The sequence below is a fragment of the Aphis gossypii genome, chromosome X, assembly GCF_020184175.1.
Source record: "Aphis gossypii isolate Hap1 chromosome X, ASM2018417v2, whole genome shotgun sequence".
Lineage (NCBI taxonomy): Eukaryota > Metazoa > Arthropoda > Insecta > Hemiptera > Aphididae > Aphis > Aphis gossypii.
The window spans coordinates 38,047,517-38,119,605 of NC_065533.1; the positions used below are offsets into that span (position 1 = coordinate 38,047,517).

At 24.8% G+C, this 72,089-nt stretch overlaps 9 protein-coding genes and 1 long non-coding RNA gene across 22 annotated transcripts in view; 5 read left to right on the forward strand and 5 right to left on the reverse strand.

Annotated features, from left to right (window-relative positions):
* Positions 1-1,752: 1,752 nt before the first annotated feature.
* LOC114119661 (repetitive organellar protein-like) lies at positions 1,753-5,244 on the reverse strand. 2 transcript variants are annotated; one of them, XM_027981295.2, is made up of 10 exons: positions 5,024-5,244; positions 3,930-4,080; positions 3,717-3,855; positions 3,471-3,627; positions 3,057-3,165; positions 2,871-2,958; positions 2,634-2,816; positions 2,332-2,562; positions 2,101-2,249; positions 1,753-1,949 (listed from the first exon to the last, which is right to left on the reverse strand). In XM_027981295.2, exons 1-10 carry the CDS (start codon positions 5,085-5,087, stop codon positions 1,823-1,825), a joined length of 1,398 nt encoding a protein of 465 aa, XP_027837096.2. In that variant the 5' UTR covers positions 5,088-5,244; the 3' UTR covers positions 1,753-1,822. The 2 variants fall into 2 exon arrangements, with proteins under 2 accessions (XP_027837096.2, XP_050062154.1); XM_050206197.1 differs by lacking the exon at positions 5,024-5,244 and having other exon boundaries at positions 3,957-4,053.
* A 2,134-nt stretch (positions 5,245-7,378) lies between these two features.
* LOC114119647 (ubiquitin-like-conjugating enzyme ATG3) lies at positions 7,379-15,317 on the forward strand. Its single transcript, XM_027981275.2, has 7 exons — positions 7,379-7,824; positions 7,934-8,122; positions 8,189-8,317; positions 10,900-11,103; positions 12,152-12,298; positions 12,736-12,863; positions 14,582-15,317. The coding sequence occupies exons 1-7, from the start codon at positions 7,687-7,689 to the stop codon at positions 14,730-14,732; spliced, it is 1,086 nt and encodes a 361-aa protein (XP_027837076.2). The 5' UTR covers positions 7,379-7,686; the 3' UTR covers positions 14,733-15,317.
* On the reverse strand, positions 9,631-16,098 carry LOC126551776 (uncharacterized). Of its 2 annotated transcripts, none has more exons than XR_007605661.1 (3): positions 15,963-16,098; positions 13,628-13,714; positions 9,631-9,738 (listed from the first exon to the last, which is right to left on the reverse strand). It is a non-coding gene; the product is annotated as an uncharacterized LOC126551776 (long non-coding RNA). The 2 variants fall into 2 exon arrangements; XR_007605660.1 differs by having other exon boundaries at positions 15,893-16,095.
* A 405-nt stretch (positions 16,099-16,503) lies between these two features.
* Positions 16,504-22,347, forward strand: LOC126551775 (eukaryotic translation initiation factor 5B). The gene is made up of 2 exons (XM_050205914.1): positions 16,504-16,670; positions 19,965-22,347. The coding sequence occupies exon 2, from the start codon at positions 19,990-19,992 to the stop codon at positions 22,282-22,284; it is 2,295 nt and encodes a 764-aa protein (XP_050061871.1). The 5' UTR covers positions 16,504-16,670; positions 19,965-19,989; the 3' UTR covers positions 22,285-22,347.
* A 2,552-nt stretch (positions 22,348-24,899) lies between these two features.
* Positions 24,900-32,515, forward strand: LOC114119655 (metallophosphoesterase 1). 2 transcript variants are annotated; one of them, XM_027981288.2, is made up of 9 exons: positions 24,900-25,896; positions 25,990-26,105; positions 26,721-26,791; positions 26,880-27,021; positions 27,087-27,253; positions 27,312-27,397; positions 27,891-28,013; positions 31,875-32,015; positions 32,124-32,515. In XM_027981288.2, exons 1-9 carry the CDS (start codon positions 25,783-25,785, stop codon positions 32,304-32,306), a joined length of 1,143 nt encoding a protein of 380 aa, XP_027837089.2. In that variant the 5' UTR covers positions 24,900-25,782; the 3' UTR covers positions 32,307-32,515. The 2 variants fall into 2 exon arrangements, with proteins under 2 accessions (XP_027837089.2, XP_050062294.1); XM_050206337.1 differs by having other exon boundaries at positions 24,906-25,507.
* LOC114119654 (FAD-dependent oxidoreductase domain-containing protein 1-like) lies at positions 32,052-37,017 on the reverse strand. 2 transcript variants are annotated; one of them, XM_027981287.2, is made up of 9 exons: positions 36,350-37,017; positions 34,921-35,150; positions 34,748-34,861; positions 34,529-34,691; positions 34,292-34,437; positions 34,146-34,229; positions 33,631-33,784; positions 32,537-32,651; positions 32,052-32,472 (listed from the first exon to the last, which is right to left on the reverse strand). In XM_027981287.2, the coding sequence occupies exons 1-9, from the start codon at positions 36,695-36,697 to the stop codon at positions 32,333-32,335; spliced, it is 1,494 nt and encodes a 497-aa protein (XP_027837088.2). In that variant the 5' UTR covers positions 36,698-37,017; the 3' UTR covers positions 32,052-32,332. The 2 variants fall into 2 exon arrangements, with proteins under 2 accessions (XP_027837088.2, XP_027837086.2); XM_027981285.2 differs by having other exon boundaries at positions 36,320-37,017.
* A 5,317-nt stretch (positions 37,018-42,334) lies between these two features.
* Positions 42,335-43,553, reverse strand: LOC114119652 (putative tRNA (cytidine(32)/guanosine(34)-2'-O)-methyltransferase). Its single transcript, XM_027981283.2, has one exon. It carries the CDS (start codon positions 43,359-43,361, stop codon positions 42,435-42,437), a length of 927 nt encoding a protein of 308 aa, XP_027837084.2. The 5' UTR covers positions 43,362-43,553; the 3' UTR covers positions 42,335-42,434.
* A 2,040-nt stretch (positions 43,554-45,593) lies between these two features.
* Positions 45,594-50,597, reverse strand: LOC114119653 (protein cornichon-like). Of its 2 annotated transcripts, XR_007605803.1 has the most exons (6): positions 50,165-50,597; positions 48,264-48,332; positions 46,830-46,942; positions 46,611-46,754; positions 46,385-46,542; positions 45,594-46,121 (listed from the first exon to the last, which is right to left on the reverse strand). XR_007605803.1 is itself a non-coding variant. In XM_027981284.2 (5 exons), the coding sequence occupies exons 1-5, from the start codon at positions 50,243-50,245 to the stop codon at positions 46,515-46,517; spliced, it is 435 nt and encodes a 144-aa protein (XP_027837085.1). In that variant the 5' UTR covers positions 50,246-50,597; the 3' UTR covers positions 45,594-46,514. The 2 variants fall into 2 exon arrangements, 1 of the variants encoding a protein (XP_027837085.1); XM_027981284.2 differs by having other exon boundaries at positions 45,594-46,542.
* A 3,037-nt stretch (positions 50,598-53,634) lies between these two features.
* Positions 53,635-58,475, forward strand: LOC114119663 (uncharacterized protein CG4449). 5 transcript variants are annotated; one of them, XM_027981301.2, is made up of 12 exons: positions 53,794-54,165; positions 54,634-54,682; positions 54,758-54,834; positions 54,907-54,993; positions 55,708-55,786; positions 55,855-55,941; positions 56,084-56,167; positions 56,287-56,370; positions 56,473-56,611; positions 56,695-56,817; positions 56,886-57,030; positions 57,843-58,475. In XM_027981301.2, the coding sequence occupies exons 4-12, from the start codon at positions 54,915-54,917 to the stop codon at positions 58,145-58,147; spliced, it is 1,125 nt and encodes a 374-aa protein (XP_027837102.2). In that variant the 5' UTR covers positions 53,794-54,165; positions 54,634-54,682; positions 54,758-54,834; positions 54,907-54,914; the 3' UTR covers positions 58,148-58,475. The 5 variants fall into 5 exon arrangements, with proteins under 5 accessions (XP_027837101.2, XP_027837102.2, XP_027837103.2 ...); XM_027981300.2 differs by lacking the exons at positions 54,634-54,682; positions 54,758-54,834 and adding an exon at positions 53,635-53,784 and having other exon boundaries at positions 54,008-54,165; XM_027981302.2 differs by lacking the exon at positions 54,758-54,834.
* A 9,843-nt stretch (positions 58,476-68,318) lies between these two features.
* LOC114119669 (nipped-B-like protein) overlaps positions 68,319-72,089 on the forward strand; it is a 19,437-nt gene continuing 15,666 nt past the window's right edge. The window contains exons 1-2 of one of the 4 annotated variants that reach the window (XM_027981312.2): positions 68,321-68,685; positions 68,839-69,319. In XM_027981312.2, coding sequence (XP_027837113.2) covers positions 69,288-69,319 — 32 coding nt within the window. In that variant the 5' untranslated portion in view covers positions 68,321-68,685; positions 68,839-69,287. Of the gene's footprint in view, positions 69,320-72,089 lie in introns of all 4 variants that reach the window. The other 3 variants (XM_027981313.2, XM_027981314.2, XM_027981315.2) reach the window with 3 other exon arrangements.

Sequence of the window (72,089 nt, forward strand, 5' to 3'; positions counted from 1 at the left end):
ACCTATACACAGTACCTATATATTATAATATACTTGAAAATATTTATATTTTTTATACTATGGGTTTTCGTGTATTTAACCTTAGAGATATGTATATGTGTTTATGTAACTTTAATAGTTGTATATTTACGAATTATAAAACTATTCGCTCGATAGTATGAGTATATTTAATTGTTAGTTTTATTAAATATATTTATTTACATGACATAAAAGGATGTTACACCCAACTTGTTGTCTCTATCTCACAAGCACTTAACACAGCAAATCATTTGCGCTTAGCAGTTCGGGTTTAGCTTCGTTAACTTTAATATTAAAGTGAATCGATCTATTATGCAATTTAATGGCAAGAACTCCATCTGTGTTCATATATAAGTTTTTTACGATAATTCATTTTTCATTGAGTTTCACGTGTACAAAATAGTGCAGTTTAAAAAATGCTCATAATATACGATAGTTAAAATTAGAATTATCTTAAAAAATTTATATATGAACATTATGAACACATAAAGTTTTTACTATTATTTCATAATAGACGAACAGGTCAATTTAATCTTATGTTAAAACTACCTAACAAAACTAAACAACAAACTGCTGAGCTTAGGTTTGCTATGTACCTAACGTACTTATAAGACAGAAACATTCAAATCATGTATAATGTCTTCTTAACAATAATGCATATTATTGTATGGTAAATACTAAATACGTTATATACATGGGTGCCCATAGGTAACATTTTAGGGGGGGATCAAAATAAAAAAATTCTCGAATATGAGATAATAAAGATTTAATGTTATTTTCACATATAAATGTAAATATGCCATATTTATTGAACTACAAGTTCATAATATTTTTTCCTAGGAGGGTAAAAGTGCCCTACCACCCACTCCCCCAATGTGTGCCTATGTATATACATAAATAATATAATATATACCTATGCAAAAAATGCAGTAGTTTTGTATACTTATAATCAACTCACTATAATTCCAACATTCTCAGAATATTATTTATATCTGAAATGTTAATATAGAGTAAAATGTTGTTTATTATTTTTGGACCACACATATTTGAAATTTTATTGAATTTTATTTTGATAAATGTTTTGATAAGCACTCATGATTTTTAGTGAACAATTAATTTTTATTATAGGTTATCAAAACTAAAAACTACCTATAGAATAATATTTTTATATTTTTTTTTACTCGAACATCAAATACTTCAATTAGATCTTATTAGTTATTTCTAATGAAATTCATTTTAAATATGTAACTGAAACATTAATCTTACTTAGGTAACTATTATTATTATGTCATTAAAATAAATTGAAAACTATCGGAATATTTAAGAATAAAACGGCTAATTATGATTAGTGTGCCAAAATTAGAAAAATTCTTAAAATAATGAAAATTAGAAATTTATTTTATTTTGGTTTTATTTATTTACAGCAAATTTGAATCATTTTTTTGTTTTTATCTTTTTACCGCACCTACAAGTTGTTTAACTTAAACTTACTTTAAATAGCTGTAGATGTTTAGGTAATGAGTAGGACACACTAAGAAAACATAAAATAACATATTCATATTGTAGTAAAGAAACAAAAATTAAATGTATGCTTTTTAAAAAATACTTGTTTTAATATATATATAAATGATATAAATATACCTATTACACATAGTTTAAATAAAAATATGAAAACAACAAATTTTATTAAAATTAAGAATATTAATAGAAAAAAAATTTAAAAAACCAATAAACTTTATGTTTTTATAGACAATATAATTAGTAGGTACTCAATTACAGGTTAATGGCCTTACAATAAAAATGTTTATAAGACCAAATAATTAGTGTTGGTCATATCTTGTCGTAATTTACCTAAATCATTTAAGAGTGTTCTAAGCTTTAATTCATCTTGTTTCCGTTCTTCTAATTTGTCATTCATTTTGTTTTGAATACTAAAAAACATTGAAAAAAAATATAAGATAGATTATAAATATTTTTATTTTTTCTATGTAAAATGAAAAATAAAATATGTTATAATTAAAAAATTACCAATTATGAACCAAAACTGTGTTTTTTTAAAAGTTATAAAATATAATTATTTACTTCTGTTTAGTGTTAAATAAATTTTTATTGGTTTTAGCTTCATGAAATTTGGTGTACAATTCATTAAGTTTTCTTATAGATGTTATCCACCGCTCTTTGAAAAACATACAAGACTTATTGGCTTCTTCAATTTTACTCTCTAAATTTGACTAAACATGATATTATTTATTATTTAATATTCATATAGGTACCAATAAAATTTCTATTATATACAAAATTTGAATTACTTACAATATTTTTCTCTAATTCTTTTACTTGTAAGCCACAATTGGTATTGATATCATATTTTAATACTTCATTCTCTTTTCTTAATAGATTATTAAGTTTTTCTGATTCATACAATTGAGTTTCCAATTCAAAAATTTTATTACTCATGTCATTAATTGTTTGTGCATTGGAAGACTGTATATTTTGCACTAAGCCAATGTATTTATGGTCCATACTATCTTTTTGACAAGTTAACTATAAAATCTCATTATATTTTATTTTAAAAGGAAAACTATAAATACAAAATACAAAATTTATTAATATACTTCAAGTTCTTTGGCTGTAATAATAGCATCTCTTTCTTTTAATTTATCAGACATGTTGTCCAAATCTTTAGCTAATTCTTTACATTTTGACATAGAATATGTTAGTTTCTCTTCATTGTGTTTTCTATCATCAGACCATTTATTATTAAAATCTTTTAACAGTTGTTCTTCTTTCATTTTCATCTGTATAAACATAATAAAATAAATATAAATCGACAGTGTCGATAAAATAATTACTTTTTCGTTAAATAATATCATTTGTTTTTCTTTCCAATCTTCTAATTCTTCAATTAATTTTTGTTGAACATCAAAATTGAATACATTTCTAATGTAAAATATAATTCATATATAAACAATAATCTTACTCACATTATTTATACAATAAAATTTGATTATTATAAAATTTTTATAATTTTAACTTACTGGGGCTTATAATTTTTTGATAAACTTTCTATTTGTCCTAAAATATTATTTTCGTCAGATTTTGGTGAAACTATTTCAATGTTTTTTTCAGTATGGTTATAATCCTCCACTGAAAATAAAAATAAAAATGAAATGAAATTACCTATCATATCAACAATGAAAAAAAATTAATTATTGTATTTATAAATTATAAGTTACCTATAACTGATTTTTAATATTGACAGTTTTTAAACTGTTATTATAATGTTTAAACATTAAAGCTGCCTACATAAACATTTATCATTCATGGTTATAGTAACAATAGCTTGTAATATTGTTTAACTTTTACTTTTTAATGTAATATTATTTTACTATGCTATTGAATTATAATAATCCTTAAACAAATAAATATTATATTATATTCAATATTTTTACCTATTTTCAAATCGTTCTTATTCTTGGATTTTGTATTTTGATTTTTTTCGGGTAAGGTTTTAGTAACTTTATCATTGAAATCTTCAATTCGTAATGATAAATTAAGTTCATAACTACCACTTTTTGATCCTATTAATTTGTATGGTTTAATGTCTATCTAAAATTTTGAAATTTGAGTTAAATTTATTTATTAAACAACATGTTTAACATGTTTGTGTATAAAAATCTGAAATAAGTATAACTTACACGGTCACTGGATATTGGATTAATAGTTTGTGCCCCTTTTAATTTTAATAAAAGATAACCAAGCTTTTCATTTGAATTAGTTTTGTTTATTGGAATGTGAAAGCACTCAACTCTTATAGATGTATTAGACATCTTTGATCTCAGGTAATATAAAATAATTTGCAATATTAATCATTAGTATTATTAAAATAAATAAAAATTTTAATTTTTTACTTTTTTAAGCTAGCATTATTCATATACCATATAATATCTGAAGTAATTTTCAATTCATTTTGGTGTACTGGAATCTTAGGTGTTATAATTTTTTGGTTCATGAATGTTGCATGTATTTCAATAGATCCTCTGATCAAACCAAATCCATAGGCTAAAAAGTAAAATTGTATACATATTGGTATATTATAAAAGTATAGTAATATAAACAATTTTTTTTCATAAATATTAATAATTATAACATTGTTGAAAGTATAAAATATTAAAATTATAATAGTATTATGGATAAAAAAAATGTTATTCAAAATTTATTATATTGTCTCAGGGCCTAAAATTAGGGTATTTTCCTACTGCATACCTACAATTCCATACTCCAAAATATTTTTAAATAATAAACATAGATTTAGTAGTACACATGTCACATATAACTTTGTAGCATAATTGGTTTTGGTATTTATTAATAATTAGTTATAATAAATACAATCTAAAACACCCTTCTATAAAAGTCCTTGATAGTTGATACCTATATAACTAAATATTTTAAAATTAAAAACAAAATAACTTCGGTTAAAGTACAAAAATTAATGGACACTTTTAAATTTGCTACTGCACACAATTTTAGGCCCTGTATTTTCTATATTCTCTAAATTAAATAATTATATTAAAAATATTTTTTGAAACCCCTAATATTATTAATTTTTGTCTTAATTTCAATGAATGGATAATAATCAGAGAATCTGAATACCTAAATTAAACATTTTATTAAATCAACTGTGATATAATAATATATACTTAAATAAGACTATACTCTATAATTAGTTTTATAATTATATCATATTAAAATATTCCTTTAAGAGTTCTTAGAAACTGTACATCATTATATTTTAAAGTTGGTTGTTTCTATAGCAACAAAATCAAAATATTTCATATTTTTGTTTTATTTTTATTAATTACTTTTATAAATAGTTTGATGAATTTAATCTAGTTTATTTTAATCTTTATATTTTATTATTTAAAGTAGTAATAGTTAATTGAACTCAAGAAATAATAATAAGTTTGTTATATTCGTAATATAATTTATAATTTAATGTTTTAACCTGAGAATATTTTTAAAACAATCCTTTTATCCATGCCACTCAATTCTTGAAGTTGATTATCCATATTAAATTTCTGTTGTTTCAAAATGTTATTGCTATTTTAATTTTTAATATTTTTTATTATATTTTATTTTTTATGTATTATATATTATTTTTCGTATTGGTATATTTATTTTAAAATGTATTTTATTATATTATTTTATGATAACTAAATTGTAAATACCAAACAGTAAAATAAATAAAACTATTTTGTATCACTAGGAAATATATAGTTTATTGTTTATACATCAATATATCATGGATTGAAATTTTATGCATTTAACTTGGAACAAACAATATATATTATTATAAGCCATTAAATTTTAATTTAATATTATTCAGTTTCATCATTCATACTTTACATAGGTATGGATTAACTTATCAGTTATCCAACTAGTTCATGTAATATCTTCTTGCAAAAATACATTAAAATTAATAATGCTTCTTTTTATTTCTGTATCCATCAATTAGTATTTTATAAAATTATAATCTTTTTCTGTTCCCAATTTTCCCACTTATATTTGGTATTAAAAAAATCTCTATACAATGTTATTTTCTATATTAAGAATCTTAAAAACAATTTTTTTTTATATATATTTTCATCTAGTTAATGTAAAAGTCAATATTAAATTTATGAGAAGGGAACATAAGATAGAAAATTGCATGGATAACAAAATTTAAAGAGTTTAAACTTCTTTAAATAGAAAATGTTTATTTATTATCACATTTTTTTTAAAAAATGAATACAATTAAAAAATGTTTTCATAGGTTATTATTTAATGACAGTGGCGTACCGATAGGGGGGTTTTAGGAGTTTGATCCCCCAGAAATGAAACATGTAGGTATAATTCTTGTATAGAATATTACATTAATAACATTTTATACATATACATAAATGGTAAACCCCCTCATAAACAAATTCTGTGTATGCCACTGTTTAACAATATTTAATTGTGATCACTGATCATATTACATTCCTACCTACCTAATGAGTAGGTATTGAATTTTATTTACAAGACATAAATAAGTTTGTATTATTTGCATTTAAATAATATCCCATATACATTTATTAGTTTAAAACTAAATATATACAGTAGACAGGGACAAAATTTGTAGTAGGTAACATGTTATCATTAGTATGATTCACTTTTAATTGCAACCAAATAATACTATACTAAGTAAATTTTAATTTATTAGTTACTTCAACAATAAATTTCAAATTGTATAGATATTTAGATTTTAATAGTAATAGTAGTATTAGTGCCAATTTATGTATAGATAATAGATTAATAATTTTTATAAATTATTTAATATTACATTTGCAATGTTAACAATTAATTGCACGTTTAAATATTATATTTAATTAGGTGTATCATAAAGCCACCTAATTGCAGTATCTAAAGTTAATGCATTCAATTTTTATACTAACGTATTGTTACTAGATAGAAACGTTGATAGATTAACTGACACCTGAAAACTACAAGCATAAATATTATACCTTAACCAATTCATATACATTTTGCAAATAATCGCACGTTTTGAGATTTTTTTATTTATTCACATATTTCTCAAATTTTTTATTGTTAACTACATATTAGTCATAAATGTAATTGTCAATATAAATTACTAACTATCAATAATTAATAAAATAAGTAACAATTTAATTACAGTTGTTTGACAGTGAGGCACCTGAAGCCTTGAAAAACATATTTTATTTAATAATTTATATTATTTTATAATTTTTTATTTTTTTTTAATATTTTGAATTACTAATCAACAAAGTAAAAATAAAAATTGTAGTGTTAAAAAGTTTTTATTTTGCTTGTATGACTTAAATTTGTTAAGTATAAAATAAATTTAAATGCATATTTTTGCGCATTTATCAATTTTTTTAGTGTTTAAGTACATGTGTTTTTCGGTAGCAACTAGTTTTTAGTGCATTTACTTCCGGGCCTTACACATAAAATACCAAACTTCACGTTTGGCAGCAAATATAACTGTTTCAAATGCAGGGATCTATTATGCAGTAGGTACGTACCAAATTTTATAGTAATTTGGAAACAAGTAACGACACAATGTATCTCATGATATTATGTTTCAATCTTCAATGGTAATGATAAATATATAGATAACACTGACAAATCCGTGGTAGATAATATAGATTTTATAGTTATTGTTCTCTTATGTCATCTATTAAATTTATTTATCATTTTTTCCGCTCAGGGTCGTTGAATCGCAAAAACGTGTTTGAAATATATTTTTGTTATCAGTTATCACTATACACACACACACACACACACACACACACACTATATATATATATGATATATCACTTAAAAGTTTTCGCTATATTATATTATTTTATTATATTGTTTCACATCTACACAATTATTACGTAATACGTATTTACGTAAATAAAAAGGTTCTACTAACCCGCGACTGGATTGTCGAACAATCAACAATAGTATCACGCATTTTCATAGATTGTTCCGTGTTAATTTTCGTTAAATTTTTTTTTTGCGTTTCTGTATAACGCAATAACTATCATAATTTACGTACCTCCAACAAGAAAATTTAAACAATTATTTTTGTCGACGTGAATCGAACATGTTAATTTTGGTCTCATGACCTGTATCTACCTAAGTACATCCAATCATCAAATTCAAAGTAATATTAATAACAAAATTATCATGCAAAACGTTATTAACAGTGTGAAGGGCACTGCATTAGGTTTCGCTGGATTTTTGACTCCAGTTTTAAAGGTATTTATTATTTTTTATTAATTATACATTGAGTGGGTGTTTAATGTGAAATTAATAACAGCAACAATATTTAAGACATATTATATTATAAATGGATTTGTATTTTTAGGAATCAAAATTTAAAGAAACTGGTGTAGTGACACCAAATGAGTTTGTTATTGCTGGTGATCACTTGGTTCATACATGTCCAACATGGGAATGGGCTTGTGGTGACGAGTGCAAGACTAAGTCTTATTTACCGAAAAATAAACAATACTTAATCACAAGAAATGTTCCATGTGTACGCCGATGTAAACAAGTAAATAATTGTATTCAATTGATTTAAACATTATACTACATTATTATTATTAATATTTTTTATTAGATTGAGAACTGTGAAGTTCAAGAGAACATTGTGGAATCTGAAGAAGGAAATGAAGGATGGGTTGAAACACATCATTTTGATTCTGCACTTTCACCTTTGAGTGAAAAAATATCTGATATATCATTAGAAGTATGTAAGACTATTTCATTACATAAATAATTAGGTGATCCCTTAGAAATATTTTTAAAAACACATAATCATGATGAATGTTTATTAGTTACTTCTAACAATAGTAACATTGGTCACTTAGATCGTTGTTGTGAACTACATGCTTTTTAAAATAGAATTATAACTGATCTTTGTGAGCATTTGTGAACAATTCAGCTTATGTAGTAAAATTTATTATATGAATATTATATATTAAACTGTAGAAAATTTACCATTAGCATATTAGCTAACTAAAATAAGTTCTGTTGATCTGTAAGTTTATCAGTTTGTCACTACTGTGAAGTGTAAATTGTTATGTCTGTTTATAAAAATGTACATTCTTTTCCAATATTTTTACTTATAAATAATACACATTTGTCTTTATAATCAGATATTTTTAAAGCCCTATCAAAACTTCAGATTATAATAATATGCTTGAACAAACGGTATTTAATCAGTGCATAATTTAGTATAGTAATAATTGTATTATTAGTTGAGCTTTGTTTCAGGTTAATTAACATGATTTTCAAATTATATTTCATATTTGTTTTATTATAGAAAATTTACATATAGGTTTAATTGTATTAAGCCATTAAAATTATTATTATTTTTTATTTGATTTATAGAATTTAAAATATTTTGTTAATTACAAATAATTTATAACAGATATTTTTAGATGTAAATTGCTAGGTATTTTAGACCATTATTATTTTGATTCTATTAAACATCTAACTTAGTATTCTTAAAATATTTGTGATATTTTTTGAAAGTAGTCACTTATATTGTTTTATGAAAATGATTTTTTTATAGTATATTTTTTTATTGTTTAATTCCTAAAGGAATTTATTATCAAATATTAAAGATAATTTTGTTGAATTAAAAATCTCAGTTACTTAATTTATACAAATGTTAAAAGATAAGATAAAATATTTCTATCCTGATCTTTAGATGTTACACCAATATACATTTGAACTCAAAAACTTAAAATATAATTTATTTTATACATATTATGTTTTCATTAAAAAAAAATAGTCATAGGACTTGTAAATCGATTTCAATACAAAGCTTAACATTTTGTACAACTACTAACAGTACTAACTATAGTAAGAAAAAAAAATTGAGTCAGAACTAATTATTTGCAGCCCGTAGGTTTTGATATAGTATACCATGCAAAACCTGTGCACATGCCTATGATACAAATTAAATTTTAAAACTAGTTATTACAAAACTAATTTGTCTTGAGTTGTATTCTGTTTAGTGAATTCTCTCGCTAATTTTGCAATTCCCTATGCTGTACTTTGCTGTTGAGACCGGTTCTACAATGGCAGATAAATACACAGAAACTCCAATTTATGTTGGCCTTCAGTATGTTCTGTTACTGGACAGAGTATACTTTCTGTAAACTAAGCTTGTGTTAAAAGTTACAATTTACTTAAATACTAACTGGTTAAGGAGATAATATAACAACAAATTTTACTTATAATTTATAATAATTAATAACAAATAAATAACCAGTTAATAACAGTTATTTTTATAATAAAAGTATGTTACAAATATATTACAGATTTTATTAACGGGTGTAGTATTAAAACATGTAATATAGCCATGTAACAACAATTATAGAGGATAATATTTTTGAGGTTTAGATATTTCAGTCTATTATTTTATAAATATTTTACTACATGCTTAAATAATATATTTCATTTAAAAATAAAATAAAAATATTTGTAAATTTAAATGGATATCAAATTGTTCTGATACTATGTTTAGACAAATCTATACGTAATTCCCTTTGAAAATGTTAGTCTTTATCATTTTTGTAATGGCTAAATTTATTCTATGATAACATAAATAAAATTATTTTGTATTAATGCTTTTTATCTATGTTGAAAGAAATCAAACAAATAGCTGAGGTTCTCTTGACATCATACGCTAAGTTTATTCTTTTAATTTAAATGTTATTAATATTCATTCAATTACCTATTCATATGTTTTATTATCTATAAAATAGTTATTTTTCTGAATAATTAATCCCCTAGAAATATTGTATTAAATAATTTAAATTTTTGACTAGTCAATCCTTTAAGAGCAGGTTTTTATACTTATATACATACTCTGTTGGATTTATAAAGGTTTCAAAGCATTAGCAACAAGATCCTTTACTCTAAATTAACAAATTGTATTAAATTATTATAATTATCATATGATGCTAAACAAAATGTTCTAATGAGATACTACCACTTGTGTAAATTATTAAAACTATTACTTAAAATGTGAAAGCCAATACAAAATAATTCACTTGCAAATTTAATTTTAAATACTTGTCAAAATTTAAAACCAAATAATGAATAACTGAGACAAAAGATAATTTTATACATTTTATAATATTGCACGTGAGTTATTATTATCACAAAATGTATCATCAAAGTTATCTTTTATGTTATTAATCATATAGTTCATGGTCATGATTTAATTAATTGCTCATTTGAAAGTATAAAATACAAACATTTTATTTTATTGAATAAATGTTCTACATCATAATTGTAATATTTAAATGTTTGTAGGGAAACCAGAACAATTTAAATGTAACAAGTCTTAACAAGGATAATCACGTTTTAAATAGTGCAACCAATGACAACTCAGTTGTAAGAAATATTAAAGTAGATTCTCATTATTGTGAAGTTGATGATGACGATGACGAGGAAGAAGGTGATGCTATAGATATGGATGCATTTGTGGAAAGTGGTTTGCTTGAAGACGATGATTCGGTTAGTTTATTTTATACATACATAAAAATAATGAATAGTAACGTTTTTTTAGTAAGTTTTATCAAAATATTTGTAAAAAATAATTTATATTTATAGATTAAAATAAATATGTGTTTTTAGACACACTGGTTGATTCATTTATCAAAGAACATTGATTTTCTTAAAGATTGCTTAACATTTTAGAAAATATTTTAATTTTTTTACGTAATTTTAGTTTTTAGATGATTATATAATAAAAATATTTAAAAAATACTATTTTATCACTTTTTTATGACAACATACATTTTTATATCCTTATTCTGAAATAAAATATTTTTTGGAGTGCTGCAATATATTAAAAATAAATTTTGTACTAGTATTTTATAAGATAAGTATTTTAGAAAATATGAGGAGAGGTACCTTGCAAAATGTTCTTAATTTAGATCTAAACTTTGTATACTTTTATTTATTAACTAGCTCAACATTTAATTTTTGTATATCCTAGCACTCCAAAGAATATTCTATTTCAGAATAAGGATATAAAAATGTATGTTGTCATTATAAAAAAGTGACAACTTAAAAACTAAAAATAGTAAATTTTTTACCAAATTAAACAAAAAAAGTTTATTTTTCATTACTTAGTCTAAAATTATGTAAAATATTTTAAAATATTAAATAGTTTATAAAATAATTTATGTATTTTATCAAAGAATTACCTTGTATATGGTAATAAATTAATGTCAAAAATAACAAAAACATAATAATGACTTGTATAGTTGTATCAATAAATTATTATGGTATGATTTTTATAAGTTATAACTATATAAATCATTAAAAATATTTTTTTGGTAAAAAAAGGTTTAAGATTTTGGTATTTACTTTTTGAAAATTTAATTTGTGAGTTATAATTAAATTAACAAATTACTAAGTTCTATTCCTTTGTTTTATCACTATTATTTTGGTATATACAAGTTATATACAATAAATTATTTTAATTTTAAAAATAACTCTTATTGATATAAATATTAAAAAGTAAGAAGCTAAATTTTATATTGTATTATTTTTTAAGGTGACTATTAATCAGAAACATACAAAAGAAAAAAAGTTATCTAACTCATCTGTTGATGATATATTAAGAACCCGAACATATGACTTACATATTACTTATGACAAATTCTACCAAACTCCAAGACTATGGCTTTATGGTTATAATGAAGTAAGTGTTTTAAAATTATATTATGTTAGATTTGAAACAAACCTTTTAGTAGTATTTAATTTTAAATTCTTTTATTTTGTGTGTGAAATTTCTGTATCTTTCGGAAATAATTTCTAAAAATAAACTCATTCTTATTACATTTTATTCCATCAAATTTTTGTTGACAGTTGTTCAAGATACTTTTTATTATAAGGTTCATATTATGATTAAAAAATGTTAATTGTAACAGAATTTTACTTAACATATAATTAACATTGTCTCAATAGGGTCATAATAGGGTGATTCATTGTTGTGTTCACACAAAAATATCTGAAATATATACATTGTATATAAAAAGAAAAATGAAATATATACAATATATACAATATATACATTGTTCAACATCTGAATATTTTATATCAAATTATAAAGCTATTTTTTCTCTTTATGAATATTAGAATCAAAAACCATTAAATGTTGAAGAAATGTATGAAGATGTGAGTCAAGATTATGCAAAGAAAACTGTTACTATGGAATCACACCCACATATTCCAGGTCCTTCTATGGCTTCAATACATCCTTGCAAGTATGTATATTTGTAATAAAGCTGAGTTTACCACTTAGAGTAATTAGTAATTACCCTGTAGTTTACAGCCATTTTATCTGTCGTGTTTTATGTTATTAATCATATTCTGATTGACAGTTGTAATCATAGTAAAATTTATTAACTATGATCTACCAGACAATTTACAGAATTTAACTGAGCTCAAATGTTGAACACGATAAGATAGCTGTGAACCCAGATTTAAATTTATTTACTACCATTAAAAAATATAATCAATATTTTAAACAAAATTAAACTTAAGAACTATTAGTATAAATTATTTTATTTGCAAAAATAAAAATATTATTTTTCTTTTATGTATTTATTTATTAAACAATTTGTTGTAAAAACATCTATGGTCCTCGGACCCTTACGGATCAACACGTCTACTGGAAAGGGTTTTTTTTAACATAAAATGAAAATACCATACACTAAATAGTATTATAGTATATATAAATACAAAAATTTTATTTTTATTAAGTGAGTCCGCAATCATTTTTACTATCTTTAAGGGGTCTGGCAGAGAAAAAGTTTGGGAAACACTGTCTTAGAGTAATTATTATAATTTCACATTTATATAAAATATTAGTATAATCAATTATTGACAGTTGGAATTATAAAAATTTGGACACACCTACGATTTTTAAGAAATAAAATTAAAATCACACAGCTCTTTGTTCAGAATCTAAAAATAAATTGTTGGTATTTTCTTTTTTATATAAATACTATTTCAATAGTATTCTTACTTGCTTAAGATGACTTCCTTAAAATCATAGGTGTTTCCAAATATTTTGAACTGGAGAATTACATACCACAAAATGTATCTGGAAAAACTTAAAGAATTAATAAATTAGTTAAAAGGTAATACTAATATCTGATTAAAATTATTTTAAGTACACGATTTACATGTTACCTATAAAACAGTAATATGCCAAAATGTTAGTTGTCATAAATTCATAACATAATTTAACTAAAACCTTTTATATTCTCAAATTAAAAACAGTTTCTTTTTTAATTTAAATTTCTTAATAAAATAAAAATTATTACCAAATTAAAAATAAATTAAGATTATTAATATTTTTCTTGCATATAATATTAGTTATATATTATATTATTATTGTTGTAAATACAATTATTTGATAAGTATGCTTTTGTTTTTATTGTGTTTATGTTAGGTTTTGATGGTATTCCAGTATATGAATCATAATTAATGGTTAAATAAATCAGATACTAATAATAGTAAAATAATGTTCATAATATGATTAAAAAAAAATGATCATATCTGACACATATTATATATTTGTTTAAAACAATTTGTAACTACATAAACATAGTATAATACAGTGTAACTTATATTAGTAAACACCTCTTGCAGACATTTTTAAATTTCATAGCATAAAATATATACATAGAATGATCTTCTATACTTCTAACTTAAAATAATTATATTTTAATTCCCACGTGCCCTTAGTAAATTTAATTTGAATTTCATGAATAAATAATAATATTATTAAGAGAGGTATTATATTAAACTTGTACTACTTCTTCAAATTTAGGTAACTAACACACTGTGCCATTGAAAGTCCAATATATACCCACTACACCCTTGTATCTGTAGACATGCCTATGCTTAAAATAATATTTTATTTTATTTTATTTTACTGTTTGACATTTAATTAGTTATTTGTAAATATTTACAGGCATGCGGACATAATGAAAAAGTTAATCCAAATGGTGACTGATGGTGGAAAAGATTTAGGAGTACACATGTACTTAATTATATTTTTAAAATTTGTTCAATCAGTCATACCAACTATAGATTATGATTATACTCAAAATATCAATTTATAGTAAGAGTCAAGTTGTTCTTTGAAAATATGAGAGTATAATTTATTTTTAAATCAAAATTTATTGTAAAAAAATAATTAATTGAAAATTGATCCAATTAAAATCAACTGTTTATGAGACCAACCAATAAATATAACTAAATCGTATTAACAATCATTATTTTAGTTGCTATAATGCATGTTAAATACAATTTAAAGTATAAATTAATTATTTACAAAAAGCTTATTTTATTTGTAAAGTTTTTATGATAAATGAATAACAACTAAAAAAAAAAAAAAATTACAAATGTACTTATTTTACTTATACCTAAAAGATTAAAATATTATTCATACGTATTTTTATATTAATTATTAAAGAGACTTCAAACTTTATGAAAATGATGAAATATGACATTATAATATTATGTATTTTGAGTTTTTGACAGTCGACTGGTAATTTAAAAATACAAATTATTTAGATTTTTTTTTTAAGATACTTGTTATTTTTTTAATATTTTCATTGTTAAAATATATGCCATTTGTTTATAGTTTTATTATTAATCTATTGTTGCTTATAAAATATAATAAAAAAATATTTTGTTTACATTAATTTTATCTCCTAGTCAATGCTAACTTAACAATTAATAATTGATGTATTGTATAATACATGATTGAAGAACTCATTGGCAAATTTTCTTTTGAAGTCTGCCAAAATATTTTAAACATATCATGTATTTTTTAATTCTATTGAATCATTTAGTATGTTTTTATTTATCGTGAATGCCATTTTAAGCAAAATATCACTTATTATAAAACATTTGTTTAACAATATACACTATTATTCCGTTTGTATGAAATTTCAAATTTTACCCTATTTTACATTTGGATATTTTAAAGTACATATTCTTCAGAAAGGGTTAAGCAAGTCTTTATTGTAATGTATAAATTATAAAAATATATTGCAACCACAGAGTATAATTATGATTCATGTTAAGTTTAAAATATAATATGAAGATTTAAATTTTGAAACTTATTGAAAAGAATTTAAAATATATATATATTACTACATGATATTTGTGCTCATACAAACATTATTGTTATCTTTTCATTGTGCTTATGAAGGGGCTCTCACACAGTCACACAAAAAATTAAGATTATGAAAAAATATATTTACTACCAAGATACCTTAAAGCATTGAACACAAAGTCTTAGTCCAAAATTCTCGCAAATCATAATTTTGGAAGTTATATCTTACCAAAGGTTACGATTTTACGCGTTTACGAGCGAAACGACGGCGCTGAGGAGCGTAGCGACGAGTGCCGATACACGCGCAGTCACTGCCGAGGCATTTTGTGATAATCAATTTTTTTGAATTTTTAAACAGTAAGTACGATAATTAAAATCTACAAATATTTCCATCCATCTTAAAAATATACAACAAAAAAAAAAAAATCAAAAAGTAGTTTTAGGGGGAAAAAAAACCGAAAAAATCTCGAAAAAACCGAAAAAGTGGGCACTAAACTGCATTATTTTGTTCCTGTAATCCAGTTCTTTATATTATCGTGTTGAAACCCAAGTGAGAGCAAATATTTTGTTAATACCTTATTATCTGATATCTATAATATTTGGTGAAAATCATGACAACCCATAGATATGTTGTATAAATAATAATAATATTTATTCGTCTATGGCGAGAGCATTAATTGTTGGGGGGGGGGGGGGGTGATAAGAAGAACTTAACTGGCCAGCGTACATAATAATAATACATATTATTATGGCACCACCACGTCCGTTGATAACAGCACGTGATAAGAAATATCGTGTGGACGACGGTCGGGTGTGAAATAAACACGGCGATTATCGTATTGTCAGCGTCCAGAGTTTGTGCCATCCGCACCTTTTAAAACATTGCTGTTGCAAAATCGTTTCGTACGACCGCAGATCGACGGATTTTTCAAAATCGGTGAGTAAATCGTTTTGTATACTATACATTGTACGTGAGATCGGTCACTCCATTCATGTCTCGCTCGATGTCTGTCACTTCGCTGTATACACTACAGTTACACAATATCGTTGCTCTGCCACATAGTCACCACACGGTTTTAGATTACAGCCGACTTTAAATTTGTTGCGCCCGATTTGACTACTATTCGTTTGGCGTACACACGATCGCCGTTTTTAGACGGGCTTGTCAATACGTATCCGACAAAACGTATCTAAAGGTGCCAATGTGTGACAGAAAACGGCGATTGTGATCATCATATCACCCGCGTTCTGTCGCTCATATCGTAAACGACATTCAATAATATAAAAACGTACTGAGAAATATTTACTTTATATGATTTATATTTCAACAAACCATTTGGCAGACATACTGGCAATCAATTTATGGATGTATTTGTATTCATAGCTATTTTATGAATTTCACTACCTATTTAGGATATTTGCTTATTTTAATTTACCTTACTTTTAAAGAGTTATAATTTAGCCAGTGTAAGTGCTATAGTATATGTTTGATAAATGGAACTAATCAATTAGGTTTAAAATACAAAAATTGTCTATTATTTTTTTATCTTACTACTTAGGTTAAATTTTTATAGAATTGAGTATTGACCTAAATGACTGGTTAATATCACTATTTCTTATTGAGTTTGAACATTTGGCTATTTATGATATTGATTAAGACATAACCTATATTAGAAGACTTTATAACTAATGTTTATGATTTTTAGGCAATAGTAGATTTGGCAAAATTTCCTTGATAATGATTATAAATTCAGCATTAAAATAAATTAAAATAACATCAATAAAATAAGTTTGTATCTATAATATTGATACAATTAGTTATTTAATCTATATATATATATATAACAGCTAGTTATAGGTAGTACACTTGGTTTGCAGTAAACAATTAGAACATAATTGCAATTTTCTCAGACTAATGTCCGAGCATTAAAATTATCTAAAAAATTTTGATATATTCATACGATTTTACTTAAAAATTATTATGTTAACACTTAGAATAACCTGTGGTGTATTGAAAATTTTTCTGCCTATGGGCTCTTTCATATTGGCTCCTTCTTCCTTATCCCTCCCAAAATTATTTATAAGATATATTTGAGTATAAAATTTGTTATCTTGGCTTATATGCAATGAAGATACATTATTAATGAAAATAATATTGTTTGTAATATCTATTCTTGCATTTTATAAATTATATTTAAAATTAAGTATTTTTCTTTTACTTTTTTCCTCAGAAAATGCATTAATTAAATATTGACTATTTAAAATTGGTAGAAAATCCATTTCCATGTTGAGTATTATCTAACTATTGCACACTACACAGATGTATTGTATATACTATATGACATATATAATAATTTGTAGATGTCAGTGAAGCAAATGAATGCAATTATTTTATATATAATTCTAAATTATATTAATAATATTATATATAATTTGTAAAAAAAAAAAGTTATACCATTTGCTACACCCAAATGTTGTTGCTTTAGGCCCAAGACTATAGGGCCTATGCTCAGAGTGCTCAGACACTTCTAAGCATATCATGCACATCACATAAAAAAAATATTTATTATTTTAGAAATTCTATCCACATAAATGTTAGCAATAAATATTTTATTTAAAAATAACATTTGTACAAATATTTAAATAAATATTATTACAACATAATAATAAGTTTAAATAGATACAATTACAATTTTATAATATTTATTATTATGTTCAAATGGAAAAAATATGAAATTGTCTTGATAATATAAATCATTTATTTTACTAACTACTGTTTTAATCAGTCAATCAGATTTTTTAATCAAAAATATGAGAAAATATCAATTACATATAGAGTATAGATAAAAATTGAATTTAAATCTTGATAAATGACTCTATACATTTTAAATATAACTTAGTTGTTGTTAAATGTTAAGTTAGGTTTTAAAAAAATGTGGTTAAATTATACAAACTACTACTTATAATTCATAATATTATTTTAAGATTTTAAAAATAATTGATTAATTTACTATGGCCATTTACAAAAATTTACTTGCAAATATTTAACTAAAATTCATTATTAATAAATGTAAAATGTATATAATATTATGCTTAATATTTAATTTACATTGCTACAGTTTATGTAATAATATGATTTCAAAAATTTATGTTACATAAGATCATTAAACCTTACCAACTCTAAAATATTACTTCTTATTATTTATTGTATATTTATATTGATAAATCTTTACATTTGAATTAATCAATTAATATAGTAAATTAATAATGTAAAAAATCTTATTTGTATAGAATATTACATTCTATCTAACTTAGAAATATAAATAAGATAATCGATCTATTAAATAAGATTTTATTAGACATATTCTAAAATCACCTAAGAGAATGCATTTTGTCTAACACCATTACAATTGTAAGATTTTGTTGTAAATAATAATATTATTTTTTAGAGTATCTTAAATAATATAATTAATACATTATTTAAACAACTACAAAGATTATTTTATTATATATTATAAATAAACATAATTCAATTTAAAATATAATCAATTGTGATATAAGTATTTACTTACACGATTTTATAAAATTAATAAATGCATGAAGCTATGAAGATAAATTATAAAAAAATAATTTATATATACAATATTCATATAATATATATTATATTGTTTCAATCTATAAAAGAGATGTATTATGTTGAGTGCTTCTTAACAAGTTTTTTGTCATGAGGGAAATTGAACACTTTAATTCATTATTATTATTATTATTGTGTATTTAATTTATTTTATTTTATTTAATTCATATTTTAAAAATGAATAATATTCTAAAAAAGAGTAAATTATGCGTATACTATAAACATTGTATTATAATTACAAAACACTTCCAAATAAATATATTTTAATGAATTATGCGGGTTTAATGGATAATAAATTATTTTATTTTATTTATTGATTGTGATTTTTATCGATAAATCAATATTTTTTTATCATAATTACATTATAATTTTATTGTATTAGTACACTGTGGGGAAACTTGTATTAAAAAAATGTATAATATTCATATTATCTGCCTCAAATTGTATATTTATTATTAAACTAATTTGTATGTACAATTTTGCAATCTGCATAAAAGACTTACTTAGAATTTTAATCATGTTAAAATTGATAATTTTTTGTTTGAGTAATTATGTATAATATATATTTTACTTGAAAAATTGATATTTTTGTTTCAGTATTCATTTCATAATTGTTTAAATAATGTCGACTAATGATGCAAAAAAGAAGAAGAAGCCAGTTGCCCCAGTCAAGGATAAGAAGGGGCCTGGTAAAAAGGCTATTGCAGCTTTAAAAGAAGTATTACAACAACAAAAAGAAGAAGAGGAGAAACTTCGTAGGGAAGAAGAAGAAGAAGAAAAACGTTTAGAGGAACTCGAGAGGCAAAAAGAAGAAAAAATAAAATTAGAACAAGAAAAGAAAGAAAAGAAAAAACAAAAGGAAAAAGAAAAAAAAGAAAGACTAAAAGCTGAAGGGAAATTTTTAACTCCTAAACAAAAAGCTGATAGAGCCCGTGCACAACTACTTTTAGAAACTTTTAAAGCACAAAGTGAAGCATTGCGAAATCAGTCAACTGTAGACAAAGTAGATGAAAATGATGAATCTGAAAAATCAGATGATGAAGCTGTTCAAAATTCTGATGACAATAAAAATGATGAAGTTGTAAAAGTTCAAACTCAAAATGGAGATGCATCAAGAGAAGAAGAAGAAGAATCTGATCTACGAGCTGCTGTTGTATGTGTTTTAGGTCATGTAGATACTGGAAAAACTAAAATATTAGATAAGCTTCGTAGAACTAATGTTCAAGATGGTGAAGCTGGAGGTATTACCCAACAAATAGGAGCTACAAATGTTCCTCTTCATGCTATAAAAGAACAAACTAAAGTTGTTAATGGTTATGCTACCAAAAAGTTCTTAGTTCCAGGTTTATTAATTATTGATACACCTGGTCACGAGTCTTTTAGCAACCTCCGTAATAGAGGCTCATCCTTATGTGATATAGCTATTTTAGTAGTTGACATTATGCATGGTTTAGAACCTCAAACTATAGAATCCATAAATATTCTGAAATCTAAGAAAACCCCATTCATTGTTGCTTTAAATAAAATTGATCGATTGTATGATTGGCAAACTAATCCACGTAAAGATGTAAGAGATATTTTGAGCTCTCAACATTCTAATACACAAAATGAATTTAAAACAAGATCCCAAAATGTTATATTACAATTTGCCGAACAAGGTTTAAATGCTGCTTTGTTCTATGAAAATCCTGATCCAAAATCATATGTATCTTTGGTACCTACATCAGCCATTACTGGTGAAGGAATGGGAAATTTATTAGATCTTATTGTTGAAAATTGTCAAACACATTTATATAAAAGACTTGTTTTCAATACTGAGCTGCAAGCCACTGTATTGGAAGTAAAAGCTATAACTGGTTTAGGAACTACTATTGATACTATTTTAGTAAATGGATACCTCAAAGAAGGAGATACAATTGTTGTAGCAGGCACTGATGGGCCTGTTGTCACTCAAATAAGATCATTACTAATGCCTCAACCTCTGAAAGAACTTAGAGTGAAAAATGCTTATATTGAGTATAAAGAAATCAAAGCTGCTCAAGGTGTTAAAATTGCTGCTAAAGATTTAGAAAAGGCTATAGCAGGTTTAAATATTTATGTAGCTAACAAAACGGAAGAAATTGAACGACTTAAAGAAGTGGTGGCAAAAGAATTAAAGTCAGCTTTAAGTACTATAAAATTACAAGATAGAGGTGTTTATGTACAAGCTTCAACATTAGGTTCACTAGAAGCTTTATTAGATTTCTTAAGATCCAGTAAAATACCATATAGCAACATACGAATTGGTCCCGTTGTTAAAAAAGATGTTATGAAAGCATCAATAATGTTGGAACATTCTCCTTTATATGCTACTATATTAGCTTTTGATGTTAAAGTTGAAAGGGATGCACAAGAATTAGCAGATACGTTAAATGTTAAAATATTTCAAGCTGATATTATTTACCATTTATTTGATAAGTTTACTGCTTATCAAGATGATCTTAAGAAGAAAAACCGAGATCAGTTTAAGTCTATTGCAGTATTTCCTTGCAAACTTAAAGTCCTACCACAATTTGTGTTTAATTCAAGAGATCCAATTGTTATGGGAGTAATGGTAGAATCAGGAATTGTAAAAGAAGGTACACCCATATGTGTTCCTAGTAAAGAATTTGTAGATTTGGGTATTGTAACTAGCATAGAAAACAATCACAAAGCTGTTGAAACTGCTAGAAAAGGACAAGAAATTTGTATAAAAATTGAACCAATACCAGGTGATGCGCCAAAAATGTTTGGGAGGCATTTTGATGAAAAAGATTTGTTGGTAAGCAAAATATCTAGACAGTCGATTGATGCATGCAAAGATCATTTTAGAGATGATTTATTGAAAACTGACTGGCAATTGATGGTCGAGCTCAAGAAAATGTTTGAAATTTTATGATGAAAATTTTTATAGCTAATATACTTTTTTTTCTATGAAATAAAACAAATTAATTATTCCAAATTGGAAATATTTTTTTAATAATTATTCTTTAATTAAAATGATTATCTATTAAAACAAATAATGGATTTTTTTATCACAATAGGCATTTAAGTATAACAATTAAAGGAAAATAGATTGTTAAAAATGCTGACAGTCAAATAAATATTATTTTTTAAAATGTAAAAGAAATTATTCAATGGTTGTATAGTAATTTAAATTTACCATGTTGATCAAAGTAGATTAATTAAAAAATTTTTAGCAAACATTTACATTTGATGAAAAAAAGAATTTAAATATGAAAAAGTTAGTTGAATAAATAAGTTATTTGATAGCTATATTTAACAGCATATAATAATTAAATATTTTTTAAATTTTTAACTCTTTTACTAGATATTTTTTAAGCTCTTCACAAAACTTGCAATAATAAAATTTACCATAATTTATTTAAAGACAAATAATAATTATTTTGAGAATAATGTCTTTTTTTATTACAATATTATTTAAATGATTTTTATTCAAATAAAAATATATTTACAAAATAAAAAAATAATGTTGTAGGATTATAAATATTATCTTATTTCACAATATGCCTGATTAGCTAGTGTAAACATTTGTTTTAGTTAAACTTGGAACTTGAAAGTACAACAATAATTTTAATAAAGTAAATTATTTAAAAAATAATGGAAATAGGTATGGTTTTTTATTCAAACGAAAGATCTTGTAATACTTATTAGTCATAATGGATTCATAATGTAATTACTATAGCTTGAATTAGCTTTAGTAATTAGGTGTATAAACTATAAGGGCAAAAAAGGTAACTAAAAGTTTGATATTGGATTACCCATTGACTACCACAGTATAATAATAATATTATATGCCCATAAGTATAATAAAATCTATATAATATATTATTTAGAACTGATACCTTAAATATGTAAAATAACTTTAATACACCATAATTATAAAAGATCTTTTTAAAGAATTCAGCTTACAATAATAGAATATTATAAACTTAAAATTATCTAAAATATAGTTGCATTGCTGTTTTATTTTAAATATAGGCCAAAACACAATCTAGTTTAGAAAGTATGACCTTAAAACAAAATGCCTCAGGAATCAGCTTAACTATATAAATCTGTCCTCAATAGAACAACTTTCAATTAAATAATTTATTCATTTTGTAATCTTGAATTACATAGTTAATATTTATTTTATAAAAATGGTATAAATCATTTTTAAAAAATTCTAATATTATCACTTAAAAACTTTACTACTCTCATCTTAATTCTTAAGCAGTGTAATTAAAATATATTAAAAGAATATAGAATACTAAAATAGGTATTCTTCAATTCTTCATTATTATATAATATACATTTATATTAAAAATATAAAGTTGTAGTTTGAAATGTTCAATATTTCTAACACACTAATTTTAGAAGCTACTGAGCCTATTTTAATGAAATTGTTATCAATAGATTCCTTGTCTCCTCTGAGGGTGTTTCAAGTTTATTAAGTACTTTAAAGTTAGTAAAGAATTGCTCACTTGTGAATAAAAAAATGTTAAACATGAAATCAAATTCTATGGTTTTATTTTTTAATTATATATTTAGTATTTATATTTGAAAAACAACCAATTTACAGTTTCCTTATAAGTGATTAATTGTATAAATGTCATATTTATGAGTTTAATTTATATCAAATTTCTGTGATAAGACATAAATGTTTGAAAAAATACTAACATAAGCAATAAAATAAACTTTAACTGTAATTTTAACAATAATATTCTAAAACAAATATAATTAAAAACTGTGAACAACTTGGAAAATGTGAAATTTTAGCCTAATTGCTATGCCTTATACTGTAGTTAGGTACCAATTTGTATCATATTTATAATAATAATAAAAAAATATATATTTAATTATCAATAATTGATACATAAAATTATATCTCTCCAAATATAATATAAAATTATAATGAAAATATTTAATATATTAATTTGATCTACAAATGTTTAATAAATAAGATATTTACTAATTATTTTTTTCCACCAAAAACTAATGGATTATAATAGTGTAAAGAATATTCTGAAAAAGTGGTCAAATAATCTTAAATGTACCTGTGAATTGTTTAAACGTGCAGGATAGGAAAGTAGTTCATGAAACTAAATTACCATTAATTATTTACAATTACAAAATGGGTACAAGTGTATAACTGAAAAAATAAGGTAAGTAATTGACCTGATCTGAGCTGGTAAAATTGTTTCATAATAAAACATATTGGTGAATAGCTTACATTTGTACAGTATTGAAAATATTAGCTTCTCTATAATTCAATTAAGCACTATAATAAAACTATTAAAATATTAGTATATATTTTTATATTTTGTATGATAAAATGGTAGTGGTTTGATATAGTATAGCCCCGGTAACCATATAACAATAAATACATCAAATAAATATTATAAAATAATGAGTTTATTTATTAATATTTATTTATCTAATAATTAGACGATATGTGTCGATATTATATTGATAAAATATTTAAAAATCTTGAAATTAAAAGATATAACGTCAAAAAAGTTGAGTTGAAAATTCATTTTAAACACGAACAGACGACGGACAAATACGTACTGTGATGTTTGATAGATAATCGATATTATATTATATTATACCGATTCATACAATGTAAAATAAATATCTATGATAGGTACTTAATAGTAATAATGGTACCTACGTTTTTTAGATTATTTGTACAACGTATTTATTGTTATATGGATAGCGGGGCGATAACAAACCTGAGTGATGAGATAATAAAGTATTCACTAATCGCGGCGGGGCTATAACAAACGATACCTAGTAACAATAAAAATTCAAATTAATAAATATTAAATAGTAAATAGTAATTCAAAATTCCGAACATTCCAAATTCGAAATCATTAATTATCAAAATATCATAAATTGTTATCACCATTGCTAAGTTACTTTATCAATGATTATGTATTTATATTTGATAATATAAAATTTTGATAGCAGTCCTGAACTCCCCAAACAATTATTGTGGATTATGAATTATTGAAACGACTATCGAGTTCTGCGAGTAGTGCGAGTACTGAATACTGATCGGCAACTGATCAGTTTGATAGTTGAAGTCAGGTCATTCGCCAGTTCTACGATATTAATTAGTAATCACTAAAAATAAATATTTAAATAGTTATAGCCTAGAGGTACCTAGTACCTACTTAACAAAAAATGTCTTGTCAGTACTTGACAGCACTATTTATTTATACTATTAAATTGTATAAGCTTCCTAGATAGCTGTTGTTGAATCCTTGAAAACTTATTTAGTTGAATTATATGAATTTTGTATCTCAAATTATTTTGGATTCTGAGTAATTAATTTATACACAATAATCAATTTTTAAACTTCAATACCTAAAGAAAATTCGGGAAGTTTATAATGATAAAATATTTTAGTCTCACTACAATCAAAAAATTTGCACTACATTTATTGTGTATTATTGGTTTATTATTTTTTTGTGAATATGGCATTTTTTACGTGGTTTTATCTCGGGTAAGAATTTAAACTTACACAATGTTTACTTTGCAATTTTAATTAATAGTAATGTTAATACATTTTTTAAAATGATTATAACATAACTTCTAGTGTAATTGGCCTTCTGATAGAAACATGACATCAGAGCAACCTGTTAAAGTAATGTTTTTAGCTGACACGCATTTACTTGGTACGAGGAAAGGACACTGGCTTGATAAGATGATACGGTAATTTAAAATATGCATACAAATATTTTTGAAAATTAGCAAAATTTTACATCATTTATTTATTGATTATTAAAATTTTAAATATGTGAATATTCCTTGATTTCTTAATTTAGTTGATATTATTAATATGTAATTTACTTTATCACCAAGCTAGTATGCTTTTTTTATGGCATATTAATTTTTTTATAGTATGTTAAGTTAATATTCTTATTAACTATTATCTTGAAACTTAATATTTTTGAATTTAACTTTATGAACCCAAATTAATTTTATTTAAATCTTCTACTCCTTTGAAAATAAATATTGTAAACTCCATATTAAATAACTTAATTTGATACAAGCTTATTAAATAATAATTGACAATTTATCTCATCTAATAATATTAGAATACTATTTAAATCAATTATTTTAGGTAATTCATGCTGATAAAATTCTATTAAATTGAATTGTCTATTAAGTAATGTAGGTATTTCTTTTGAAATAATTTTTCATTAATAGGCTCTAGGCAGTAGCTTATCTATGTAATAAAAACACTACTTGTTAATAGATAATATATAATATACAATCTTAACTTTCATCGATTATGAATATTTTGTATTTCTAAAATTATTTTAGAGAATGGGAAATGGGATGTGCTTTTCAGACTGCTATCAAATTTCATAAACCAGAACTTATTTTTATTTTAGGTAAATTAATTTTGTTGATTAAAAATAATATATATTTATTTGTCTTTTTATGTATATAAAAAAAAGAAATTTTCATTTATTTTTGTAGGTGATTTATTTGATGAAGGACTATGGAGTAGTGAAAAAGATTTCAATTCATATGTAGAAACATTTAAATATTTGTTTTCAGTGTCATCAGATATAAAATTATATCCTATTGTTGGTAATCATGATATTGGTTTCCATTATAGGTATAAATAATCCATGTATTGATTGTTTATACTTAATTAGAATAATGAACTTTATTTGTTGATAGCATAACACCACATCTTGAAAAAAGGTTTAATAAAATTTTTAATACAAGCCCAGTAGAATTGATCAGTAAACGTAATGTTCATTTTGTATCAATAAATAGTATGGCTATGGAAATGGATGGATGTTTTTTATGTCATGCTGCTAAATTAAAATTAAACATCATCTCTAGTAAGTTTAAAGATACTATTAACGTTTTTCATTGCTTATTGCTTCATTCCTGTTTTAGAGCGGTTAAAATGTAGTGAAAATAACAATAAATGTTCAAAAACAATGATGCTAGATGGAAATTATAGTAAACCCATATTATTACAAGTAATTAATACTTTATATTTAGTAACATTCTAATTGCGTAAATCAATTAATATTGTATTGCCAATTTCTTAACATTTTTAGTAAGGTTTCATTATATATATATATTTTTTTTTAATGTGACTCTTTAAACAGTTGACTACATGAATATATAATTAATTAATTTTATTAATATATATTAATATTAATTCTAAACATTCTTTAAACCAATGCTCAGTCATTTGTACATCATGTCAAATATGATAAACATAAATATAGATTATTATATATTAACATATTGAATAAAGATTTTTTTTTTAATTTGATTGTTTATTTAATTTGTAAAATGTTTAAGTATTCTGTAATAAAGATGGTTAAAGATCAGTATACTTATGGTTAATTAATAGCAACAAATTAAAAACAATAATGGCATTTTTTATTATATTTTACTAATATGAATTTCTATTTTATATGTATATAATTTAATTAAACCTTATCTTTATATTTTATATTTTAGCATTTTCCTTTGTATAGAAAAAATGATATGGAATGCAATGAACCAGATTCAGCCCCATTAAAGGAAAAAGAAAAACCATTTCGCGAGGGCTGGGATTGTCTACGCAAAGATGCTACAGAAAAGGTACTGATTAAATCTATCTTAATTTATAAATATAAATCAATATTTATTATTTATCATTTATAAATAAGATATTAAAAATATATATATTATTTTATATTGTACATAATATTAGAAGAAATGTATAAAATTGTTAATTTAAATTATTTTTTCTATTTTCCATTTATAAATAACTAGCTGTCCCACCCGGCGTTGCCCGCGCAAAAGTCACCTCAGGTGAAAACCGAGATTTTTTTTATATTATATTAATAATAATAATAGGCGGCCTATTAATAATAGCTGACCCGGCGGACTTCGTATTGCGTACTTCGTTTTGCACTTCGTTGCCCGTTAAAAATGCCAATTCTATATGACTCAGACTTTGTTCAATACGGATTTTAATATTCGATGGATGATGTTCTAGATTTATCTTAAGTTTTCTGTTGCCCGGAATAAAAATTCTGATTCGCAGCAGTATATTATCAGGTAGGCAATCTACCTGCGGTAGATCGCGGACCTAGTGCTGTTTGTACGTAAATGTATGATTTAACTCTAATAAAGTATCAAAGTTATACTAAGTTTTACATAATACGGTAGATTAATATAATCAATTAATACATAATCCTAACCTAGGTTTTGATTCTCGAAAATCTTGAATAACCCGGCTTTGACCGTGTACATTTTTTTGTGTTACCTACTATAACTTTTATTTTACCAGTTTATATTTATAACCTGCTTTTAGATGTTATGTTTATCCTTGGTTGCCCATGTATTGTAATATTGTAATTTGTTGACAAAAAATTACTTTACATTATGGTGTTATAAAAACCAAAAACAAAAAAATATTTGTATTGAAATATTTTATTCATCTCAATAACTCTTTATTAACAGTATTTTTGGTACTGCCTTTTAGGGCTAAAATAACCAAACTACTGGCAGAGCTAACTCTAGAACATATGATATAGAACTATCCATGTGAAAAACATTCTTCTCTCAAGTCAATCCTTGTCATGTTCAATGATTGTCCTTGAGACTTATTAATAGTCATAACAAAGCAAACTTTGAGTGGGAATTTTATTCTTTTTAATTCAAAGGGATAATCAGTTGGAATCAACGTTATTCTTGGGATTAAAACTTTATCTCCTCTAGTGCTCCCAGTGATAACTATAGCGTCTATTACATTTTTGTGCAGAGCTTTAACTTGCAATCTAAAAATAATAATAATAATTAGCTGTAATAATAAAGTGATAAATGTGTTAACACATAAATCAGGTTGTTATAGCAACCATTTATAAACAAAAATTATAAACAAAATTTCCATCGTAAATCTCAAAATCCCCTTTTGAGCAACCCTTTAAAATGAGAATTTCGAAAAATCCTTTCTTAGTGCGCCTATACATAGTAATAAGTACATATCCTGAAAATTTCAAATAAATCCGTACGGTAGTTTTGGCTGTACGTTGATTATTGGTAAAGTATACTTTCTCTTATATATATAGATATGTAAGTTAGGCTGTTTTACATTTTTAAATTTTTAAATTTTAAATATTAATAATTGTCAATCTTACAGATATTTTATTTAATAGGCTTTTTTTTAACAACAATCTTTATACCCAACTCCTTAGAGAGTACATGCAGTTGCAGACTTATAGTTTTTGATAATCTACTCATGGTTGACTATTTGATTATTTAATTCATTACTTAATATGTTTTTTACATTGAGACACTTACAAAAATGTCACATTTATGTCTAGAGTCCTCTTACTCGTACAGTAGTTTCAATTTTACAAAGAACTCAAGGCTTAAATACAACTAAAATAAATTGATACCATGAAAGGTAATTTGGATATATAGCTATATAAAAGTATACTATCTTTTTTTTTTATTATTATTTTAATCAGTAGGAGACGTTATATTACAAAATCAGTGAAATAGTCCCAATTATATTTTATTTTCAGCAACTCATATAATCCCCCCCCCCCCCAAAAAAAAAAATCTGAACTACCTAATTTTTAGATTCTGAACGAAGTGATGAATGTATTGATTTTACAATGATGTGTTTTTTTTTTTTTTTTGTGTACAGCATAACTAGTCGAAATAATGCTCCAATTTCAAACTATGGGGGTGGTTTCCGATGTAAAAGTTAAAAAGTTAAAAAGTTAACATTTTCCAACAGTTTTCAAAAAAATCGAGAAAAACAAAAAAAAAATGACGGAAAAACGGCAATTTTTACGCAAAACCAGTTTTCGACCAAATCGATTTTTTTTTATGGTTGTAATTCAAAAACTAATCACTGAAAATACTTGAAATTTTTACCAAATGTTAATGTCAGTAGTATCTGTATATAGTTAAATTTTCAAACAATTTTGACTTTTTTTGAGTTATTTATAGACTACTGAAATTTTCAATTTTTTTGAGAAATTTTTTTTAAAGTGTCGATAAAAAATTTTGGGATGACCAAAAAGTTTTGAAAATTTAATACAAGGTTCCTTATGAGTTTTTTTTATTGTAGCTAAAAAAAATTAAAAATCGTTAGTCACAATTTTTTTTTATAAGCGTTTTTAGTTCAAATTTTTACGAAATCTGTCGAAAACGCGAAAATTTGCAAGTAATTTTGAAGTTGAAAAATCATAAAATTTTTTTCTTTTATAACTAAGTTTTGAAAACTTGGTACAAGGTTCTCCATAAATTTTTCTTCAAATATCTGTAGAAAAAAACTCTACCGGATTCAGACAAAAAAATTTTATGAGTGTTTGAAATTTCAATTTTTACAAAACCGCGTTAAATAACGGTTTAGCCTCAAACAATTTTTGATATTTGTTATTATTCAAAAAGTATAAGTCGTAGATACTTGAAAATTTTACCAGTTATTTAGATTGGCATTTTCTTTACATGATTTAATTTTCAAAATATTTTGAGTTTTTCTGAGCTATTTATAGACAACTGAAATTTTCAATTTTTCTGAAAATTTTCTTTTGAAGTGTCGACAAAATTTTTTTTGGCCCAATCAAAATACTTGTAAATTTTATACAAAGTTTCTCATATGTTATTCTTATAGTGATTAAAAAATTATAAGAATACATAGGCACAATTTTTTTTTATTAGCATTTGAAGTTCAAATTTTGACAAAAATTCGTCAAAATCATGAATATTTGCAAATTATTTTGTAGTTCAAAATTCATAAAATTGTTTGTATTTATATCTAACGTTAAAAAACTCAACACTAAGTTTTCCATAAGTTTTGCTTCAAAAAGCTATAGAGAAAATTTTAAGAGTCATTATAGGAAAAATGTTTTGAGCGTATGAGTTTCAAATTTTTATGAAATCGGAATATTTGTTTCAAAATAGAATATATGACAATATTTAATTATAATATATTATAGACTGACAAATCATCTCCGTTCAGAATCGTTTTTCGTATACAATGATACTTATCATTGCATTCAAATTTAATCTACCCTTGTCCGAGGTCCACCCCACCCCCTAATGTACAGCAGAGCGGTACCCACTTGCCGACTTTTTATAGATTATTTCTTCTTTGATAGTAATTAAATAAAAATTTTATGCATTCTATAACCTATGAAAGAATAAAAATATGCATTTAAAACTATTAAATACTTTAATAATCATATATATTTTGGTATACCGCATATTTTATCTAGAATATTTTTTTTTATCCCTTTTTATGAAACACCCATAAGCATTAAATAAATAATCTACGGAAATTAAATTTAGTTCAGAATATTATTTGTTTTATTTTTGAACTGTACGTCATAGAACTATTTATTTAATTATATAACTATTATTTTGTAATTTGGTAATATTTATACAGAAAAAAAATGTTTAAATTAAATTTTATATTAAATAGATTTAATATTTTTATAGTTGTTGAAAGTGATACAGCCTCGACTAGTTTTTGGTGGACATACGCATCACGGTTGCCATATTCATCATGCAAATGGAATTCACGAATACAGCATATCCTCATTTAACTGGCGAAACAAATATAACCCAAGTTATATGCTTGTAAGTATACCGAGAGTTATAATAAAACACATGTAATGAAATTAACTATATTATTTTTTATTTTTTGATACAACTTTTTTTTAACAAATAATATAAACTTTTTTTCAGGCATTATTTTCTATGGATAATTTTTCCATTGAAACTTGCCACATGCCTCAAGAATATACAATTGTATTTATTTACTTAGTATTAATTATGATTTTTTTATACTTTAAAATCTTAAAATTTAAACCAACTTTTTTTATCAACAATAGTTACCATCTATTTTATAATAAAAAATCAAATCATTAGTATACTATAATCTATTTTTTAAACTATTAGACAATATTCTGTTCATATAGTGGTTGTTCAGCAATTAACCGGCCAAAACCTAACCTAGAAAGATCTATTGAGTTGAATCCACTTTCGGTAATCATTTCCATCATAGCTCGGCCAACAGCTGGTGCTTGTTGAATACCTATTATTAGTAAATATAAATCAATTAAATTGTGTGAATTATATTTAAATGTTTTTTTACTTACCATGTCCACTAAACCCAGTAGCAAAAAATAAGTTGAAATAACTTGGATGACTTCCTATAACACCATTTTGATCGTACCAATTATAATCATAATATCCAGCCCAGCTACTTTTGACCTATGAAATAATTTAAAACAATAAAAATGGATATTTATTGTTTGTAACAGAGCATACCTAATTTATAAATTTAAATTCAAACAATAAATTAATACCGTTATAATACAATTTGTACTATTACACACCAAAACAAACTAATTAAAAGTATCTATTGTATTTTATTTAGTATATAATAATATTAGATAAACATACTGCATCAAATATTTTATACATAATTGTTAAATAAAATATGTTACTGAACTACTAAGAATTAAAAATATTAATTTTTATTTGTGTAAATTATATATTGTTTTACTCGGGAGTCAAATTAAAAAGTAAATAATTTTGACTTAAATTTATGAATTACATTTTTAATAAACCTGCAACTTATTTTCTAATTTAGTTGAAATAATATCCATTAAATAAATATTTTATAAATTATTTTTACAATATTTATATTTCATATAGAAATAAATTTTTAAATATTGAAAAATATACTAGTATTTAAATAGTTTTAATCATTTAATATCTTATTTTAAATTATAATAATTAAGATTATGTTGTTGATATTGATTATATAACTCATATAGTTTTGTTATTGCTTATAATATAATGTTTAGGAAAATGTCAGATATTTAAAGTACCACTATTAAATTGTATTATATCTATAAGAACTACTATATATTTATAAAATTATTTATAATATAGAAAACAAATGTATTATACATAATAAAAGTTATTGTCAAAGTTGTATATCTGTTTTATAAATGTTTATATATTTTTACAATATTTACATTATTAAGTAAATTAAATATAAAATATAATTTGTTATATTTATTACTATTTCTTTTATTTTATTATTTGAAATTATTTACTGATAATTGAATACACTTCAATATATTTTATTCTTTTATAATATTTGATTATTGTTCATAAAATCATAAATCTATTTGTTTGGTTTACTTTATAATTAATTTAGGTGAAATATTTTAAGTATTACTTTTGCTTCTTCAAATGCAGGTACTCGATGTGCAAGTGATGCCCAGATTTGCTTTTCAAAAAAATCATGATCAACATCTAAATTGATGGTTTCAGGTTCTTCAGCATCACATGGTGATTTACCACATATATAATGATTGTCAAAGCTATCAGGCCTACATATCAAAAGTTTAAAAAAAAAATTACTTTATATTTAATACAATACAAGCAAATTAACAAAAAAATCATAAATTAAATTATTTATATCCATATTTTTATGAATATTTTGTCAGTTTTTAATACATATATTTTAATAGTTAAGTGAATAAAATTCACAACCTTGATTATGACAATATTGATCTTAAAAATAGTTTATATTTTTTCAATTAAATGATTTGTCTTTAACAAACAATATTCCATATTTATTTCAAGTCTCCGATGTATTTCTACAACTAAATAATTTTTTGAATAATGTATATAATAATAATACAATGTCTCAAGACATCATAAAATATTTAAATATTTAAAATTCAGTACCTAAAATAAACTCCAGATGGATCAATTACCATTGGTGACATTGAAGGACCCTTAGGTGCATGGTAATAATATACAAAACGTTTGCTGTAAAATAAAAAAATAATTATAAAATAATCACTAAATAGATAAAATTATTATTTAATTACCGAGGTTCAATAGGCAAGGGTGTAGATAAAAATCCTTTTCCTTTTCCGACTTTGGCCATTTGAGCAATTTTTCCTGATTCAGCACCAGCTGCTACTATACATAAACCAAATACTATTTGTTGTGTTTCACCATCTTTTAATTTTACCTAAAGAAGTTGAAAACCATAGCTTAATATCATATAATATATAAATAATATTTAATATGTAATATGTGTCAAATATAGTATTTTTACATACTTTCACGCTATTAATCCCTTCGTATTCCTTATTAGGATCTTCTTCCACCACAATACTTGTATCTGTTTTAAAACCAAAGTCTTTTACTTCACCCTCAACATAATATGTTCCTAGTGATTTAGCTTTATTTCTTAATGCATTTAACAAAGACCAAGGATCAAACCTAAAGCAATTAAATTAGTAAAAGCAAAAATCTAGTCAATGAGTTCTACAAATTACCATCCTGAGTTTAAAGTTCCAAGACTTCCTAATTCAATATCATCTACATTTAACCAAGGAAATTTAGTTTTCAACATATCTTTTGATAAAAGCTCAACATTAGCTTTTAATTCCCTAAAACGTATCATTAAAATATTTTAAATAAGCATTTTTATAAATTGAAAAGATCATACTGTTGTAATTGATGATTTTTTAACATGGTATCCACACCATTTTTTGTAGCTAAAAATAAATAGCCGGATGGATTAAAATTTATTTCTGGAGGTTCATGTTCTGGAATAGTTAAATAATCTTTGATATCTCGAAGAAATTCAGCACTGAATTGGGATAGTAGAATGTTTTCTTTAAGTGAAAACTGTTGACGAATTCCTCCACAAGAAAGTACTGAAGATGCTTTTGCGTACTAGAATATTAAAATAAATATTATTTATTATATAGGTAATTTAATTAATTTGTGACATCCAAGACATTTAAAAAAAATTAAAAGCTTTATGGTACACATTTATTAGAGTTCACTCATGTTGATGATAAATTATTACATCAATATCATGTTATTATGTTTGAACTATTAGTTTGTTCCATTACTACAAAATTATATCATGTAAAGATTGTTTTGCTTTTATAAACTATTTAATATTCATGAATACCTATATGTGTAGTTTAATATATTGAAGTATTTATATGTGTAGTTTAATATATTGAAGTATTTATATGTATATATTGTTTATTAACTAAATTGTTAAAATTATATTATAAAAAAATTAAACTGCTATCATCTATGATATATGAAGCGCTCTATTTATGATGAAACTTTAGTCATTTAACTATGATTAATACTTATAAGATTTTTAAACTTAAATTCCATAACTAAATAATATAATATAAATTATATCATGTATAAATTCTTTCATAATAAAATATATGAATAACATAACCAAGGTTCAAATAATATTTTAGCATATCATTTCAGAATTCAAAATAACTAGTTAAGTAATCTAAATAATGTGATAAACATACAAACTTTGCATGAATGTATTTAAGTATTTTAGTAGGTACTTACATATAAACATAATTTTTATTTTTAATTTCAAAACAACCAAATTATTTATAATTAGTATTAAAGAAAAAAAAAATTGTATGTTTCACATTTCTTAATTTTGAATTAATAAAGATGTATAACATGATACTCAATGTTTTTGTAATTTTTTCAGCCAATAGTCAGTAATCATAGAACTTAAAAACAAGAAAGACAATTTGAATTTGAATTATACATAGATTGTAAATTATGATTGATTTATATAATCATCAAAATAAATTTATAATATTATTCCATGTATTTAACTAGTTCAGATATAAAGTAGAAGTGAATAGTAAATTAAAATTTACATAAAAAGTTATTATTTTCAACTAAAATAAATTAAATATTTTTTATTAAATAATAAAAATACCTAATAATAATATACCTAAAAGATTAATTGTTCTAGCTCTTAATACAACTAATTAATCATATTAATTTCAAATTAACTAGTACTGTTACCATGTATGCAACAAATATTTATTCAACTACAATACCTCTTCAGTAGATATAACTGATTTGTTTACCGATAAATCTTTTTCAATAACAGCAATTGTTAATCCATCTCTGCATTTATTTTGAAGCCAATAAGCAATAGATGAACCAATTACGCCTCCACCAACGATTAAAACGTCAACAGTTTTTGGGAATATTTTATTATCTTCATACTGTTCAAAGGGGTCATTAGCTTTTTTAAACAATTCATTGATATCCCTTTTGAGAAACCTCTTACACCTGTTCAATGGATTTTCGTGAATAGAATCTGGATCATAATAGTTATCTGGTTGTTTTGAGGAAGAATCACTTTTGTATCTGATACAAAGGCAAAATTTGAAATTACGTCGAACAATAAGACTGACATTACGCGTATACATGTTTGAATGTACTGATTAATGCGCAACTAAAATGAGTATAGGTGTGTATTCAATTTATTTGTAGGTATAAATGGTTCATCATATTTGCTTATCTTAAAAAAAAATGAATTAAAACGGTAATAATAATTGCTGCTAATGATTTACCACTAGAAAAATTTAATTAAGTAGCACTTGAAACACAAATGTAGTTAAAACTTTATTTTGTTCTTGATAAGATTTATGTTAAAGTATAATGTTCGGATGAGTATAAAATATATTAAACTATGATTAAATATTTTTTTAATCAATTAGTATAATACTATAACGTAATAAATAATAATACAAAATAGATTATTATCAACAATTATATTAAAAAATTAAGATATTTCCATTACAAAATAATCTTTATGTACCTATTATCACTATTAACTCGTGAGTTACAAGTCCGCCGGTAGGTTAATCTGTTTAGTCTTTACTGTTATCATTTCGCAATACTAATGGAATCAAGGACGTCCATACATAAATAAGTAGGTACATAATACCTAAACGACCGTTGACCATACGTAAAATTAATTTACTACGCATTAGTGTATTACTCACCTGGTAAAGGCATGTAATAAAAAAAAAAAAAACTATTTTACCTATCAAAAGGTGAAAGGTTGAAAATATATACAAGATAAATTAAACAAACTGAACATAAAAATAGGTACTTAATAGACAATAGTAAGTTATACATATGTTCCCATAAGTTGTATGGTACAAGTGATAAAATACTACCTAATTAGAAATAATGTTTAATACATTTAATTGTTCTGTGGTCTAATGTAATTAGTAAATTAGGTACATTAAAGATAGTTACGATTGTAAAATATGAATGTAGGTACTTGATTGATGTATTTTTTATTATATGACATTATTTTGTAACTGAATAAATCCTACGATCTTCTACTGACATCTTCAATACAAAAGAAATTTCTGATAGAAAATTGGATGTATTATAGTAGAATGTATTTTAGAGGATCAAGATCCTCTATATTATATATTAGTAGACATTTCTCCAGTGGCGTATTTGGTATAAGTTTTCAGGGGGGAGGGGGGCAAAATAAAAAAATCTCTCAATGTTACAATACAAGAAAATCTGAATGCAATGCTGTATTAGTTTATTAGACAATGGTTCAAATTTGTATACAATAATGAATTTATAAACCTAAAAATAATATAGCATACCTAATATATAGCCCCTCGTTTGCAAAAAAAAATGAAATATTGACCTTATAATATACTTACTTTTTTTTTTAATAAGACTATTGACTACCTATTTATTATTTTATATTATAATATTATTTTTAGGTTTATACGTTAATAACCAGTGTCTAACAACTAAATCAGTACTGCATTCGAATTTCCTTATATTGTAACAGTGAGAGATTTTTGTATATTTTTCGGATTAAATACGTTTCGTATAAAATATTTTCTGCCTTCTGGCTTCTTATCTTCGATAACAATATTTTTTTGCTAAAATACGGTTCTGACTTCATATTTTTCGTCTCAAATGTGATTCTTAAATAATACTTTTCTCAAAATATATTTTTCGGCTAAAATACTGTACGGACATTTTACGGGCTTTACATATCAATAGACAATAACCTCATCTATTTGAATGTCCCTGTGCTTATAGCCTATGTATAGGTATTTAGCAAAGCCAATCGGTAATCCAATCAAGCGATCTTGCCCCATATTCGACTGTAACTGAGTTATTAACCTAAGTTGAAAAAGTAAAGCAAACGCAAAGAATAACAAAATAATAAAATTATCAGTGATATTAGGTCATATTATAACGCATAACATAACTTTGTAATATTATAGATAATCTTAGTAAACTGTCTAATGTAATCTAGTCCTAGTCATAATTCGCAATACGCATAATATTTAATGGACTTTTAATTATAGCTAACCTAACCCTAGCTCAGTGCTTACGTAAAATAGTAAAAAAAAGTCTCAGGGGGGGGGGAATTCCCCTATTGCCCTCAAATACGCCACTGCATTTCTCTGTACCTATTAAAATAACCTGAAAAACAAAAGTTGGAATTATTTAAGACTATATCAGTTAAAACAAAATCCATTCCTTTCGGCTTTTTACTGTATCTCAAAAATTAATTACCATTGTGTTACATTTATAGACTTATTGTTCACTAAGCATTTGAACATTTTTCAGTTATGATATGCTCTGTTTATAATGTGAATTTTTTAAATTTTTTATTCGTCCTATGCATTAACAGGTTAACAGCTACGTCATTTTCAGTATATTGTCAAAAGAGCTACTATTTTTGGTACATACACTAGTTGTCTTGCCAATAAGTTTTTGTGTACCATTATTATTATTATTGGTACACGGGACTACTGGAGTCTTTGCCAAAAAGTGTTACCTATGATGTGTACCTACCTATTATGGTATACGTAAATAGGTACGGTTTTAACACAGGAAAATATTTCGTAGCCCACCAGACAAACAAATTTTCGACCAAGTCCATTGAAATGTTATACTTAAATTCATTTTTATAGGTAAAAAAAATTATAATTTTAAATAGCTGGTAATGTATTAGCAAATGATAAGGCAAGTTCGCTACTTTTTGGGGTAGCTCAAATGGCAAATCCATGTACCAAAAATGATACACATAGCGTCATAGTGGTTAACCTATTTTAATAGAATAACTACATTTTTAGTTATTCAAATAAGCTTCTGCAGTAGTGCAGTCCCCTTAAAATCGTTTTTCATCGAGTATACCTATGTACCTATAAATATTTGAAAGATATTACAAACACCCACCCATATAGTGACTTAATTGATGAGGCGCGTTATTGATTTCTATACCTATTGACTATTAGGAACCTACTTACAGCCTACAGGCTACCTAGGTACTTATTTAATAAAGCAAAGTAAATTCCTCTGTAGGTATTTATATCTTGACCCTTGAGATGGTATAGGACGCATAACAAAAGTTTGAAAAATATTAAATTGTAATTTAACATAATTTTTAAAATTTTAAAATTGTAAGTTTATTTGTAAATAGTATTTACTATTTCTTCAAAAATACATTGAATATAAAATTAATATGATTGCACGTAAATGACACAACATTTTTTATGTATACTGGGTGATTCTTTTATCAAACGACACACATTATTTTAAAATTATCTAACGTTTCTGAAGATATATTATTTTTACACAATTTCCAGTCAAAATAAAACAACATAATTAAAAAAAATTACATTTTTTATCATTATAATTTTAGATTCTGAACATAGTGATGGATGTATTGATTTTACAATGATGTGTTGTTTTTGTGTCTGTGTACAGCATAATTAGTCGAAATAATACTTTAATTTCAAACTTCGGGTGTGGATGCCGATGGCAAAATGAATATCCTTGGTAAATTATAGAGGTAAAAAGTAAACATTTTCCAATGGTTTTCAAAAAAAATCGAGAAAAACTTTTATAAAATGATGGAAAAAGAGGAATTTTTACGCAAAACCAGTTTTCAACCAAATCGTTTTTTTATATGATTGTAATTAAAAAACTAATCACTGCGAATACTTGAATTTTTCACTAAATGTTTATGTTAGTGTTATCTATATACACTATACAGTTTAATTTTCAAAAGTTTTTGACTTTTTTTGAGTTATTTATAGACCACTGAAATTTTCGATTTTAATGAGAATTTTTTTTCAAGTGTTAATAAAAAAATTTTGGATGACCAAAAAAACTTGAAAAAGGTTCCTTATGAGTTGTTCTTATTGTAGCTAAAAAAATTAAAAATCGTTGGTCACAATTTTTTTTAAAAGTGTTATAGTTCAAAATTTTACGAAATCTGTCGAAATCGCGAAAATTTGCAAGTACCTAATTTTGAAGTTGAAAAATCATAAAAATTTTTGTGTTTATAACTGAAGATTAAAAATACAACAGTAAGTTTTCCATTAGTTTTCCTTCAAGTAGCTATAGAGAAAACTCAAAGCATCATTACAGGAAAAATTTTAATTGCATTTGAATTTTATTTTTTCACAAAATAGCGTAACGATAACCATTTATCTTCTAACGATTTTAAATATTTGTTATTATTCAAAAAGTATAAGTCGTAGATACTTGAAAATTTCACCAGTTATTTAGATTGGTCTTTTTTTCGCATGATTTAATTTTAAAAATATTTTGACTTTTTTTGAGCTATTTATGGACAACTGAAATTTTCAATTTTACTGAAAATTTTTTTTGAAGTGTCGATAAAAATTTTTTGGCTTGGTCAAAATACTTGAATATTTAATACAAAGTTTCTCATAAGTTATATTCTTATAGTGATTAAAAAATTTTAAGAATACATTAGCACAATTTTTTTTTATTAGCATTTGAAATTCAAATATTGACAAAAATTTGTCAAAATCATATTTGTAAATTATTTTGTAGGTATAAATGTATAATTCATAAAATTTTTTGCATAAGTAGCTAAGAGTTGAAAACTTAATTCAAGATTTTTCATAAGTTTTTATTTTGTTTCTGTGTCTGTGACCAGCATAACTTGTCGATATAATGCTTCAATTTAAAACTTTGGGGGTGGTTTCCGATGGCAAAGTGAATATCCTAGGTAAATTATAGATGTCAAAAGTAAATGTTTTTCAGTAGTTTTCAACAAAATAGGGAAAAAACAAAAAAATGTTGGGTTCCCAAAAAAACTTGAAAATTTAATACTAGGTTTCTTATAAGTTAAAAAATAATTTAAAATTGTTTTTCATAAAAATGTACTATACTTATCAATTCGAATACGAAAATAAAGTTTTGAATGAAGCATTGACAATACCTGTACTGTACAAATAATATACTTAGGTAATTTTAGTTAATAGGTACTAAATAATTGAAGAATAAATAAATAAATGACCATAAATGTTGAAACTTAGAAAAATATCTAAAAATATTAGCATTAGCCATTAGATTGTATACTTATATTAATGGTAAACAATAGCTATTTGGTATTCTTTATTAAACACTTTAGGTTTTTAAACATAAATTTAGGACACCTTGTAGATATAGTTTCCATACATATAAATATTTTATTATTACAGTTGAATAAATAAATAATTTTATAATAGTAGGTAATTATTATTATTATTAATTCTATTTAAATTAATTTCATTTTAGGCAGTAATAAAAAATATTAAAGAATGATTGTTTATATAAATTTATATGAAACAACCAATTTTAAAAATAAATACTAAAACATAAGGGTACTAAATTTTATATGGAATCATAGTTCATTTTGTGATAAAATATGTATAAAAACCAAGAATTTAGTAAACTAAAGAAAGTCGCTGAGTAAATTTTCTAAACTTAATTAATTAAACAACTTTTGATTATTGAAAATTAAATTAACTAATATAAATTAGGTATATTTAACAGTTTGATCAATGAATTCTAAGTAACAAATATTTTATAGTTACCTTTTAGTTATACACTTATACATACCTAACTCTGATTTATATGTAAACAGCTAACTTTTGTAAACCACAATTATCATAGAGGTTTAATTTTAAAATTATTTTTTAACCAATATAATTTACATTTTACTTGTACTTGCTTACATTACAAGTTGTAGAAATAAAAACAAGTAAAAATAATACTTAAGGTACACAAAATACATGAGTAGATGTATTGCAAATCATAAACATTGATGTAATTTAGAGAATATAATCGTAACCTACGGTGACATAAAAATTAGTCAAAAGTCAATTTTTCCGTACAGGCAACGACTTGGTCAACAGGTGTATGGACAACACTCATGCCCTTTGTAGTTATCAACGGCTTTGATTTCTCATACGGTGGTGCTATCGGCCCCTGTACAGGATTCCTCTGTGTGTATTGCAGGCCATCAATTTCTAAAGGATAGGTCTTGTCGGCATCAAAGCCGCTCAAACTACCGCAAGCCACGAATGGCGTGATGATCGGATGCACGTCCATCTCATCCCAGGGCCGCGAGTCATTGGTCATTAGCGGATTGGCCATGGTGGGAGTGTAGCCATCGGGCAATCGGAAGTCTCGGCACACAACAAAAGACTCAATGCTGGAATTGCGAGAGCTACACGGCTTGGCGACGACCACGTCGCCGAAGAATATCTCGAGCTGGGCAATGAGCAGGGAGGAGTCTTTGCCGCGGAATATCTTCCCAATGAACGTGCCGCCCGGCTTGAGCAGATAAGTGGTGATGTTCATAGCGGCAAGCAGCAGTTGTGCCTGCACATACTCGTCCAGATCGTGGAGCCCGGTGACGTCCGGCGCGCCGTCGAACACGACCAGGTCCACCAGTTGTCCCTCCTCGAACTGGGAAAGTATCTCTTTGGCGGTACTCTCCTTGGTGATGTCGCCCTTCAGCTGCACGACGCCGGGGAGCGGGGCCATCGACTGAAGGTCTACCGCGACGATCTTCACGTCGTCCTTACCACCGCGGTCCGAGTACAGTGCCTTGCTCAGCACTTGGCTCCAGCTTCCGGGGGCCGCGCACAGGTCCACCACTCGACTAACGCCGTCCAGCACTTTGAACTGTCCGTCGATCTGGATCAGTTTGAACGCGCTTCGGGCCCGCCAACCCTGTTCCTTGGCCAGCCGGTAGTATATGTCACGCTTGTCCTTGGACGACTTGCCCATTTGACCTGAGGCTGGTTAAAATACGCTAGCGGCGTATGGGTCAATGCGTGGAACCTTTTGTTAAATTATTGACTTTATGTCTAATTATTAATTAACAGTAAAACAATAACAAAATTACAATAATATTATACCGTAGCCCACGTGCACTGAGATAATAAATAATATAAGAAATTCGTACCCGCGCGTAACAATCATCTATGGTAGCAACAATAATGATAACATTGATAACGAAATCAAAGATCTATTGAATTTTATCCATCTTGAGATAACGTTGTTTCTAATTCTTTTTCTTTTTTTTTTTTATTGATTCTAAAATCTAAATTACAAACTGTACCTATTTTAAATAATATGATTTGAATTATAAAGTATTTTAACACAGGTTGCAACCTGGCGATTGTAGAATGTAGATAAGTAGATAGACCATCGTAATAATTTGTAGGCATCATCATGACACCATGTAGAGAAGATCTTCTCAACATTGTGATAGTCATAACATAATATAAAACAATATAACATAGACCATGGCTAAATAAACAAAATAATTATAATAATAATAATTATTTGCCATGACATAGACTACTAGACAGCGGCCGGATGTCTATTACATTCACAAAGTAATGTAAAGTTTTTTAAATGTTATTAATTATTATTTATGAACAGATTCTAGTTCATATCATATAGATTTCAGGTATAACGGTATAACTTCTAGTGTAAAATGGATCCTGGCCAAGTACTATATATTAGATTGATCCTATACTGATTAAATTGCAAATATTGAATTTATATTTAATAATTTATTTGAATTGTCTAATTCAATTGTACAGTATTTATATTAATGCATGCATTTTAGATTTCCTTTAACATTTTGTTGAGAGAAACTAACAATGAATAGATGTTGTTGAGCATAAAGCTCACAAAAGATTTATTTCAATAAACAACAGTGCAATTTGTAGCAACTAATTGTAAAATCAATCTAAGAAGCAGTTGCTATCTGTATGGCTTAAATTATACAGTTGTTCCATCAGTATTCACTGGTTATATCTATTGGAAAAAATAAACATAAAATGAACTGGACATTGAGCAACATTTACCTATTAAATCACTAATAATTCATTGTTGACTATTTTCTAAATGTTCTTAAATACCTTCCTAGATTTTTTTTTATTTTTTTTATTTTAAATTATCATATTAATTATGTACATTATCATTAAAGTGACATTAATGGTAATAAAATTTAAGAGTGCCATTTAATTAATCTCAGTTAAGTAAATCTTTGTAATAAATTAATTTTTTTGTTCTGTAAACTGTAAACAGGAACTATCATTATTAGTAAGTTAACACCCAAATAATACTAAATTAGGATTTTACTATCTATATGAAATAATAATATTTAAAACAATTTAAAGTGTTGCTATAACAAATTATTTTAAAATAAATTTAATCATGTATATTTTTTCCCAAACATACTAGGAATAAGATAAGTTACGGATATGAATAACTCTGAAAGGACACTATTAAAAATACAGAGATAAATTTAAAAATATCTGTGGTCTACTCCAATTTGAATATATTCAACAATATTTTTACAGTTGAATCTCAGTAATTCAAACTTAATAACTTGAAATTCTTGATATCTCGAATACATAAAATTCCCGTAAAAATATTAATTTAAAAAAGTTTATTAACTTGAAAATTAATTGGACAAGTATTCAATACCTCCATTATTTTATTTTTTATTTTATCCAAATTAAGAAATGTGTATATTATAGTGACAATAAAACTAATAAATATTATATACTAAAAATAGTTAATCATTAAGCTCGAATATCGATAGCTCATACTTTGGTATATAAGGCAATGAAGGTAAGAAAGATTTATTAAAACCATTTGGTAGTTTGAAAAAGGAAAATTGAGAACAATGTATTAAATAAACAAGAACAATAAATTAACCTAACACAAATTATTTAAGAATTATAACATGAAAGTAAGTCAATATATAAATGTAAATTTAGATTTCATCTTAAAGAATATTTAATTCACTTAGATTTTATTTTTATGGACTATCATTTGAAACTGGCATCAGTTATTATTATTATGATTATCTTTTATTTATTTAGTTTTTTGAAAAATGTATGCATTATTTTAATTTTTGCAATCTATGACCCATTGTAAACATAGATTGTAAAACCACGCCATATAACATTATTATTTATGAATAATATTTCATACATCTGAATTTGATCATTATTTTTTTTATTTTTTAATAAAAATGTAAAATTTACAATACAAAATATATATTTTCAATCTATATTTAGGAAAAAATGAATGACAAATTAATATTGATAAGTTATGATGATAAAAGTCAGTTGACCATAGTTATATATTTTATTTTTTTTTTTTGCAGTAGTCTTAAGCCCTATGACACTTTATGGCTTATATAATATTCTAAATATTAAGTATAAGAATGTAATTATATTTAAATCTAATAAACAGTTTTTTTTTTTTTTAAGTAAGCATTTTTATTTTTAAAATTAATCCAAATGTTATCATAATTTAAATAATATGACTATTGATATGAAAAAATAAATAATAATTTTTATTGTAAATTAAATAATCAGTTAAATAAAACTAAAGAAAATCTTTCTTACAATTTACTATTATTAGTATTATTTTAGTTATCTGTTGAATATAATAAAATGTATCAAGTATAATACAAACTTAGTTCGAACATTCTAGATTGCCAGTAATATACATATTTACCTGCAAATATAATTTATCAATTTTAAGTAAATTTAATCCTATTGTGTTGTAAAAATTAAAAGTAAAAATATATATGTATTTAACATGATGAAGAGATTTATGAATTAATAAATTGAAAAATTCTATAGAAAAAATATTAAATTACAAAATATTTTTAATAATCAATTAAATTAATTTTTATGAATATTTATTATCTATGCACAATATGAGTATTATTATTACTACTGTAAACATTTTACAAAGTTGAAGATTGTTATTCTTACTGAAATAATTTTAAAAATGGTTGGATTTTTCATTCTGGTGATTACAATAATTGTTCCAATTGTCCATCGGTTAAATATAATTTGTTGACTATAATAGTTGTACAAGTTCATAGTTTATAGCATCATAAGTTTAAACTGTGATTAATGCTCTTATCATTCTAAAAAAATGTTAAATAAAAAATATGAGTATTGATTAAATTATGTAATGCTAAAATAAGTAACTTACCCATATAAGTAGTAAAAAAATGAAAACAAATAAAATGTCAATTTTATCCAACCTTCACGTTGATATTTATTTAATTTATCAGCATTCATAATACTTGTTGGATCATAGAGACCAAAACCAGACATAGCTGGTCTATTTTGATACCTGAATTAATAGAATACAATATTTGTTGATGTATCATTAAAAAATATATAAATACTAAAAAAGATGTACACTTACTTTGAAATATGATAAGCCATTAATGGAACATTTATAGCAATGGATAACCATTGGCCTCCAAACAAAAATAATAAATTGGAGAAGAAATGCAAAATGTATTCTGGAATCACTAACTGAAATAAAAATTACATAATTTTTATTTATCATTTAAATTCTTCATATTTATACATACAATTTGATTAATAATACTATACATAAATAGTTAAATAATAATTTTCTTGAGTTAAATATTAACAAATTATAAATAAATTTTAAATTCAAACAAAAAATTACCATACACTATTTTTAATGTGCTAATAATTTAGAAACATATGATTATCATGCATTTAAAACGTTCATAAAAATAAAATATTTAGGCATAATTTTATATCAAAACATTAAATGGAATGATCATATTATATAATATCATTGATAGCTCATTTTACTTAATTAAAATATTGCTTTATAAATTTAAAGTTTAAAAAAAAAAAAATAGAATTATTTATTTTGCACTGCCAATCTACATTTTAAATATATAATCTACATTTATCTTTGGTATAATATTAACTTATGAGGAGGAACTTTGTATTAAATTTTCAAGAATTTTTACTTTGTCAAGTATGTATGACTTGTACTTTTTGAAAAATACCAATTATTTAAAATCATTTGAGGATAAATTGTTATTTATTTCATAAAAATTTAAAATTCAAATGCACATAACATTTTTCCTATAATGACGTTTCGAGTTTTCTCTATAGCTATTTGAAGGAAAACTTAGAGTTGAATTTTTCAACTTTAGATACAAACACAACATTTTTATGATTTTTCAACTACAAAATGACTTGTAAATTTTCGCAATTTTAACATATTTTGTAAAAAACTTAACTATTAACATTTATAAAAAAAAAATTATGACCAACAATTTTTTGATTTTTGTTAACTGAAATAAGAACAACTCATAAGGAACCTTGTATTATTATATTTTCAAGGTTTTTTTATCAACACTTCAAAATAAAATACTTAGAAAAATTAAATATTTCAGTAAAAAAAAAAATCAATTTAGTCAAAAACTAGTTTTACATAAAAATTCCGTTTTTTGTTAATTTTTTTTTGTTTTCCCCGATTTTTTAGAAACCTACTGAAAAAAATTTACTCTTGACATCTATAGTTTACCAAAGATATTCATTTTGCCATCGGAAACTACCCCCAAAGTTTGAAATTGAAACAATATTTTGACAAGTTATGCTGTACACAGATACACAAAAAAAAACACACATTATTGTAAAATCAATTCATTCATCACTTCGTTCAGAATCTAAAAACGAATGTATAAATATCAAAGTTATAACAAATTAATTTACTTTTCAAGTTATATATTACACTACTTAATATATAACGGATATTATTGACAAAAATTCTATTATAAACTTTTCCATAATTAATATTTATACATACTGGATTTAAGCTGTTGCATTGATCAATAGGATTCTTGCTGTCATTTTTCAGTTCATCGAATGCAATAACCTATGATTAAAATAAATTCAGTTAATATATAATAACTAGCAAAAAAATAAAGTAATAATAATAATAATAAATCAATGCAGGTTAATATAACCTATGTATACAAAGTTAATTACTTGATAAGCTTATAAAAAAATGTATGCACCTAAATATTATTATTGTAGTTAATAAATTTATTTGATACAATCATAAGTTATTAATTTACATTTTTAAAATTATTAACATGAATTATAATGTATATATTTAAATTATTAAAGGTTTTTTTTTTTTTTTTTGAAAAATCATAGAAGTTTATTGATTACATTTATCAATTTTATAATTATGTTTATAATAGACAATAGTAGTATATTTTATTTTATTTTTGTTATAGTAGGGTATTTTGAGGATTTAGGATACAAAACTTCTCTTTAGTCTTATTGTATTGGTTTTTGTCTTAATAATAGGTATTTCTTACTTACTATATAAGTAATAATTATTATAGATTATTGTATCTTACTAAAAAATATAATTTCATCTTGAATGTTCAATTTTAATTCAATCTTAAAATGTTAATCAATAATAATTACCTATCTTAAATAGTTAAGTTATATATTTTACACGATGTTTTAATAAGTTACTATAGATATATATACACAAAAATACAATATAATAAATTATAATATGAATACATATATCTGTGGTAACACCCTTCTCTTTCTTAAAAAATTCTGAATGTACCGCTCTTTATTAAATTTTTTAAAATCATGTAGTGATCTTCATAATTAAAATACCTAATATAAATATTATGCAGTAGTTTTATACAAATAATTTTTTTTAAAGCATACCTAATCCTAACACAAATATAATATGTTATTTGTGTAGGTATATATTATTATAATATAATTGTATAGGTATCAGCATGGCAGAGTATAATAAACTATGATCAGTAAATTAATCACTATAGATTTAGCTTAATATAACTGATTTAATAATCACAAAATAAAATTTAAAAAATGAAGGATAGAACTGATGCATAGATAATATGGACATAATCAAAGGTTTGAACGAAGCATGATAAACGCTTAACTGTACTTCACATGCATTAAAAGTTTATTAATCAAAACTGAGATTTTAAGAAATATCATACACTTATTATATATGAGGTTGACCATTCTATTTATTCAGTTTTTGTTCCATAACTATACCCTGTTTCAAAAGAGAACAAAACGGGCGGCCACGGAAAAACCAGTTTTGTTACGTAAATCTAGTATAATAATAATGAAATAATCTAGTTTAAGGTTAAAAAAATAAAGAAAAAAGTTTGATATTAGAGAAACATTTGTGTTTACATTTTCATTGCCAAGCCAAGCTTCATATAATATTATAACATCAAATACCAATGGAATATTATCTAAAGTTTAACATAGTTCATCAAAATGCTTTCTAACACTATAAATATTTATTGCTATAATATTGCAGAGGTTATAATTGTATACAGAAAATTTTATTTTTTTTATAGGACAAATACCTATCTGTTTTCATGTCGATGCAATTTTGTAATGTTAAATTATCACAATTAATAAATGAACTCATTTGAAAGGTATAAAGTGGGGAGATATAGACATAATATAATATTAGGTAAGTAAATTCTATAGCAATAAAACAATTAGATAAATATCATAAAACACATGATATACATATCTTGACCAAAGCTATATTGGTATTCAATGTATACCAAGGTTATTTTTATCCGCCGCATATCTAAGAGAACATTCGTAAAGACCAACATTCAATTGAATGAGTCGCTGGTAGTGAAACGGTAAATAGAGGCCTAATCATGGATTGTAGGTACTTACATGAAACACCGAGAAGAACAACAGAAAAGCGTCAGATATCATGGCCACAATGTAAGTGCATGCCGGGAAGTTGAAAGACATGGTTGTTGGCAGACGTCTTTGTTGTGCGTAAAGCTGCTACGTGTCTCGACTCTCTTGAACCTTTTAGGTTCCTGGATGAGAGCTGAGAAGTAAGATCGACTGAATGTCTCGTAACTGAAAGAATCACAAGAGCATGAGGTTAGCGAATAGAGTAAAAAAACAGATCAACTAAACAAACTACGAGCGTTGAAGGTCTTATCGCTTAACTACCGGTAGAATGATTCGATGATCGTTAACTATTGAGTTTTATGATTTATGTGTATTATATAATATTATAACTAATAACGATGAGACAGGCCGTTGGTAAAATCGATTACATATTTTGGACTATGTATATATGTAGTGACAAACTGATAACTGATAATGATAATAATGGATAAATATTATTATAATATTGTCATATTCGTCATTCAGCCTATCGGATTTTACTGTCTTTGTTTCTTTAGCATTGAGAACCATAATAGGACAAAGACAGTATCATTATATCATAAATTCACAATATTATATTATTAATTACTAATTAGTAATCATTATAATTTATAACTAGTCACGTCTGTCGTCTACCAGGTTTACGTGACTACGGGTAATCGGAAAAAAAGAACAAGTAAAAAAGAACACGGAAAAAAAGAACAATTTTTAAAAATTTTAAACAGTGTCCCACTAATCAATATTTTTAACACCGTAATTTTTGGTCGAACATTTCCATGTAAAATAGTTTTTACCTTTGTGCTTTGTGATATAAGTATATCCTTCAAAAGCTACTTTTTCACCTCCTTTATTAGATTTAAAAATGTCCATTTCAAATGTATTTAAAAAATTGAAGTATAACAATTTAATGAAAACACTTGAACACTTCAACGACTGTCAATAGACATATGTTCACTCAAATTATAGTTATTAAAGTATGAAAAGTCTACATGAGAAATTTCCAGTAATAAAAATGCATCTTACTCTATATTATTATACTAAGCTTTATTGTGTTTAATATATATATACATGTATCTTGTATTCTTGTATCTTCTATCAGTTGTATACTTGTATCTAGATACACTAAATGCAAGTATCATGTATCATGATACTTTTTTTTTTAGTATCTTGCCCAACCCTGGTTCTATGCAATATTTTAAAAATTTAATTCATAGACACTTGCGCTACGTTTTTTATTTTTTAATACTTAAAAAATTTACCATACAAATAAATCTCAAAGTAAGATTTACAATTTGACTATATTGAATGTTTCGGATTTTTTTTATCAATTTTTAAGTTTTTTATTTTCAGTTATAAAAATTAAAAAATGAATACCGAAAATATAGCATAAGTGTCTATGCATTATATTAAATTTTTTTTTAAAAAAAATATTGATTAGTGGGACACTGTTTAAAATTTCTAAAAATTGTTCTTTTTTCCTTGGTCTTTTTTTCCTAGATTCATAATTTCTAGTGGTTGGAGAAAAAAGTGGTTTTAATGGCCTAAATACACCAAAACATAAGTTCTTTTGTAATAAGTGTAAGCCAAACTCATGGAAAATCTTGTATTAAATTTTCTAACTCTTAGCTACTTCTACACATTTTTTTATTAATTATATCTACAAATATTCATGTATTTTACGAATTTTTGTCAATATTAGAACTTCAATCGCTAATAAAAAAAATATATATTTTTATAATTTTTGAATCACTATAATGCTAACTTATGAGGAACTTTGTACTAAATTTTCAAGGATTTTGACTCAGCAAAAAATTTTTAACGATATTTTTAAAAAAAAAAACTATAAATACCATTAGAATAAACGAAATATTTTGAAAATTAAATCATGCAAAGAAAATGCTTATCTTAATAAATGGTGAAATTTTCAAGTATAAGTACGACTTATACTTTTTGAATAATAACAAATATTTAAAATCGTTACGCAATTTCGTAAAAATTTAAAATTCAAATGCACATAACATTTTTCCTACAACGACGTTTCGAGTTTTCTCTTTAGCAATTTGAAGGAAAACTTAGTGCTGCATTTTTTAACCTTAGATATATAAACACAACATTTTTTATGATTTTTCAACTACAAAATTGCTTGCAAATTTTCGTGATTTTGACATACGTATTTCGTTAAAATTTTAACTATAAAAATTTATAAAAAAAAAATTGTAACTAACAATTTTTGATTTTTGTTAATTACAATAAGAACAACTTATAAAGAACCTTGTATTATTATATTTTCAAGTTTTTTTATCGACACTTCTAAATAAAATACTTCGAAAATCGATTTAGTCAAAAACTAGTTTTGCGTAAAAATTTCTGTTTTTCGTCACTTTTTTTTTTGTTTTCCCCGATTTATTTGAAACCTACTGAAAAATATTTACTCTTGACATCTATAATTTACCAAGGATATTCACTTTGCCATCAGAAACCACCCCCAAAGTTTGAAATTGAAACAATATTTCGACAAATTATGCTGTACATAGACACAAAAACAAAAAAAAAACACACATCATTGTAAAACCAAAACATTCATAATTTATATCACTTCGTTCAGAATCTTTTGTGTTGTATACTTGTATATGTAGCTAAGAGTTGACAATTTAATACAAGGTTTTTCATAAATTTGGCTTATAATAATTGTAAAAGAACGTTGATCAATAAAAAATTTTTATCCTTCTTTTAAATTTTTACAAAATCCAAAATTCACTCGTAAAATAACGATTTACTATTAAATAATTTCAGAATTTTGTTATAGCTCCGTTTAGAATCGTTTTTTTTCAAACAGTAATACATATCATTGGATTCAAATTTATAAATTTAACACTCCTTTATAATATAGTCATGATCCACACGACACCATAATATAATGTGTACAGCAGAACGGTTATACCCACTTGGCCACGATTTATTATTATTATGGTTTTTTGTTAAATGATTTGCGATCAATAATAATAATAAATACAGCAAAATAATACAGTTATCAATAGTTACTCGTTTTTATTCTATGTGAATTAATTTTTCTATAATGTGGGTACGCCGCGACTAATATTATGAATGAATATTTTTAATAGTTGTGTAGAAAAATAATAATAGTATATCTTTTTCCGACAATTCTCTTGCGGCCTGGCTTATTTTGATGATTACCTATCGTAAATCTGAGAATTCAAATTTTGTCGCGAAAATTCGATAACGAATTACACACAGTAATTTTCGTTTACTTCTCACACATTGACATAGCCGTAATGTTCATGTAATATGAAAAGCCTAAATACTACTCCTTAAAACATGGTATGCTTCGACAGAAGTATAGCCGTGTTTTAGTTAATAACGACATTCGGGTTTTATTCATCTTACACTTACGTTGACAACTCCTACCGTGAATAAACGTTCGTTTTGCCTACCTCCATGGTTTTAGGTGTTAAGTTTTGTCTACAAATTCGAATCATTGAACTATGATATTATGATCATAATACAGTTCAATGATTGGAATGCGGACCTCACACTGGCCACTACTAATGCCTCCAACGGATCGTTTTTGCACTTGGCGTTTAACGATCTCGGTAATCCGCACAGATATATTATTCCAATACTATTATTATATTTTATATTAGCATATATCTGTGGTAATCAGTTATTTAGTTATCACTTATAAGGATTCTCTGTGCACGACCCGTTATGGTTTTTCGTTACTGCTTCCATGGCCTGCTTTTCCGTTACAAACTGGAGGCAGGGATGGTTATTTAATTTGTCGTGGTTATAACCTATATCTACTTTTTTCCGTAGGTAAATTCAGGTTATTCACGATAATATCGTCCCGCGTCCGTATCTTTAGACTCTAATACAGATTCAAGATTCTGTATAAATTGTCCAGTTTTCCTAGTAAGACCGTTTGTTTTGTAGAATTGTCTCGGTTTACAGTAAACGGTAATAAGAACTTGAAGGTATGTGGAAATTTGGTGTTTTTCTTTTCATAATTAGTTAAATTATAATGTTTTTCATTTTTGAAACAACTACTAATGTATGCTAGTGGCGAATTTTCCAGGCATGTTCAGCATGCGCCGCATGCTTAGAAATAAAAGCGTTATTAATCAAAATACAAAAATTATTTTATAATCAATAATATATTACATATTTTAAAAGAAATATAATGTTACATTAATTCATTTATTTCTGTTATCCCTACTTAGGTATCTGTGTTTAACTCTATTCTAACATTTAATGACAGAGCATGCGATAGATGTGTGCGTAAGCTATACGACCCTTATTATCGTTGTAAAAAAACCAATTACTCTGAGACCCCCTCTACTAGCTGCTGCGTATTGATGCATGCTCATTTTGTTGCGCTTCTTCAATGTAATTTATAAAATTTACGCTTACCTACGAGTAAATTACAATTTTTTTTATTTTAGTTAAAAGAGTTAGTCAAGTCTCAATTACAATTATTAAAGTATTATTTAAGTAAGTGCTATTGTATATAATATATATTAAATTAAATTCTTATTTATAAATTAATACTTGTGTATTATTTATTAGTTATAAATTGAATAGAACTATAATACATTATGATATATGAGCATGCCTATACATCAGAGTCAGAATTCGCCACTGATGTATGTAAAATAACTTACAAAAGTATTAAAATATAATAACTATTAATAATTAATTTTGTTATGATGTATTAGATACACTAATGGTGAGTAATAAAAACATAATGGATCTATCTGACGAAGAAGATGATAACCCTTATGATTTTGTCGCACAATATCGAAGTGAGTCCCTATTATATTTATGTGTACTTATATAGAAATTTATGTTGTATATTATGATACTGAACCTATTTCTTTTGTTTCCGTCTTATAATAATCCAACAACATACTAAATTTTTATTATGCGAAACCAATCCTGTTTTGTTAGCTTTAAAATTATAGTATAAGTTGATCTTTTATAAAACTTAAAAGTAAGAAAATTATTTAGGGCATCTCATAGGCTTCTATTGATATTTTTAACCTATAATTTTAAAGTGAGTATAAACTTATAACTACATATAACATTGCAATTTTAAAATACTCATTCATTTTAAAATTTAAATATCAATAAAACTATGTTATGACCAAGATAATTTTCTTATCTTAGTATAATAAGTATATTTGCTCTGATATTAAAGCTAACGACATAAAACTGGTGATGATGAACACAAATTTTTTATGTTGTTAATTCATCTAAGTGGCCATGTTCGTTTGAACCTAAAATTATTTTTATTATTTTTATATAATCTTCAATATTAACTTATTAACTATATTATTTATTACATTTTAATTGTTAAATACAAAATACCTACATATTGCATACAATTTTAATATGATCAATTAATTATTTTAAAATTAGCTCAGTATGTTTTTATCGTAAAATATATTTTTATTAATCATAAATACCTATCGGCTATCATGTTTTATATCATCATTGTTTATATGTACAATTTTTAGAGCTTGAAATGGAAAGGAAAAATAAAATCAATGAGTCCCCTGTGGATTGCGAAGAAGTGATGATTATTTCTAGTACTAGGTATAACATAATGTTAAATATTGTAGTTTTTAGTTTGAACTGCACATAATAACGTTTAATTTTTATAGTTCACAGACTGAAATTGTTGTTGATGCAAAGCAAGATAGCCTCCCCTCTTATAATTTGAGGAGTAAACGGACTAAAAAATCAACCAAGTAGGTTTTATATTTATATATTTTTTTAATTATTATACAGTTTACACAATTAGTTAATAAATAAAATAATGATAAAGGCTTATAAAAGATTATATTTTAAAATTTTATATTAAAAATATATAATATTATTTATTTTTTATAGTTCAGATGTTAATACTGATTTAAATTTAACAGCAAGTACTTCTAACCAATCTAAACCTCAACGTAATCGGCTAAGGTCAAAAAGGTATATTTTTAACTTGTTTTGAAAGTAAAATAAATAAATAAAATAATGATAAAAGCTTATAAAAGATTATATTTTAAAATTTTATATTAAAAATATATAATACTAATTATTTTTTATAGTTCAGATGTTAATACTGATTTAAATTTAACAGCAAGTACTTCTGACCAATCTAAACCTCAACGTAATCGGCAAAGGTCAAAAAGGTATATTTTTAACTTGTTTTGAAAGTATATAATTAATTATTAAATAATAAAAATAATATACTATTAATTTATTTATTTTTGTGTAATTTACTTCATATTAAGAAATAAAGAGCCTGAAAATGAGAATGGATCAGTAATATGTATTGGAGATTTTTATGATGGTTATAATATGCCACCACCTAAAATAATGACAGAGAAATCTAATGATAACAAATTGGAGGATGTCGAAAATATCATGTCTGTAAGTTATGTATTGATAGTTTAAGATATTTTTTTTATAACTTTATACTTTAACCTTATATAATATATTTTTACATTTATTAGAATTGGAAAAAGAGACAAATTGAAGAGGCTGAATTAGAAGATGCTTTAGCTCAAGCAAATCGAATTATGAATGTCAAAGTCTATTGGCGAAAAATGCGCACACATTGTTTTCCTCTTAGAATGGTTAGAATTTTTGTTGACAACCTGTTATTAATATTTATATATTTATTTATGTTATTTTGTTTAATTAGCATCAGTCAATTTCAAGTATTTACGAACATTTTGCAAAATTAGAAGATATAGATCTTTCACATGTTCGTTTGGATCTACATAATAAGCTTCTTTCGCCAAAAGATACACCAAATTCAATTAATTATAAGATAATAGATTTCATTGGTAATATTATAATTTGAAATTAAGTATATATTTTTTTATGAATGATGATTTAACATTATTTGCCCGTTAATAACATTGTTAACCAAATACATAGGTAATTATTGTTGTAAATCAGATAATTTTGTTAATGGCCAAATACAGGGGTAATTATTGATTAAGACCAGATATGCAAGTGAAACTCAAATGAAAATAATGCATTATCATTATTTATTTGTTTTTACAAGTTGTATTGCCTTAATATTTATTGTTACACAACTTTTTATAACATTTATTATTGCAACAAATAGAGTTTAATGACTGTGAATAACATAAATTATAATAATAATCTTAGATTTTCGCTATTCATGTCAAAATATAGTGTGCAATCTGTAGATAATAAATTTAATGATAAAAAACTGATAAATTAGAACTAATTCTGGGTATCGGTTAATAAAAAAACAGTATTATACCTAACCTAACTTAACCCAAATCTAGTTTTCGTGGCAATATAAAAAAATCTTGTGAGAACCAAATTTAGGACTCTTAGCAACATTGGAAAAAACTATAAAAACCCATATGACCTGGGAAAATTTTAAAATTATACTATATATTGTACATTTGTACTTACAGGTATGATGTCATCTTAAAATTAATTTTTACCTAAATTATCTTTTATGTTTATTTTTTTATTTATGTTTAATATATACCACAAGATTATCCCTATATTCTCTAAAATTATTAATGATTTTAAAATTTAATAATAATAGGTTATATTTTTAGTTTTTGTCTTCATTTAATAAGTTGAGTAATGATTGTCTTGATTTTATTTTTAGATGGTGATATAGAATTTTATAAAAGTCCTTATGATACACCTGATGTTCCAGAAGTTGAAGAAGAACCGCAAGATGAAATGGTGCAATTCCATGTCAAACAAAAGGATGTAAAAAGACCTATTACTATTGAGTTGAAGAAAACTGATAAAATGTTAATTATGTATATTAAACTCAAAGAATTGTTAGGATTTGATATAGACTCGTTTACATTAGAGTTTGATGGTGATAAAGTTAAATTTATGGATACAATGAAAAGCTTGGATCTCGAAGGAGATGAATGTTTTGAACTTTTCCAGAAAAATTAACATAAGAATTAGATTTTGTATCAACAAAAATTATAGTTTAATATATAAGGCAGAATTTATTCTAATAAATATTTTTTTATAATTTTGTATAATTGTCAAATGTTACAACTATTAATATTTGTGTTTTGTGTGTTGGTTATTAATTGATAGAAACTTAACTTTTTATTATTAAATTATCAATGTAACCGTCCTATATTTTGTTATACAACTTATGTTTATTTGTATACGATTTTTAGATCAATTTTGATCATTTGTGTGAATTTTATTTGATACTGTCAACATATTTTCATTGTTGTTTATAATTATAATTGAAAAACATGAACACATTTTTCACGCATATTTTCATGATTCACATTTAAATTGCATTTTCTATTAATCATCATGAAAAAATTACTTTTAGATAAGACCTTTTTGTATGCAATTGTATTAATCATACAAGCTTAAACTTATTTTTAAATAATAAAGAAAAACCTAGATAAAAAATGTCTCTCATTATTTAGTAACTTTTATCAGTGCTTAATATTATATATTTGATATATAACTTTACTTTAATAACACTTTGTTTTTATTTTGTTTTAAATATATCATGTTTCTACTGAGCAGTTTCAAAAATAAGACTTATCAGGATATCTGCAAGTTGTTACACTTAATCTTTTAATTACAAAATAAATATGTGTACATAGGTGGTTTATTTTATAGATTTTATATAAGTATCTAAATTCTAAACTAATATTTTCTATTATATTTATCTACAACATGATTCATCAATTATTATTAATGTTTCCTTCGGGCTCCAGCCATTGTTCAAAATAATCAAATGATCATAGGTACTATTATACTACACATTTGAAAAAATGTTAACGGTTTTGTTTAGATAGTTCAATACTAGTTAAATAGGTACTTGTCTTATATGAATTTGAATTTCAAACTTTTATAAACAAATTTTCATTCTTTAGGTAGGTAGTAAATATTTAGGTATGTGGATTTACAGGCATATTATAATATGATAATAATAATTACTAGACCGGTTTTTTTGTCCATTAGTATTTTGTAATTCTGTTTTATCCATAACACTAAACATCTAGCCAAAGCTGTAAATAATAATTTATATACGAACATTAAAATATAAACTTTTATGAGAAAATATACATTGGTATGTGCAATGCAAAGTACATAGTGCCTACAGTAGCAGCTATCACAAAAAATTGCACATGTGCTCACTTAAAATAGTGTTAGTACTCTCTATCAGCATTTCAGCCTACAGGTAACTCAAAAATATTTATTTCAAAAACAAATTTTTAACTTGCCAACATTTAAATTTTATTGTCTTGTAGTTTTTGATTTTTTTAGAATTGGCCTAATACATGGGAGCCCATAAGTAACATTTTAGGGGAAGTCTAAATAAAAAAATTCTCAAATGTTAAATTATAAAGATAATAATAATATTAGGGTAATATTTTTTATCCTGGGGGGCAAGTACCCTATCTTGCCCCCTTCAATGGGTGCCCATGGTCTAATAACTAATTTAAACAATTTGCTGTATAAACTTGAGTTTTAAAATGCATTTGCTTTACACATACTATAAACAAAGTCTAACTTGGGTGAATACATTTAATTATCTGTGATAGGGGTATCTTTTTAGCACCTTTTTAGATACATGATAGCCGCCTCTGAGTTCATACCATTATACCTTATTAATTCAAAAAAGTACTATGTATTTTAGTACAGGTACAACTAATTAAGTACAAATTATTTATTCTTTTAAATATGTGAATTAATTAGTTAATTTTCGCTACATTCAATTATATATTTATTTTATAGTATAATCATATTTAAATAGTAAAAAAAATAAAATAATGTGTGCATTTTTAGACATCTCTCAAGCTTTTGATAGAGTTTGGCATAATGGCCTCCTGTACAAACTTAAAAGTTTCTGACAGAACATTTTCAAATTCGCTACAGTTTTGCTCTCTCCAGCATAGTAGCTATAAATGCCTATGTTCCACAGGGTGGCATATTATCCCCTATTCTTTATAACATTTTATGCTTCAGATCAACCTACTATTCTTAATACATCAGTAGCCACTATGCTGTTGACAAAATGATCATTTCCATCAACAATGATCCCCTCACTGCCTCTAAAAATCAGCAAAATTACTTTGTCCATAGGGAAAACTGATTTACCATATGGCATTTTAAAGTTTATTAAAAGAAATTTATCCAAACTACCTACACTCTCAAACAGGCACCGTGTCCTAATGTTTCTCTATATGGTACACCCATTCCTATCTCTCCTACTGTCAAATATCTTGGTCACTCGATCAAAGACTTACTTGGGCCCAATGCCCACTATATAAGAACCTAAAGATTAGTACTAAATAACCGCTTACACATGCTAAAAACTATATTATACAATAATAAAAACACCTCCACTGCCATCAAACTACTTATTTACAAAAGTTTGCTTAACCAATGTGGATATACGGTCTGCAATTATGGGGTAATGCAAAAAAATCAAATATTAACAATTAACAAAATCCAAGCATTACAGAACATTGCTCTAAAGAAATTAACAAATGCACCTCCTTACGTCTCAAATTTTTTTCTACATTCAGACCTAAAACTAAAAATAGTAAATGATGAAGCTAAATGTTTCTATAAAAGATTCAACAACTACATAAGTACTCATTCAAATCCACTTATCAAAAATTTGGCGCACCCTCCACCATATCTGGTAATCCCCCAAGTCACCTAAAACGCAAATGGTGTTGAGATTTGTTATATATATAAAAAAAACATCTATGAATATATATATATAAAAAATAGTTAAAAATAATAATTAAGTAACCATAGGAAGTGTCATCACTGGGTGGCTCCTTCTATCACAATCATGTTCCTGTAAATTGTACTTTAAGCAATTTAGCCTATATTCTTACTGTATTAATTAATGATTGAGATTGTATATTACTTGTAAAAAAAATAATAATAATAAAAAAAAAAAATAGTCAAAATTATATAAACTGTATTTATCAAAAGTAAGGCAAAAAGTACATGAGGTAGTTATTGGCCTTTTATATCTAAATATAATATCACACATCAGCTTTTTATCCTATAATTAGTCTTTTTTTTAAATTCTCAAATATTTTAAATATTATTATACATAAATATTTGTTTAAAAAAAAAAAAAATGAATATTGCGTCTTAACCATAAGTCAATAACTAACTAACTAGTGCTGTATAAAGTTAAGAGATGAATGTAAATAATTAGTGTAGTTTATTTAAAGTAGATCAATAATTGAAACACTTTATGTAGATATCTACAAAGAATTTATTTATTTTTTTGTAAGCTATTACTATTACAACTAAGTGTTAAATTACAAGTTTCTACCCAATATGATATCTGAACATATATAGATTTGAAAACAGTTGTTACTTAGTTTATAAACAATATTTTATTATTTTTAATACTTAAATAGTTTTTTGTAAAAAGTTGATTTTTAATAGTTTTGACCAGACAATTTTGATATAGTTTTTCTATAATTATTAATTATTAAATATGAGTGTGTATTCTATTAACGGTGAGAAAATACAAATATAGGTACAATAAGTATATTGATAGCTAATAAGTATACTTAAATTCTAAATCTATAAAGTTTATTTACAAATCAATAAGTAAGAATTATTACAAATCAACCCTGTGATTTCTAGTATATATGTGTCAATAATTATAATACCAATATAAGTACCAGAGATTTTTTAAATGATAATTTATAGTACGTGCAAAATTTAATATTTAATAGCCAGATAAATAATTACATTTTTATTACAAGACACATATTGTTATTTGTTAGCTGGGTATTAAAAATTTAAAGTTAAGTTACTAATAACAAAGTTCCATAGTTGATTATTATTTTTTTAGTAACTTCAAATTTGTCATGTTAATTTTTTTCTAAGTACATACACAATGAATACCGTTTAAAAAAACTTAGTTTGGAACCAACACAAAGTCAATTTTATAACCGAATAAATCTTACAGGCCAAGTGGTAAAAACAAACAATAATTAATTAACTATTATCTTTATTTTTATATTTTGCTTTTACTATTATAAATTATTAAATAAATACATACATATATATTAATTTGCATACATTTAACACTTTTAATTGGTATTATTTTTATCTATTACAATTAAATTAAATAATATTTTATAATTTAATTTTGCATTTATGCAATTTATAATAATAACAATTTATTAAAAAAAATATTAAAATAAATTGTAATTTTAGTTTTTTTTTTTTATTACTTATTATTTTTAACTATTTCAGAAATACATTGTTCATTCTCATATTATACATTAAAATAACATGAATTAAAACCACTACAATTAAATAACTTTTAAAAATTTCATCAAAAATGTCTACATTTTCTACCTTGTTTTATAATTTTTTTTCCTTAGTGTTTCAAATGATTTGTCGACTGGACCTTATACCCACAAGTCTTATAAGAAGAGGTATTTACTGTATTATTAGATTAATCTGTTGATTAAATTGTACACATTTAAAATATGTTTTGTTCGTCATTTTTTTTATATAAAAAAAGAATATTTTTTTCTTTTAATGTATATGTAGCTTAAAATAATTAAGTAATATATTGCTTAAATTTTTTTTTAATAATTAGAAAAAATAATATTGAAGCAATAAATTTAAAATAAAATAATTTGTGTTGAGTATTAGAACCCTTTGAAAATTATTAATATTTATTTAATATACATTTATAGGTAGGAGGTATTTATGGTTTAATGGTTTTATGGTTTTATGGTTTTATGGTCATACTTAAATATTTTATAAGTTAAATTATTATGAAAAATTGAATATTAAGGAATAATTCAATTTAAAAACAAACTACAATTATTTTACAAAATTACAAATTAAATATTAAATACAATTTAATTTACTTTTATTTTAATAATATCTTCAAAAATTGACAATAAAATTTGTTTTAAACTACAATATGAATAATTCTATCAAGAAATAACATTGAGTTTTGTTATTTTTATAAGATAATCAAAATAAATATTCAGTGGTATTTACAAAAGTTGTACTCCTTATAGGACTACCTTATAGGACCTACTTTACATAATATGAAAAATAAACAATACAATAAAATTGTTACTTACTTTATTAGTTATTTCACTATAAAAAGAAAAAACATTATATTTCAAAAGGTTGATAAATTGAATGAAAAATTATGAATATATTATTAGATAATAGTTAATCAATACAGTTAATAGTTAATAACATTTGAAATTATCACATCATAGTTAAAATATTAGGTTATGCTAAATAATAGGTGTAATAGGTATAATAATTAATTTTTTTTCATAATTCAATTTTTAGTATTATTAAGTATCAAAATATTTATTAGAATTTTCTTTTCTAGGAATTTGTATTCTGATTACCAAAATGTATGTTTTGTCATACTATGACCTAAAAAATATTTGGCTAAAAAAAAATGTAATTTTTCAACTTTAAATTTAATTTTACTACTATAGGTAAATTTTCCAATGTATAATTAATTTAACTTAACAAGTTAAAAAAAAAAATTGTTAACTTACCCATTATTGAATATTAAAACAATTCAAATTTAGTTATAATTAATTCTATCAGATAAAGATTCAAAAAATCTAATATAGTCAGACTATTTTCCATTAATCTAGATAAGATAAAAATATACCTACTCAATCTGTATAGAATTAAATTGTCCAAAACTGATAAATTATTGTTACAACTGTCGTAACTATTAAACAATTATTTTATGTTTTCAAACTAAATTTTAAGAAATGGAATACCTAAATTGAAATTTGTTATTTATTATGATAATATACCAACTACCTATCTTAATGTTGTCACAAAAGTTGCTTCACAGTTTTATACTTTATAATTTTATGTATAAGTAACTATTATTTTATTAATCATAACAATTTTTTTATTATTTTTAAAAATGGCCCATATTCAATGAGACAGAACAGTAGTCAATAAGTAAGCTTACAGTTTCAATGATAATTAATCTTAAAGAACTAAAAGACTTAGTTTTTTTTCTTTTGACAAATATTTTGAAATAGGCACCTACTAATATCAGATAAATAATTAATAGGTAGGTATTATTATACCAAAATAATATATGAATAATAAATATATTATATAAATAAAAATTTAAATTAACTCAATGATATATCATTGTGTAGGTAGTTACATAAATTTATTCTGAACAAAAACAATCTAAAAGGTTATTGCCTATAATCTATATCATCAAGTGATATATTTTTTGATACAGCTATAATATAAAAGTAATTCCTATTTTCAAAACTATTGCGTTTATTATATTATTAGAAGGTTCGGCTCAAGCTTTGAAGTCCACCTAGACAAACTTGAGATTTCCGCCTCTGCCCCCTGACATGTAAATACATCAAATATTTTTTTTATCTATAATACAAAAATGTTAAATACTACCCTAGACCTATGAGCTACGGGCCTATGTCACCTACTCCTTAAGCCGGGCCTGATTATTAGTATTTAATTATTATTTATTATAATTAATTATAATATATATTTATAGTTTATGCATTTATTATACCATATTATATCAACTTATACAACACAAAATTTAATGGTACCTAACACATTTCTGTAAATACCATAAAACAGTAAAAAATAGATACTGTTCTAGAACTCTTCCATATTTTCACCCTTATATTTATTATGGTAAACCACTTTCAACTTTTCATTTTCAAATGACAACCTAAATTTAAAATTTCATAAGTTAATAAGGCTATTTTTTTATGAATCATCGAATTCAAATATTCATTTTTCGTTGATTCGTTAATGAGATATAGCTTCTCAAAATTGGGTAGTTTTGGGAAGAGTTTATTGAATATAAAAGTGTTATAACTCATCAGTAGATAAGTAGTAATAATTATTAATATTAGTCCAATTAACTAATTATAATTATATGACAATTGATAATCAGGTAGTAACAAATAGGTACAAATATTATCACCACTCTCCGCTACATCATGAGGTCGACGATATCGAATTCATTAATATCTATTATAGTAACCGGATTTTACAAATAAAAATCCCAGATCAGACGGTGCTAATTAGTAGGTACTGATGTATAACACCTAAAAACCTTCTAAAACCAACCAACTTTGAGCAGCTATAACTCGCCGGCGGATCAACGAAAATTAAGAATTTTAACGTGAAAATTCATGAAAAAAATGGATTTATTAATTTATGCAATTATTTATATAGGTTGCCATTTGAAAATCAAACATTGATAGTTTTTGTATTATTTTAATATAAGAGTGAAAAAAATTTAAAATGCATAGGTACAGTTGTAGAAAAACATGTATCTATATTTTGAAATAATGAGTGTTGTTTGAAAAAAGAATTACCACCCTGTATATTACTATAAATGGTATGTAAGCATAATTAATGATAATACCTAAAAATAGATTATATATTAAAATAAATCAAAAATGTTATTGAAATATAGTGAAATTCGTATAATAATATAAAGTACATAAAAATTTAAGTTTCCACGAATAATTTTTTTAAATTACAACAAATTATTAATGTGCCGTTATTTATCGTTTAAATCAGGGCCAGTGCCTATAATGTGGCCAGTGGTCGTTGTTGCCAAAATTAAAAAAAAATTATTTTCTATGTGCAATCAATAAGTATATAGATGTGGTAATTCTAATTCTAAATCCCGGTTACATTTTTAATCCCAGCCCGCCCCTGGTTTAAATAAGTAATTTTGTAAAAATTCTAACTTCAATTGCATATAAAAAAAGTGTCAATATGTAGGTATTAGTATATTTTTATACAGATATAAGAATTATTTTTGTGGCACATTGTATTGTATTTTTAAGAATTTTGACTTAGGTAACGAATAATTTTTTATACTCATTTACAGAGAAAAAACTAATAAAAATTGAAAATTTTAGTTTACAAAAAAATAATAATAAAAATATTTGGTGAAAATATTAATTAGGTATTTATAAATGTGTTGTTTTTTTATAAATACAATTTAATATCAAAAATTGTTTGAGTAGAAATAATTATTATATCATTTATATCTGTATGAGTGAATATCGAATCGACATTTGAACTTGAAATCCTTATAAAAAATTATTTTAGCTTTCTGGTAGAATATTTTTTTTCATATTATGTTGGTTAAAAAACTAATAGAAAAACACTTAAAGTTTGTAAATTTTAGGTATAAAAATTAATTTTTATAAATTTCTAATAAGATATAAAATAATTTATTAATTTATAAAAAAAGAAGATTGTGACTATAGACTTTCGATATTTTTTATTTAGTAAGTAACAACGTAACAAGTAACAACGTTTGAAAAGCTTTGAATTAAATTTTAGTACCTATTTCTATCAGGCAAATAATTTTTAATTGACATTTTTTTTGTCTATAAATAACTTAAAAATATTGAAAGTATTTTTAAAATCGTAATTAAAAAATCGGTCAAATGGTAACCGTTATTGTACATTATTGTTTGTTATTGTATAAACCAAAATAAAAAATATATATATCATTGTAAAATCAATACATTCATTACTTCGTTCAGAATCTAAAATGATAATATAAACATTTGGAGAAAATTTCAAATAGGTATCTACGGGACTACGGCCAATTGTTACATCAAAAATATAAAATTAATTTTTTAGAAAATTAGAATTGCGTAAAATTTCTGTTTTTACTTAATTTTTTATTTGTTTTTCCTGATTATAAAAATAAATGCTTGATATTTTAAAGTTTGATTTCTACAAAGTGTAAACTAAATCTAATTTGATGTCCAAAATTGACCTATTTTTGAAAATCGAAGCGTTTTATCGAAAACTTATTGTGTACTCATCCATAAAAAAAAGATACAATAAAATTAATATATTTATTGCTCCGTTCAGATTTCAGAATCTAAAACAAATATTATGATATTTTATAAAACAATTCAAAAGAAACATCCGTCCTATTTGATATTGATACATACTAAATTAAATTAATTCAAATCACATTTACTAGGATCACTGGAGTACATATTATTTGTAACACAACGGCAAACTAGTATAGGATTTTTTATTTAATTTAGGTATTATATTATGATAAAAACTATCATAATACTTATTATAATTTTTTTTTAAGATTTATTTTCAATAATTAAAAACAATACCTATGTAGATATTTATATTATTATATTAATATTTACCTACTGTAAAAAAAATGTTGTAGATAGGTTCGTATAATAGATACTCAAATACATTGTTAAAAATACTATTAATTTATATTTAAAGAGTTAAGACATTTATTTTCACAGCTTTAATTGCATTCTGTGAAATGTTCTGTGTAAAATAATTATCTAGTAGCAAGCGTATTTTATTATTGTCTGTAAAAACTACGAGTAGAGATATATTACCATTATTACGTGCAATAATCATATACCTAGTTCTATGGACGAATGACTAATGTCTAATCGGTTAAACCTTTTAATGAGTAGTAGTCTAAATTAAGGAGCCAATAATCCAGTTCAACTTCTTTATACTACTAAATAGTAGTAAATACCTACGTCCTACACCGTTTTCAGCAGTTTCACCTATTAGATGATAACAAAAAATAATAATAATAACACAGTAATGTTATTCGGCGCGGAGACGTAATTTTCGTACGTCATGCGCGTCATCAGCGGGCGATCGTACGCGCGCGCCGCGACGTCTGGCGGACGGCGGTGGTACCGACGACGCGGGACGGGCGGAGTGCACGTTCCGGCGGCGGACGCGTTGTGACACCGTCGGTTTGGAGCGGGGAAGGGAAGGCGGTCGTGGCCGCGGGCGGCGCGCAACGGTCGGCGGAACGTTTCGCGCGCCCGCATCACAAAGCACGGGCGAACGGCCGCACCGGCCGATCGGCGAACGGTGGGTGTTGTTTTTTTTTTTATTTTTTTTCCCCACATTACGTATCCCTCTCTCTCTACTACCACTACTACTAATCAAACGATTGATTCCGTGTGACTGTGTGCGTGCGGGTGCGCGTTCTCGTACGTTAACGCCTGTCCCGAGTGCGTGTGTGTGTGCGTTTGTGTGACGTGAAATTGCGTGTGCGTGCGTGCGTGTGTGTGCGTTTGCGTGAACGGTACCGTACACATACTTTGTTTATACTTCATATACATACGAAATATATTAATATATATGTACACATACCCGCACACGTATATACGTATATATATATATATATATATACACATGTATGTATTATTGTAATATTTACTTGTATTACCTACGTATAATATTATTGTTATGTATATACACGTACACTATAATATTAAGTCGAATGCGTATATGTAACACAACGTATGAATGAAAAAAAATAATATTTTTGTGTACACTGTACTCGCGTGTGTACAATAACATTACTTTTAACATTACAATAAACAATAATATGCGTCTCATGTCGTAATAATCTCGTTGTCGTGAGTATTTAATTTTAATTTTATTAAATTCAATTTTTATTTCGTTCTACTATTTGTTTGTTCTCTTTTCTCCGTTATTGTTGTTTTCGTGATAATAATAATAATAATAGTAATAATAATATGAACGGCGTCTGCGATTGGTCGCGACTGCAGTTTTCCAGTACTGGTTCAGCGTCCGTCCGTCATCAAAGCAGCCGTCGCCGGAACCGACTACCACGAAGCGTGCCATCACCGCAACAGTGACGACAACGGCGAATGCGATAACGACAGTGGCGGCGGCGACGACTACTACGACTGCGGTATATTGTAGAGACGCGAGTGGAACACAAACCGATCGTCGACGGCCGTACGGGGACGACGGTACCGCGGGTTTTCGCGTGTGATGAAGGTAACGTTCACGACGGTCAGTCGCCCGCAACACGAACCGTCCGTGGTAGTACGACCGCCGCGCCAACAGCAACGACGAAAACGACTTCCACTGCAGCAACTGCGGACGCGCGACGCACCTTCCACCGTCGGATGCCATCTTCGCATTCGGTAGTGACAGACACCGTCGTCGACCGTCGCTGATAATAATAGTCCCTGCATGTTATTTTCGTTTAATGTACAGACCGACGCACGACAACAGCAACCTGTAAGTAAAACACGACAATCTGATCGATAATCGTTTATTTTTAATTTTACTTTACCTGTTCACATTATTTGGTTTTACACCCCATCCGTTTACTTCGACAACCACAACAATGACGTCGCGCGCGCGCACACCTGATCGCTGGCGATCTTTTCTGCTCTAACGATCGCACGTCAGATCGTTTTTAAAAAACACTGTAAAGTAGTACTATCGTTTTACGGTTTCGTGATACATGCATGTTGTCCCAACGTCTGAGAGTTGTCCTGGTTAGACTAGCGGCGATTCATTTCAACGCTTTTATACCGTCTCACATCTGTTGGCATTGTCCATCAATGAACGGAACGCCAACGTAAAATATTATTTGGTACGTTAGACACGTCCTGTGTTCTAAGGATATTTTCCTAAAGCTCGACTGTGTTACTATTCTGACTTTTTGAACTTTTTGTATAGGAGTAGGTATCGATGTACATTATTCATTTTTTATATACTATTGACATTTTCTCTCTGTTTTTATTTATTGAATATAAATGAAAATGAAATTGTTTTATTTTATTTAAGTTTATCTAATGAGATAGCATGTCATTCGCATTATACTAGCATATTTTAACTTGATAGTTTAACTTCTTCCTACATTTTATATTAATTTTATTTACCTATTATTTATATTTATATATGTATTTAATAACCTTATAAAAAGTTTTTTGAGTTAGGTTAATGTTGCTTTAGGAAGTAACGTTTATCACCAATTACCTAGTAGATAATTATATGCTTAGATAAGAAGGAAGATAAAAATAATGTGTTTGAAATATGAATGTTTATATTGATTAGGTACCCATCTATTTATTTTATTTAGTTATTGAAAGAGTACATAATTCATTGTTCAGTCATAGGTATTCATCATTTAAATATCCGCCCAAATATTTGTTTAACGATCATAATTATAATATATTGTTATTAATCATTTAAGAATATAATGTAATATAACAATAAATGAATCGTTTAATAAATTAATATAACAATTTTCTCTTTTAATGGGAACATTAATATGTACCTACTTTATAAATAAGTACCTATAGTTGAATAAAATAGTTAATACTATGTTATTACAATATGATAGTATAATATTAATTTACTACCTAATCTAGATAGTTTTTTTCAAAAAATATATAATAATATCTTAGGGCCATTCTTATAATGTCTGGTTAGTGTCTGATAACGCTAACTGGCAGAATTTCTTATGTGTTAATCGATAGAATTATACCAGTTAGTATTAACCAATACTTCACCGGGCATTGTAAGAATAGCCCTTAGTATATAATGAAAGCATCATTGTTAAATGATGACATTACTATTATATTTAAATTTAATAAAAACATAAAATAATTTTATAATTCAAGGGGATATTGAACTAAAACTTGTAAATAATGTTTCAAATTTGTATTATGTAACTAAATTTAAATACTGAATAATTCTATTTAATTGGAGACATAGGAAATCTATTATAGCACCATTTATTTTATAACTATACTTATTACTTACCCATGACAAAAGTAAACCGTGTCTTGATTAAAACATGCCCTAAGTTGGGTTATCACTTTATTTGACATACCGAAAACATAAGTCTATATGTGTGAAACAGTTTACTTCTCTCATAGGCCAGAGTATAAGTACTAAAGTATATAATTGTAAGATTACTTGAATTCTTTATACTTATTATAGAATAACAACTTAAACAAATATACATCAGAGACCATATTGTATGACAAGCTATCAATTTAAAAAATAATAAATAGTTTAAAATTTTGACTTTACCTATAATTATTGAAAAATTTAACTTATCTACTCATTACTATTGTATTATGTTTAATCTACTATTTTTTATTAAAATTAAATAAGTATTTATTTTTTGCTTGCTATACACACATATAATATATTATATAATATATATATATAAATATTTAAATTTACATTATTGAACTTATTATATTAACATCAAAACCTTTGTGCATACCATTCCCCCTTTAAGGTTCCTAAATGTATTGTCTGAACACAATATTCATTACTAAAAATTTTGGGTATTTAATATTTTTAGTACATTGTTTCTTATAATTATGTTTAATTGATTAATTTGAAATTAATTTTTTAATTTTGAATTTACTCAACTAATAGTAAACCAAAATTTCTTATGTATATTTTAGTAGGCTGAAGATAAAAATAATTACGTTTATACGTAAGCAATGAATGCATCTAAAAACATGAATATTGCTTTTTTTAAACAAAATGATTGCTGAATACTCAATAGATGCAATATTTACCTACACACTATAAAAATAAAAATATTGTGGAACTAAAGATATCATACTATTTCATTTACAATTATTTTTACCAAAAATAAATATGTAATGAGCATAATACCTAAATAAGCACAATTTAAATTTAGTGTAGTGTATTTTCTTAGAACTTAAAAATACTAGGTATGTCTTAGTTTTGTTATATTTTGAAAAATTATAATTTATAAAGTAAAAATATGATAGTATAAATAGTTTATTTTTTGGATTATTTGCTGATAGTGGTCCAGTTAAAACTTGTCGATGGGCAAAAGGTGGTTTGTAGACCGAATTCTACAATATTACATAATATATGTTGTGATCATGGTAATTAAGTATTTTTGTCTAAAAATATCTTGTACATACCTATAATTACAAGTCATACAATCAATTACTTGTTATAGTTTTTCTTTAGCACAGTTACATTGTTATATGAGTTCTTATAT

Coding starts and splice junctions, on each gene's coding strand:
- LOC114119661 (XM_027981295.2), bottom strand. CDS start 5,087: ATGGATAATCAACTTCAAGAATTGAGTGGCATGGATAAAAGGATTGTT. Junction 3,628..3,716: donor ATCCAATATCCAGTGACCGT/GTAAGTTATACT, acceptor TCAAAATTTTAG/ATAGACATTAAACCATACAA. Junction 2,817..2,870: donor TGATATTATTTAACGAAAAA/GTAATTATTTTA, acceptor ATGTTTATACAG/ATGAAAATGAAAGAAGAACA.
- LOC114119647 (XM_027981275.2), top strand. CDS start 7,687: ATGACCTGTATCTACCTAAGTACATCCAATCATCAAATTCAAAGTAAT. Junction 7,825..7,933: donor TTTTGACTCCAGTTTTAAAG/GTATTTATTATT, acceptor TTGTATTTTTAG/GAATCAAAATTTAAAGAAAC. Junction 8,123..8,188: donor GTGTACGCCGATGTAAACAA/GTAAATAATTGT, acceptor ATTTTTTATTAG/ATTGAGAACTGTGAAGTTCA.
- LOC126551775 (XM_050205914.1), top strand. CDS start 19,990: ATGTCGACTAATGATGCAAAAAAGAAGAAGAAGCCAGTTGCCCCAGTC.
- LOC114119655 (XM_027981288.2), top strand. CDS start 25,783: ATGATAAAATATTTTAGTCTCACTACAATCAAAAAATTTGCACTACAT. Junction 27,022..27,086: donor GATATTGGTTTCCATTATAG/GTATAAATAATC, acceptor ATTTGTTGATAG/CATAACACCACATCTTGAAA. Junction 27,398..27,890: donor GTAAACCCATATTATTACAA/GTAATTAATACT, acceptor TTTATATTTTAG/CATTTTCCTTTGTATAGAAA.
- LOC114119654 (XM_027981285.2), bottom strand. CDS start 36,697: ATGTATACGCGTAATGTCAGTCTTATTGTTCGACGTAATTTCAAATTT. Junction 32,652..33,630: donor CTGCATTTGAAGAAGCAAAA/GTAATACTTAAA, acceptor ATTATTTCATAG/GTCAAAAGTAGCTGGGCTGG. Junction 32,473..32,536: donor TACTGGGTTTAGTGGACATG/GTAAGTAAAAAA, acceptor TACTAATAATAG/GTATTCAACAAGCACCAGCT.
- LOC114119652 (XM_027981283.2), bottom strand. CDS start 43,361: ATGGGCAAGTCGTCCAAGGACAAGCGTGACATATACTACCGGCTGGCC.
- LOC114119653 (XM_027981284.2), bottom strand. CDS start 50,245: ATGTCTTTCAACTTCCCGGCATGCACTTACATTGTGGCCATGATATCT. Junction 46,943..48,263: donor AATGCAACAGCTTAAATCCA/GTATGTATAAAT, acceptor TTTTTATTTCAG/TTAGTGATTCCAGAATACAT. Junction 46,543..46,610: donor TTTTTTTACTACTTATATGG/GTAAGTTACTTA, acceptor ACATTTTTTTAG/AATGATAAGAGCATTAATCA.
- LOC114119663 (XM_027981300.2), top strand. CDS start 54,915: ATGGTGAGTAATAAAAACATAATGGATCTATCTGACGAAGAAGATGAT. Junction 55,787..55,854: donor ATGATTATTTCTAGTACTAG/GTATAACATAAT, acceptor TAATTTTTATAG/TTCACAGACTGAAATTGTTG. Junction 56,371..56,472: donor AATCGGCAAAGGTCAAAAAG/GTATATTTTTAA, acceptor CTTCATATTAAG/AAATAAAGAGCCTGAAAATG.